The sequence below is a fragment of the Carettochelys insculpta genome, chromosome 3, assembly GCF_033958435.1.
Source record: "Carettochelys insculpta isolate YL-2023 chromosome 3, ASM3395843v1, whole genome shotgun sequence".
In the NCBI taxonomy this organism is placed as follows: domain Eukaryota; kingdom Metazoa; phylum Chordata; order Testudines; family Carettochelyidae; genus Carettochelys; species Carettochelys insculpta.
Genome location: NC_134139.1, coordinates 122,022,100 through 122,094,188, shown reverse-complemented (window position 1 = coordinate 122,094,188; position 72,089 = coordinate 122,022,100). Strand labels below are relative to the sequence as shown.

The 72,089-nt window shown below is 43.5% G+C and overlaps 1 long non-coding RNA gene across 1 annotated transcript; it reads left to right on the top strand.

Moving 5' to 3' along the window:
• Positions 1–21,026: 21,026 nt before the first annotated feature.
• Positions 21,027–66,878, top strand: LOC142010757 (uncharacterized). Its single transcript, XR_012644871.1, has 3 exons — positions 21,027–21,092; positions 62,735–62,823; positions 66,821–66,878. It is a non-coding gene; the product is annotated as an uncharacterized LOC142010757 (long non-coding RNA).
• The last annotated feature ends 5,211 nt before the right edge of the window (positions 66,879–72,089 follow it).

Sequence of the window (72,089 nt, the reverse complement as noted above, 5' to 3'; positions counted from 1 at the left end):
CTGCCTAACGTCGATGTTAACATCGAAATAGCGCCCAACACGTGTAGCCGTGACGGGCGCTATTTCGAAGTTAGTACTGCTACTTCGAAGTAGCGTGCACATGTAGACACGGCTTATGTGTGATAATCAGAGTTAAAGGCTCTGAATGCATTCATAACTCTCTGTCCTTAAAGGAAAAAGACCACGTGGATAGAGACCGTGTCAACTTTCTTTTTGTTGGAAGAATCTATAAGTAAGGGTTCATAGAAAGATCCTTTGTCTCCAGACTGTTTGGTCTCTTACATGGAAACATACCAGAGGTGAGCTGAGTACCATGAAAAGACTTTTGGGAAACTGGCAATCTATTACTTTGCTGCCACTGTTTGAAATTATAAATTGTAACTCACCTGTGTGTATATTTTACTTGCTTTAACCTCCCAATAGCTAATAACCCTTTAGTTAGGTTACCAGTTGTACTTGGTGTAAAATGTGGTGTACCAATTGCTCTGGAGTAACTTACTGGTTGCCTGACACTGGGAGCAACCTGATTTGTGCTTTTGGTGTAAGGTATATTTTATAACAAAGTCCAGTTTGTCTAGGTGGCAAGATATATGCTTCTAAGGGGAATTTCTTTCCAGGGAGTCATAGACTGGTCCAGTGATCCAGGAGTTCAGATTTCTCACTGGTTTGGTGAAATCAAGTTATAGAACACATTGGTAGCTTGGGATGTTTCCTCTGTTAGGCACTCACAGTTTTGTGACAGTACTAACAGAGGTCTGTAGTGTAGACCTGACTTAAAATGCACTACCGTTTACCTTAGTCCTCTAAACCTTAGGTCCTATCCTATCTGCCTAAACTATCACTTAACATAATGCAAATCATCCTTAACCATAGAACATAAACTGCGAATAAACAAAATAAATGGTAGCATGGGTGTTAGTGTCTAGAGCATCTGTCTTGCTAGTCTTACAATGTCCAGACAGAATGTGCTATTAACACATTCAAATGATCAACTTCCTGAACAAAGTATTTCAAATAACTTCAGCATGAAAATAAGGAAAATGATCTGACACCAAAATGAGACATGATCTAGAATACAGATTTGGCTCCTTCAAATATGGATTAAAGTGAACTTGAAAAGAAATAAATAGTTGTTTCAGAAGCTGAAAGCTGAAAGGAAGGCATTCATCACAACGAAGGAATGTTTGATCTAATGTACAGTCGTGTAACTCACAAACTTCATTACTAGCTACATTTATTTCTATTCTCTCTGTAAATTCTAATAATGGAAGGTAAGGCCAGAAGAAATTCAATATGCTCAATAAACGGGAACATCAGTTGATACCGAATATGCAGAAAATAGATACAGGATAGTGCTATACTGTAAATAGTCTGCTGTAAGTACATCAATTCATTTTGATTGTTTCTCATTAGTTTGAGAAGGATGAAAAATTTCTCAAAACAACACTTACTTAAAACATTCTGTCCGTTTAATGTGGTTTACAAATAATTTACTAGGGCTAAAAAATATGTATAAATATTTATTTTTTGAATGTTGGCAGCAACTGGCACCTTAATGCACAGGGGGCCCTAAGCTGATTTTCCTTCGTGTCCTTTTGGACAATGGTAGCACAGGCAATCTTGATCATCATTATTTATTGTATTTTTTCCCTTGCAAGAAACACACAGAAAGGCAGCACCTCTTCCCTCAAAGGGTCAGACTCTAAAAAGAATAATCAAACAGAGGGCACTACAAAGTACAATTAAAGCAATGAGGAGGTGATTGGCCATATCATTATGATGCAGTTTGTTTATAATATGAAGACATACAGGCTATCCTCAAGTAACTCATATATTTGCCATAATTCATGTGGTTCATCTTCCCTTTGCACCAGACTGCCTTTTCTCCATATATATATATATATATATATATATATATATATGAGCGTATGCCTGTCTGTGAGTCTGTTTCTTCAAGAATTCCTAAACTGTAAGAGCTAAGACCTCCAAATTTGGTATGCATCTTCCTCTTATCCTAACTTAAACCAAGGTCAGGGAAAACGGGAAGTAACTGGAATCAGATGTTTTTCCAGAACATGGAATGGGAGGGGCACAGAGAGGAGGGACAACTTACTTCAGACTTCTGACTGGGGGCAGCAAATACAGCAAAGAGCAATACTGCAGAGTTACCACTGGTGGCAGTTGTATCAGAACACAGTGGCCAGCTGCAGATGGAGCGCTTAATAAGATCAAGGATTCCTGGTCCCACCATCTCCTGAAGGTTAGGCTGGAGCTGGAAAACATGGCCCTCTATCCTGCCGTTGCCCCTGCCCCTGCCCCTGCCCCCTTGTGACTGGTGGTAACTAGTACATTTATTAGAAAATGCAAAAAATGAATGGGATGGGGACATAACTACTCTCACCTCAAAGGGTGATCTCTTTCAGGTCAAGCTGGTGGAGAAGAAGTATGAGAAATCTTATACATTCCTGGTTCTCTTTCTATTCTTGTTCAGTGAATAAACCAGATACTTTTATTCATCATGTTTGCCACCACTACATGAGTTAAATGAAACAGGAACATACTCAGGGTAATGGTGTGCTACCCAACAACTTGGGAACTTGGATTCCAGAAGCCATTGTAGCTCTTTGTGTGTCTCTCTCTCTGTCCATCACACACAAGAGGACATTGCTTTTGAGTCAGTGGGGAAGGTTTGGAGTTAAGTAGAGATGGAACTGCTGATGCAGCCCAAGGAAATGAAGCAGAAGGAATTTCTACCTGAGACAAACTGGTGAAGAGAGGAAAATCAGGCATGCAGGTCTGGGGCTGAAAAAGGAACCTGAACAAATGCTTTCAATAGAGAAATGAATACACAACTTTACCCATCCAGCCAAAAGTTAGAAAAGCAAGAGGGAAATGCAGCTGCATTCCATCCCGATTACAGAGGAACAAAGGGAACCTATCTCCATAACAAATAAGAGACAGCTGCAGAACTAGTTACAGCAATGAAGAGACAGGAACTAACATGATGCAGAACAAAGAAGCAGCCACTGCCTCAAAGAAGCAGATCAAATATTTTTTGTATGGGATCAAACAACAAAACAAGACACAAACAACTAAAAAAGCCCCACTAGTAAAAGTTTAAAGATTTCCCAAAATTAAATCCAATGCCAAAAATTTTGGTTGTGAAAACTTAGTGAGCTGAGGTTATGATACCCAAGATGCGAAAGCTTCTGATTGGCTTCCAGTCTAGTCAAGAAGATAGAAGAATGTCGCCTACTTTTCCTGAATAGTGACAGAGAGATAGCCATGTTAGTCTACTTGACTGCTTTTTAGCTAATTTTCCTGATTATCCTTAGTGATACTTTGGGCAACTTTTAGAGGAGTTTCCTTCACAGGTTGTATATTGATGAGAATGTTCCCTTTAGAATAGGCACTATCACTCCAAAGAGGAAGACCTGCAAAGAGCAAATGGGAGGCTGAGGTGGATCCAGTGACTCTACAATGGATTTTTTTGATTTATTGATATAAAAAGTAAGGACTGATAACATCCTTGCCAGACCTGCCACAAGAAAGGGTCTTGCCCTGTGGAGAAGTTGAAAGCACGTTATCATAAACAAACAAGGAATAATAAGTTAAGTGAGAAAGGAAAGTTGGTTTGATGCACTAAAGCTCATACTCCTATTGTGAAAGAGAGAAGGAATCAGAGAGTAGAAGGGTTACCCTTGGGGTTTTGGATAACAAAGTTTGTAAAACCTCCATCAGAAGAACAAATCTGACCCTTCCCTTAGTACCTATCACCTGTGAGTATAGGCCCAAAAAGGAAAGAAAACAGACTCAGGATAAGATATAAACAATGTGAATTGTATTAAGGGATTATTACAATAAGTAGGAAAAGTGGGGAAAAACCCGTCACAGACAAATAACTCTTAACTAATCTATGGAAGCAAAGAGTAAAAACCCTTAAAATCTCAACTGGATTACACGTGAAAATAAACTGGTAAATTATGCCCCCGTTTATGGTTTCTTCACCACTTCACTGTACTGGAGCTGGCAAGGTCAAAGTGTTGTTGCACAGGATCTTCTACCTTTGGGCTGATTTACAGCCTGCAAGAGGAACAATGGGGAGTCCCATGTTGGAAGTGCTGGAACCCTGAAGAGGATCACAGGTAGATGGCAGGCAGGATGGTAAGTAGTGGATGGGATGTTCTTTTCCTAGCTGGTAACCCTCACGCATGCTGCCACTCCGATGGACATCAACCCTCTCAGGCAGTGTCTAGACTCATAAACCCTCAGGGGCGGGAAAGTTCTGAGGTGATTTTCATGGGTCATTAGAAAAGGTGGGAAATTCCAGTCATAGCTGGTTCTTGTTTATCACTTTGAGGAGGCCTCCGTCCTTTCTGTTCTAAGGTCACATGACCTGTTTACTCCATTTTGTTATACCATCTCCATTTTGTTATTACACAAATCACCATACTGATCAGTATATTAACTTGATTACATAGCTGGTATCTACTGCCATGAGGTCAACCTACAGAAGGCATAAGGATGTTTTTCTAGATAGAAGTCTCACGGCTCGGACACTGTGAAGCTGTATTCTCTCTACACCATGCTTTGGAGATACAGTTTTAGTACACAGTCCCCTTTGAAAGGTTCATGGTTTGTGTGATCCCCACACTGCTTAGAAAATCATGTTGGAAGACAGAAAGAAAGCTACTTTCTGAAATTGACTGGACACTAGTTCTATTATCTCAGGGCAAATTAACTACTGAGCCATTATAGGCTCCAGGGAAATCCATCTTGCAAAAAAAGGTTTGTTGTGCTAACCACATTAACCACTGTTAACAGATTCTCTTTCCACATCTGCTCAGTGTGAGAATATTTATCAAGAGAATCTCTCAGATCGTGACAGGTTTGCCTAGCATCCTTTGTCATGACAAGGCTCTCATACATGGAAGAAACAAAACAGCACATGGTGAGCCATGTAGTTCTGAGACAAACAAGTTGGCTTCATGTTTAATGAGAACTTGGAATGTGAGGACCAGATACAATTCTTAAGACATAGAAGAAGCAAAAAGTGAAATTTAACTTGTTTTAGACATTAGTGGCCAGGCCTCCACTGCATTATAAGGAGATTCACAGGGATGGTCAACAGAATCACTGGGACCTTTTAAATAGATACTATACATGGGTCTCAGAGAGCTGATAAAAGTTAAAAGAAAAATCTACACCTGTTTGACACAGAGCAGTAATTGTCCCTTTTGGGGAAGTTGTGGTGTCACAAACAGGCAAGGGAAACTGTAAACTACTTGTATTTATATGAGGAAACATTTTAAATATAGAAAAAAAAATTATGGCAAAGTGAACAAAAACTGGCTGGTGCAGGTAAATGTACCCTCACATATCACTTGGGCTTACAAGTCACTCAAAAGTCAGATGAGAAGCCACACCTGCAAGTATTGTTGAAAAGTACTAGGATAGAAATTCCATCTAGGATAAATCAGTTCTAATTTTGTCTGTCACAATTTTCCAGAAAGCAAATAAAAAGAATCCAAAATACATAATTTCTTATCATTTTATGACTGTTATGCCAATCTCATGATTTTTGAATGGATTCAGGTTAGTAAAACTAACTTCTGTCCTCAAAGCAGTGATGGACGTGGTCCTGGTAAACCAGATGGCTGGCAAAGTCACCTTGGGTCAGAGGTAGCTGAAAATTTTCTAGTGAAACTATTTTGTTTTCATTGAGAAAATTTCTTAGGTCCATGATGGAATTTCTGGTCCAAATGAAACAGAGAGTAAGTAGTCTGCTGATTAGGAACTGGGATCTTACCCTGACATTTCCTGTACCCAGGGGAGGCCCCTAATTGTCCAGCGATTGGCTATGCGGGCATAGCTCTCTCTTTCTCTTTCTCTTTGTCTGGATCTACATTAGCCTGGAAGTAAGGGTGCTTTGAAGGTGTGCAGGTATGTCGAAGTGCCTGCGGCTACACAGCTTGCTAGTGCGCTGAAGTTACTAACTTCCAAGTTCCCACAGCGAGAATTAGCCTAATGAGGTGCTGAATATGCATCACAGCACCTCATTGCTGTTCCCTGCTTGGGCTGATTACCATGGCCCCTTCGAAGAAGAGGGCTAGTGTAGACAAGCCCTTTCTTAATTCTCATTCCATCTGCTTTTTTCCTAAAAAAACAAAAACAAATTTTTGAAACTCTGACATTTTTTCACAAAATAGAATTGTTTTCTGGTCAGCCCTAATGCTAGTGCTCATTGGCATGAGCAAGACACTCCCCAAAATTACTATGGTGTCATATGTGTAGTAGGTAGCTCAGGGTGGCCTTAGTACTGAAAGCCTAAAGCAGCGTGTGGCCACACGTGTGGAAAAGAGAAGTCTTCCATCTTCAATACAGCACCTAATCAAATGTGATCCCTCTTAACATAAAACACACTATCTGTCAAAAAACATACATTAGAGAACTAAAATGCAAATGATATTAATGACAAAATGTCTTATGAATCATGTCAAGCCCCAACGCAATATAAAAGGTAAAGGGTATTGTTAACCTTTTCAGTGTACTCGATAAATAGCCAAATTTTCCCCACTATTTGATGTTTAGACTGAAATCCATGTAATTTAACTTTTTTCAGAAAGAATTACAGGATAAGACACATCTAGAAATTAAAGGGTACAGCATATCAATAGCATATTAAAAAGCAGGAATTGATGGGTGAGGTTCTGTACTCTGTGTTATACAGTAGGTCAGACTAGATAAACTTGCTGGTAGCTACTGCCATTAAAAAATCTATTCACATTTCTACTTTCATGCAGCAGTTTAGATAGATATATGGCAGAAGAGTTACCTTATTTTGCATTGCTGTAGCTGTGTTCATCTCAGGATACTAGGGACACAAATTGACTGAGGTCTTTTATTGGACCAACTTCTGCTGGTGAAGGAGACTGGCTTTTGAGCTTACACAGAGATCTTCCTCTGCCCAGACCTGCAAAAGAGTTTGGTGTTAGCTGAAAAACTTTTCTCTTTCTCAGACAAGTTGTACCCATAACATAAACTACCTCATTCAACTCATCCACTTTATTTTGCATTCAATGTGTTGGGGAAAAAAAATAAATCAGTCAAATGTTGCCATTTCCTTCATACATCCCAACTGTAAAGATTGGTATCACCTGTTACATCTGGCTACTTGCTGTATGGGAACTCTAACTGATGAATAACAGATATGGATCAGGTCATGCACAAGCAAGGACACTGAAATGTTATTTAGCAAGTTGTCAGATTGGACAACCTGCAGCCCAGTTCACCTACTTCAGTCACAGGTGCAGCACACAGCTTTTCAAATGTGCCTTAGGGTTTAGGAGCATAGCTGCTCTTAATTTATGTTCTGAAAATCTCCCCTAATGTTTTTAATTTGCTTTTACTCACATTTACATTTTAGAGTGACTTGAACCAAAACCCTGAAAACCACAGATCTTTGTGGGGAAGGAGATTGGGACCTACATCCTGGATCCAAACACTTCAGAAATCTGTCTCATCTAAATTCTTCAACTCTGATTCTCCTGTACACAAGATACCAATGCTTATTTAACAAGGCAATTATTCTTCATTTTATTTACTTTTTGAATTATAGTAGCACTCAAAGGCCTCGTCCAGATTGTGACTCCTTTGTTCTAAGAAATGATCACAGTCCCTACCTCATACAGATTAGTCTAAAATAATCGACTTTTTAAATGGATCTTACAATAAACATGAATACATCTTTTAGTATGACTCATATTTCACACTATTGCACTAACACAATGCTGTAATGTAGCGTGTGTATTTCCAACTAATATGGGGGTTAACTCAAGCTCAATGTGATTCCATTAAGAGCTTGTCCACTCAGAAATCAGCATGGATATAAATGATTTGACTAATCCATGTCTTTGTTTTGATGGAAAGTGTAAATAATGACCAAATATTTGGTCATTATTTGGTTCTAATTCCTGGGGATGCGAGACCTAATGCAGGGCTGAATTTGGCCTGTGTTTAGGTTAGGGGCCACACCTTGCATTAAGCATGCACATGCCTTCCACTGTAGTCAATGAGCGTGGTATATTTTGGAGAAACTAGCCCACTGCTGTTGGGTTATTTTGTTTGTTTGTTTTGGTTTGTGTTTTTTTGCAGTTTTTGGGTAGTGTTCAGTATTATGACTTTGTCTCCCTGAATAGTCTCTACATGGCTAACTATGAGGTTGATCAGTGTTTCTAACCTTTTCAGGTTGGTAATACCTACCTAGAGACAAAAGTTTTCATGACTTGACCATGGTACAATTTTTATTCTTATTTTCACACAAGCCTATCAATGAGAAGCCTGTATAATTTCCTATCTGAGAGACTGACTGTTACTATTTACCCTTGAAAAAGGAGAAGGATTTTCTTTGCTTTAGACTGTAGTAAAAATGGCATGCCTTGTGAGAAACCCATCCCCCCAGTGATCTTTTGTGATCCCCTGTGGGTCCATGAACCACCAGTCGAGAAACACTAGGCTAGTACATTACAAAGCAAATTGTTGCAATTGCCTCTGGAAGCAGCCCAGGAGTTACAAGCTCTCTCCCAATCCCCCCACTGCTTTGGGGAGAGCATACACTGCAATGGGTAGGTACATACTCAATTCAGCGTATGCTCCTTGAAGCACTGGTGTCACGCTGGTGCTGGGAGAGTTGGGGGCAGCAGGGTCCAAGCTCTGTCCATATCTCAGCCTCAGCCAGCTGCATGAAGTTAGTGCAATGTAACTATGTAATTACCAGGCTGAGTTTGCATATTGGGTATTTGTCACCAAAATATAAAGCTAAGGATGGGACAAACCCAATCTTCTTAATGTATACATATAAATTACCCTAGATAAGGTGCCTGGTGTGCTAGGACTAATATGAGCTGATCTGAGCAACATTAAATAAGCACACTAAACCTGTCTCTGGATTGTTTTTTGTATGCAATGCCTTGTGCACACAGCTGCTGAGGAAAAAGTTGGAAGGAGATATCAGTCAAGCCATTGCCGAAGCAATTATGATTCATCCCATTCAAAGTTCAGTTCATTAAACAAATACCTAATTGGACCAATATCAATCAAATTCAGCAGTGGTTGTATGGCTTAGACCAGAGGCTAATTTATAGTCTGTGAGAAATGATTGTGAAAGTCACAGACCACAAAACACAGGATTAAATACCCAGAGTCAGGGACACTTGAATAATTGAGATTAGGCCTTAGTAGTGGAGTGAAAAGAAATGTGCGTGATACAGTCGATGACTTTTGAATCTGTACTATCTCTGATGGTCAGGTGAAAAGGTTTTGTGTGAAATTGTTACGGTTTTTGCTCCTTTGTGGTTGTGCACATTTCTCTCTTTCTCTCACTTTTAAGATGCTGTTTCTCAGGTCTCTGTGGCCAAAGCCCCTGACTCTTTTCTTTTCTTCAACACAAATGCAATTATGAATTTGCCTTTTATTGCACCCTGATGTCTGCTCATCTTTTGACCTTCTGCATTTTCTTCTTCCTTTTCCATAGAAATGTGATGAGAATATCAGTACTTAGAAAAATTCCCTCCTTAATGTGCATTTTTGGCCAGTAGAATTTCAGGAGTTATTAGCTGTGTCTACACGTGCACGCTACTTCGAAGTAGCGGCACTAACTTCGAAATAGCGCCCATCGCAGCCACACGCGTCGGGCGCTATTTCGAAGTTAACTTCGACGTTAGGCGGCGAGACGTCGAAGTCGCTAACCTCATGAGGGGATCGGAATAGCGCCCTACTTCGACGTTCAACGTCAAAGTAGGGACCGTGTAGACGATCCACGTCCCGCAACGTTGAAATTGCCGGGTCCTCCATGGCGGCCATCAGCTGGGGGGTTGAGAGATGCTCTCTCTCCAGCCCCTGCGGGGCTCTATGGTCACCATGGGCAGCAGCCCTTAGCCCAGGGCTTCTGGCTGCTGCTGCGGCAGCTGGGGATCCATGCTGCAGGCACAGGGTCTGCAACCAGTTGTCGGCTCTGCGGATCTTGTGTTGTTTAGTGCAACTGTGTCTGGGAGGGGCCCTTTAAGGGAGCGGCTTGCTGTTGAGTCCACCCTGTGACCCTGTCTGCAGCTGTGCCTGGCACCCTTATTTCGATGTGTGCTACTTTGGCGTGTAGACGTACCCTCGCAGCGCCTATTTCGATGTGGTGCCGCGCAACGTCGAAGTTGAACATCGACGTTGCCAGCCCTGGAGGACGTGTAGACGTTATTCATCGAAAGTTGCTACATCGAAATAAGCTATTTCGATGTTGGCTTCACGTGTAGACGTAGCCATTCTTTGCTAAAATAAGATTTAAAAGAGATTGAAATAATATACTATACATTAAGAGAATTAAGCTATGTCTAGACTAGAGGATTTTGTTGACAAAACAGCCATTTTGTCTACAAAACATGCAGAGTATCCAGATTCCCAAGGGTGTTCTGTCAACAGTAAGTCGACAGAATGCAGCACTTTTGTTGACAGTTGTACCCCACCCACCATGAGGAAGAAAGCCTCTGTTAACAGAGGTCTGTTGACAAAAAGTTGATCTTAGACATTCCTGGGGGCCCTTTTGTTGACAAACCCTGTCTGCTATGCTTCTGGATGGCCTTTTTCCCTCTAGAGCAGCCAGGCAGTCTGGTCACTCTCTGCCCACTCTTGGTCAACAGAACAGATTGTTTTTTCGATCGCCTTTGGCAGTCTGGCTGTGATCTCCTGACAGAAGTTTTGTCGGAAGATATCTTCTGACAAAAATTTCCACGAACAAATCCCTTTAGTCAAGTCTTAGCTTTAAAGTATTAGAGTGGGTACAAGTGGGACAATTTATGTGTGTAAGGATTATTCACAGTTTTGCAAGATCTTACCTTTACATTGTAAAACATTTACTATTGCAATCTTCCGACTTTACATTCTAATAAACTTTTCAAAACATTCACCCTTTGGACTGAAAGTTTCTATGCTAGATATCTTTCTGAAAGGTGGATTTATTTTTAAGAAAGTTTAAGCAAATTCCTTTCAGCTGTTTTTTTAAGTTATACCATATGTGATAAAAGAGACTATTCTCCTAGTTGAAATAACAATAAATTAACCCTTCCTCTAACTCTAGAAGTAGCTGGAGGAATTGTAGTGAGGCAGTGTAAAATTGTTAAAACCATGGGTGCCTACAGGATTACACCTTGATTTCAAAGTTAAAAGACCTCATTCAGATGAATGGAAGATTCACACCTCTTTTGGTGCAAACAGTGTTTCAGTCTTGCTGATTAAGGTTACTATATTTGAAGTTTTAAAAAAGAGGACAGTTCTCAGAGGGAATGGATCTGTATCAGTATCTACCAACCCACATCGTATGAAGATACTATAGTGTATATATAGTACAATGATACAATATGAGTTGGTACATATTGATACAGATATACTCCTTCTAAGGGAACAAAAAAGCAGCCTAACTGGCCATCCACTGAGTATCCCATCTCCCATGATTGCATGCATTTGATCCCTGAAAATAATGCAGGGGCCTGGAATGTTTCTTACATTGAGAAGAGTGTAGGAAGAAAGAATTTTTGGTTTCTCCATACACTATATTGATGTTGGGGAGGGTCTTAATGTGGGATCCAGGACTGTTTTTTAAAATTAGAAAAAAAGGACAGGAAAGTGCAGTAAAAGAAGAATATTTGGTTCCCCCACCCTTCAGTGTCAGTAAGCCCTGGTAAGGGCAAAGGCGGGATGCAGTGGCGGGGGAAGGAATGTTGAGGTGTTCCTTCCCCGACAGCAACAGCAAACCCTTTAGCTTCTGAGGGAGACCTTTCTCTGGCGGCAGCAAGCCCCAGTATGGGAGGTGGTGGAGGTATTCAGTGGAGGACCATCTGAGGTGTTCCATCCCCAGTGGTAGCAAGCCCTTTAGCCACGGGGAGGGGACATTTCCCCGGCAGAAGTGAGGCCTGGTATGGGCGAAGGGGGAGGGTCAGTAGTTGAGGGCTAGTTGAGGTGGCCCTCAGTATCTTAACAGCTGAGGGAGACTTCCCCACAGCAGTGGCAAAGCCCAGAACTTTCCTGCCCTTGGGGCCCTGAACGCATGACTGGCTGCATGGTCAGCCCTGAATGGCAGGCACATCCTTTTATTAGGCTGGGTTGGGTCGGGTTGGGGGCTACCACATGATGTGGCTGAGTGTGGGAAAGACCCAGACTGTGTGGCACCTGTGAGGGAGGTAAGGGGGTTCACACACAAATGTCAACCACTGAGAAGAAGTTGCTCGGCGTGTTATACAAGCATGACCCCCAGCACAGCCTTGTTGCCATGTGATGTGGTGGGGCAGAGGCTGGTGCCAGGCAGCACAGAAAAAAATAGCAAGTGTACAGACCAATCCGTGAACTCCCTGCAGGGGCTATTTGAATGGGTAGATGCACTCACAGCAGCAATAGCACAGAAAGAAAGAAGCCATTTCTCAGGCTCTCATACTAACATGAGCCCACAGATAAAGACTCGCTGCTCATGCTTGGAAATTCAGGTTCTTCCTGTTACCAGAGAGCAGTGGCCAGAGCGGAGCACTGAGAGGGGCACTATGGGTTATATATGGGACACCTCTGGAGGCTAATAAATTCACTTCTAAGATGTGGCGCTTCCACTCTTGCCTTTAATCAAACTTCTGAATTCGAGCTTGATGCTACACCCATCAGGTAACTGCAATTTTGTAATCTTGAGATCAGTGCACCCACAACAGAGCTAATGGTCTTTACAGTGAAGACAGTCACATGATAAAATTGAGCTAACTGAATTAAATTCGATTTTATCTCATTGTGTAGAAGCAGCCTTGGTGGATCTTCTCAGTGTTATCTGAGGTCTTCCTCTTTTGTGTTTTCTGTGCTGGTTCCATGTGAGAGCTTGCCAGACTATGCTGGAAGATGGTTTTCTCAGAGTGTGGCCTAGCCATCCTCACTTTCTTCTCCGTTTGTATATCAAGTAGTTGCTAGTCTTGCTCTGTTCCACAGCTCCTCATTTATGACAAAGTCTTGCCATTTGATGTGAAGGATGTACCTCAGTCATCTGTTTATGAATGTCTGTAGCTTGTGATTTGAAGATGTTTTAGTATGCCAGGTCTCACATTCATAAAAGAGCACACTCCACATTTGTGTTGAAGATCCATAGCTTTGTCTTTGCAGATAGTACCTGTGAACTCCATAGGGGATGAAGAGTCATGAATGCAGCTGTCGCTATCCCTATCGTGGCACTGATATCTTTGTCTGTTCCTCCATCTCTGCCCATAATATTCCCCAAGTAGGTAAATTGCTCCACATCTTCCAGGACATTTCCTCCCAGTGTGGTTATGTTGTTGCTGGACTTGATGATCCTCACTGTTTTGTTTTTCCCTTGTTAAAGCTCAGTACAGTCATTAAGGCAGTTTTATCTAGTGTTGTGACCTTTTCTTTTATGCTTTCATGTCAGTATGAAAGGAGGGTGACATCATCAGCAAAATCAATGTCCTCTAAGGGTGCATCTATACTAGGAACTAACTTCAAAGTTAACTTTGAAATTATTCACTACATCAAAGTAGCCAGCAAAGAGTCTACACACATTTTCCCTTACTTCGAAGTTAACTTCAAAGCAGGAAGCCCATCTTCAAAGTCCTTATTCCATTCCCAGGAATGATGTAGTGCCCGACCTCAAAGTTTAACTTTGAAGTAGGGTGTGTGTAGTTGCGCTTCGAAGTAATCAACTTCAAAGTTATTTTTAGAGTGTAGACACAGACTAACTGTTTGAAAAGTGTCCACTGAATGCCCTGTTCATGGCCATCTGTTGTCCTGCTCATAATCCAGTCCATATAATCAAGAACAGGAAAGGTGCCAATAGACACTCTTGTTGCACTCCTAAGAGTATGCTGAAGGATTCTGTCAAGAGACCATTGTGAACAACTTTGCAAATCGAGGGTTCATACATTGAATAATTTTGGGTCTATTGCCATGGTATTGCAGCAGTTTCCACAAAGTGGCTTTATCAATGCTGCTGAAGGCTTTTTCGAAGTCTATGAAGGTTATGTACAGGGGGTGGAGTTCTACTCAAGTGACTGTTCTATGATGAGAGTTGCTATTTTGTCACTTCAAGATCTCTCGCTTTGGGAGCCGGACTGTTCTTCCTTGAGCTGTCTATCAACTTCTGTCTTCATTCTCTCCAAGAGAATCCTATTGAACACTTTTCCTAGCATGAACAGTAATGTGATGCCCCTCCAGTTCTTGCATTCCTTCAGGTTGCCCTTCCTTGGAAGCTTGATAAGGTAACCATGTTTCAAGTCTTGTGGGATCTCCTCACTGTCCCAAATAGATTATCCTATGTCAAATTGTGGGGATTCAAATTACAGTGCAAACATGTGGGGCTCAGGGTTGATACCAAGCTCTGAAAACCCATGAAGGAGGAGGGTCACCCAGTTTATGCTCCAGCCTCAGATTGACAGTCTACACTGAAATTTTATAGCTCTGTGAGACTGAGTCTCATGACACAGGATAGCTATGGGTGTTTTATTGCCGCGTAAACATATCCTCAGTCCAGGTAGTCTGCTACAAATTTAGGTTAATTTAAGCCACTCTTCATCAATGTAGTTATGCATGTCTCTATGCTTAAATTGTCTCCCAAAGTAAGTGACATATTATGCCAACAGTAGAGTAAACCCTCAAAATACATGATTTTGAGTTGCACTTAACTTGGATTAATGCAAGTTAAGTGCAACTCAAAATCCCACTCCCCCCCGTGGCCCCATCTAAACCCCCCCAGCCCTGCATGGCTACAGTTCAACCCCCTACCCAGCCCCACTCACTACCTGTGCACAGCTCCTGCTCACCCCTCACTCCTCTCACATGGCTCCGGCTCATCGTCCCCCCTCCCCCCGTCCCCAGTTCAAACCCTTCTCTAGCTCACCACCTGCACACAGCTCCAGCTCACCACCCCCACTCACAGCCCTGGCTCAACCCCCTACCTCTGCATGCAGCTCTGGCTCAACCCTTCTGTCTGTTTCAAACACCCCCATGTGTGGCTCCGGCTCAGCCCCCATGTCTCTGTTCAACCCCTCAGCAGCCTGGCTCACCACCCCAGCACGGCTCTGGCTAACCACCCTTGGGTGTGGCTCCAGCTCAACTCCACCCCCCACCTCCCTGCAGCCCTAACATACCCCAGGCTAAACCTCCCTGCCCTTCTGCTGCAGCCCCAGCCTACCGCCAGGTTTAACCCTCCTCGACTGCCCCCCTCCCCAACGCCAGAACTTACCTTTCAAAAGGAGTTTTAGGTGGTCCTGCTGCTTCCCTGGCTATAGAACATGCATTCCACCAGGGATAAAGTTGCCCCCAACTTACATGAAATTTGAGTTATGCAAGGGTGTTTGGGAACACAACTGCACAGAAATCAAGGCACTACTGTATATAACACTTCCTTGAGTAGTGTAGAGCCATGATGGATGTCTGGCAATCAACACAGTGGGAGTGTAGACACTATGAACCCTAAGGCTATGTCTACATGACAGCCTAACCTTGAAACAAACTACGCAATTTGTGCTATGAGTAGATTTAAAAATAGCCTACTTCAGCATGTGGCACTGTATGTGCATGTGCCACATTCTGAAATAAAGGGCTATTTTGAGGCATCCCTATACTCCCCCTGTGATGAGGTATACAGGGATGCTGGAATAGAATGCCCATTATTATAAAAACTGTTTTGAGACCATGGGCATGTTTCTTGGATGTGGATCCCAAAATAGCACTCGCCATGAAAATATAGTTTAACAATCTTCTAGCATGTATCCCACAGTGACTCACCCTGGCCTCTGTGGTAAGCTCCAGTGCCCATAGACCAGGTAGACAGGAAATCACCACCTTCCTGAACATGTGTGAGTTTTTGAAATCCCTTTTCCTTGTTGTTCAGCTTGGTGAACTCTCCTCTATCTCTGTTCCATTGTGTGCAATTGCTCAGCTAACCATGTTGGCTACACACATCGACACTCTCCTGTCTGGAGTAGACAGGAGATATTGGTCTATTGGACCTATGGGGAGAAGAGGCTGTGCAGGAACAGCTGTGCACCACCAGGAGAAATACCTTCATTCATCAGCAAATAGATTGCCCAAGGGATGCAGGGCCAGCAGCAAGCAAACCAGAAGGTCAGAGAAGCCAATAGTCAATCTAGTACTGAGCCACAGAGTTGCCACTTTTACAAAGAGCTGTATAATGTACTTGGAGGACACCCATCATGACTGAGCACATCTCTGTGTGTACCTCTAAGAAGCCTGAGTCACAGGCCTCTGATGTGAACAGTAAAGGGAGAAGGTGGAAAAGGAAGAGGAGGAAGGTTTATAGGAAATTGAAAATGGGTGCAAAAATTATAGAATAGAGGTTATATTATGAGATGAAGAACAATTCATTATGGAAAGCTGACTTCTTGCTCCCAGGCATCCCCACTCAAGTCATTTCTGCCCACCTTGCAGTTCCAAAATTGCCCAAGCCTCAGAGCATTCAACAGGAAAATATACATGTCAGCTAAGTCTATACATGCACGAAATGTCGAAATAAATGGCCCTCTTCTGAAAGAATGGGAAGAGCATTTACATGTGCAACACTGTCTTTTGAAAGCTAATCAAAGAAAGAGTGCAGATGTCGAAATCTGAACTCTGATCAAGCATCAGGAAGATTGTCCCCTTTTGAAAAACTGGACAAAGGACCCAGGAAGGCAAAGGCACCACAGAGTGGTCGAGCAAGGAGGGGGGCTTGCCATCTATTTCCTCTTTCACTCATCCGGCTGGGTGACCGGGAGCTGGGCATCCCCAGACGTCACCAAGGGACACTCTGGTACCTACATGGTGGGGCACGCACCTGCTCTGTAGGGTGGGGGCGATGCACTGGCCAGCTGGCCACACACAGGACCAGTGGTCCCGGGCTGCACACATGCCAGCCTGTCATGTTACATGGCACCCTGTAGTGGCTCACCAGTGATGCCCAGCACCCACCCCCAGTGGACAGCACTGCAAGTCATATGCAGAGCGGTGGCCAGTTGGTGCTGGACAGCACCTGGACAGTACCTGGGTACTGTGCACCATGGGCTAGGAAGGCCCATGTGCATGAGGGGTCCCCAGCTGCATCGCCATCAGATAGGATGCCCAGCCCATGGGGGAGGTGGGCACCCCAGGGGGGGCGGGTGCCTCGGGAGGGGGGCAAGAGAACTGTTGGGGAGGGTCTAGGAGGCGGGGCGGACTGTGGCCAGACCTCTCCCCGGCAGTGGCATGTTAGCAACATGCCATCCCCTTCTCCACACAGCTGCCCCATCCATGGTCCAGGATAGCCCAGCACCATCGCTGGTACCCGAGAGCCTCCCCCCAGAGGATGTTGGAGCAGCCACACACTACCCTACTCCATGCGCTTGTTGGAGCCGCAGCTGGAGGGACCACCACTGGGCCAAGGACGACCCAGCCAGCCACTGCGAGGCCAAAGTGGCTGAGCAGCACCTGTGGTGAGCAGAGGCTGAGCTGGAGTGACAGAGGGTGGTGTGGGAGAGACTGCTGCACACCCTGAGGCCATTGGCCAGGTGCTCCAGGAGCATGCAGCCAATGTCGCCTGCATCCTGGCCCCCCGCAGCAGCTCCCCCCACCAAGCCTGCTCCCGCCACCCCTTCGAGCCTGCTCCTGCACAGCCTGCTTCCACTGCCCCCACCAAGCCACCCCCTGGCCTTACCTGCCAGTGCTCCCCATGCCCCCCCTTTCCTGCCAGGGACCCTGCACTTGGGGAGGCAGGGAATCCAGGAGTCGATGGGGCTCGCGGCCCAGCATCCCAGCCCCAGAATAAGCTCCCCTGCCCCCTCCAGGTTAGGTGCCCCCTGCCCTCCTCCAAGTTATGTACCCCCCCACCCACCTCCACACCACATACCCCCCCGACCTGTACATAGTTCCACATACTGTCCCATTCTTGAGAAATGCTTATTTCCTATATACCTCCTCTTGCTGTGCTCCTCGGGGAGGGATGGCCAACACAGCCGCTTGCCTGCACCCCCCACTGGAGACATAGGTGTTCCCCTTTCCCTCCACAACACTGTGAAGGACGCAACAGGTGCCCACCATCTGGGGCATGTTGAGGACCTGACCTCCAACTGTGTTTCAGTGTTTTCTCCCACCAGCTGTGGGCCTTATTAAGCTCAGTCATGTGCAGCCCTCTTTGGAGGTGCTGAACTAGGGGCAGAGGGACCTTCCGTCAACAGAGATGGTCTGAATTCCTCTGACGCACCCTGATGGCCACTGACACTGTCTCTCTCATTCTCTCTCTCTCTCTCTCTCTCTCTCTCTCTCTCTCACACACACACACACAGAGGCTCGGAGCACCTCCACCACCCCTTAATGTGCCCAAAAGCTGGCTCCATGACATTGTAGTTGTGGTTGAGGCACTGGTTGAATGCCTCTCAGGTGGGGTCAAGGTTTCCTGTGTATGGCTGCATTAGCCACGGCTGGAGGGGGTACGTCACGTCTGCCACCATGCGGAGTGGCATGGTGACGTTCACCCCCACTGGGATCTCCCGCTGGGGAATGAACCTGCTGGCTGCCATGCACTGGCAGAGCCCAGAGTTCTGAAAGACCAGAGCATTGTGGGTGCAGTCGGCCCAGCCCATGTAGATGTCCGTGAACCAGACCTTATCATCCACCAGGGCCTGGAGCACTACTGAATGGTAGCCATTCCTGTTGACTTACTGGCTGGCACTGTGTGGCAGGGCGTGGATGGGGATATGTGTGCCATCCAAAGTGCCAAAGCAGTTCAGGAAGCCAAGGTCCCGGAAGCCTGTTACAGTGGTATCTGGATCCCCCAGGTGGATGGCCCTGTGCAGCAGCATCGCGTTGATGGTTCTGACGACCTCCATGGGGGAGAAGGGGACATGTGCTCTAGTGTGGGTGTGACGGGCCGTCACCCCACACCCCAGCCCCATCCTGCTATCTGACTCTCCCATCCTACTCCCTCCCCCCGGCCCCTAGCCCCATCCTGCTCCCTGCAGCAGGGGTTCTCCTCACCCGGGTGGGGGTGCATGTCCCAGCCCTGCCATACCTCCATAAGTACGGCCCTGACTGTGGCCTTGCTCACCCCGAACTGATGTCCCACGGAGTGGTAGGAGTCCAGGGTGGCCAATTTCCAGATGGCAATTGCGACCAATTTCTCCAGGGTGAGGGCTGGCCACATGCAGGTGTCCTGGTGCCAGAGTGCGGGGGTGAGCCAGTGGCAGATCTGGAAACGTCTGCCTTGACATGTAGAAGTTCCACAGACACTTTTCATCATCCCACTCCCCCAGCACCAGGTGCTCCAACCAGTTGGTGCTGCTGGGGAGGGTCCAGAGGCTCCAGAGCACCCAGGGGGGAAACCCAGCAGTGCCTTGGGCAGGGTTTAGAGGCACAGGCCCAGGGAAACTGCCCAGCCACCCACATAGATTGGGTGCAGCTGCGGTGACAGTGCAGAGCACTGACAGCAGGGTATTCAGGACAAGCATGTCCTCGTGAAGGAGCTGCTGCTGTGCCTCCATCCTGGAGAATGGGTGGGCTCTGCCAGGCTGGGGGCAGCTGTGCAGCACTTAGCTCATGTGGGGTGGAGGGAGGGGACCTTTGGGGGAGAAACTTCCAGGCTGGCTGTGGTCCTGGAAGGGCTTGTCGGCCATAGGACCGCATCCGTGGTGTTTCCTGCCTCCCTTCTTTTGAAGGAGTGCTTGGAGCCATGTGGATGCCCCCTTTCGAAAGGCCATGGCAGCCCTTCAAAAGGGCACATCAACCTGTTGATCCGTTATTGGCGCGCAGTTGCTCCCTTTCGACAGCTGCTATTTTGATGGCTGCACATCAATTTTTGCCCTTTCGAAAGAGTGCTTACGTGTAGACCCAGCTATCTCATAGAGCTGGAAGGGACCTTGAGAGGTCATCAAGTCCAGCCCCCTGCCCTCACAACAGGACCTATCACCATCCCTGGCAAATTTGTTTTAATCTAACCTGCCCCAGATGCCTGAAAGACTCCATCAGGGTTTGGACTCCCAACCCTGGGCTTACAAGGCCAATGTTCTAACCACTGTGCAGGACTGCAAGCACTTGTGGTAAGTATGTGCTGTGCTGACAGAGAGAGCACAGTATGCATACACACCCACCCCCGCCCCCACATACAAGAGTAATGTATTAATGGTGGTAGTTGTAAGCCAGTGTAACTTGCATTGGCAACTTTGTACTGTAGAGATGGCCTTAGATTGTCACAGCTAAGCACAAGGTGGAATACAACTGTTCAGCATAAATACTTAACATATATTGTAAAGTACCATTCAGTATGAAGTAGCCCATTTATATCAACCATAACACAAAAATTGGGGTCAGGCAGGATGTTATAATAATTCATAAATGCAGGGTTTTTATTCAGCCCAGGATTTTCAGTTCCTATCAAAATTATGAATTTAAGTTTTCAGACAACTTTTGGAAGTGTTGTGATTGTTTCCTTTGAGGGCAAGGAGAGGCCAGACATGAAGTGATCATTTTGTGAAAAGTGTTTGTTAGGTACTGAGACAGTGGGTTTGTCTTTTATCATTTTTCTCTGTGAATTCAATTGAGAGCATGCTGATTGTCTGGTTTCACCCACGTTGCTGTTTATAGGGATATTTAGGGCACTGGATGATTTATATAATATAATTGATCATGCAAGCAGTAGTATTGATCAGTGTAGCAGTAGAGATATGTCTGCAGGTTTTGCTTCTCTTCTGGAAGGGAGAACTTTGTGCTGCTCAAAAGCTTATTTCTTTCACCAATAGAAGCTGGTCCAATAAAAGCTATTACTTCACCTACCTTGTCTCTCTAATGTCCCAGAACCAACATTGCTAAAACAACACTGCAAACACATATCTAATGATATCAGAACAACCAGAAGAGCTAGAAATGTTTTTTGTTTGCATGGTTTATTTATATATTTATTTTGTTTAATCTTAGGGACAATACAGGGATATCTGAAGGAAAACCTTTATGTGGTCATTTGCTTTTGGCTCAGAACAGCAGATCCAGGATTGTATTTGAAATGGCTACTTACTGACCGCAAGTTTGTTAAAAAGAAGACATTGGTGATTTTCAGTTTCATTAGTTTCAACACCATATTGTTAATTAATCTGTTTTGCCTGAACTCCTCATTAAATTTCTTTACTTCTAGATAGGGGTAAATTTATGACTGGTAGCCTTTTGCAGGTAATGCTTTATGCTAAGATTTAGTTTGCCAGAGGAATAATTAGATCCACAAATTGGACTTTGAGGAATATACGTCTGGTGACGTAAAAGAAGATAACTAATATCATACTATCTGTAGCATCCCACAGAACAGATCATAATTCATTATTCCTTATCAGTCCAAAAGAATTCTGAAATAGGGTATCTGGCTTCAATTGCTTTGCTTTATGATATGTCAGGAAAACTCTCTGTTCCTTACCAGGACTTTGCTTGGATCTTTTTCCTACAAGTAAGTGGGTTAGACACAAAACAGCTTCCCGTCTTTAGGCCTTTCCAAAATTACAGTTGAAGGGTGTCAGAGGAAGCAATAGATCACCCAAGCTGAAATGTAGATGATACTTCTTCACAGTCGTGATATCAGCCTGTCTGCCTCCTTGCTCAGAACCAATCCCAGAACAGAAATTCACATGGTTCCCTTATTCCTAGTTTACTTCTCTAAATCACAGTCCTATCTCCAGGGTTTTTTCCATGAATGTAGGTTGAAGGTTTGATCCATACTTAGTCAAATACAGCCATTCAATAGCCAGGCAAAATACAGAGCAGAGAGTGTGAGGTTCACGGTATTTAATATTGTGTCATTTTAATTTCACACTGGTGCAAGCTCTTTGAGAGCAATGTGTTGCATCGGCCGTTTGCTAGAATCTTGAGAGTGGTGCTTAATTTGCATATAAATATATGTATTTTCAGATAACGACTACACAATAATTTTCTTGTTCGTATAGCTCCATGTAAGAAATTGCTTTTTTTTCCAGTGGTGGGAATCAAACATTTGAAGTGCCATTAGCATAGAATTGATTTGCTCTACAGCCCATCACAGGCTCCACTTCTCTGCCTAAAGTGTAGTGAGTGGGAAGGCAACTGCATGCCCCATGTTAGTACTCCATGGCCACATTTAATCTGCAGGCTGCACTTAGGATGCCTTTGTTTTACTTCACTGGGCTGAATTCTATTTGTAATTAACCAGACTGGTGTCTGAGTGATGATATAAACTGAAAGACTTTCTCCATTTTATTTCTTGTGGTCATGTAAGGAGATTTCACTGGTTTCACTTTATTTACTAACCAGCCAACATAGACTTAATATCTGTCTGAAATGTGCAGTTTTGTGATTGATTTCTGTGGGGTCAAAATTTCACCCACTGAGCCCCAAATCCCATTAAATTGGATTTGGGTACCTAATCCCATAAATCTCTCTTGAGAATCCCAGACATATACCATAACAGTAATCATGATGTATACAGTAATGCCCATACCATTCGCCTCAGAAGGAGGCAAACAAATAGTACCTCAATTCCCAGCAGAGATAACTGAGAGAGGAAAGTGAAGGCCAACATTTTCAGAAGCATCTGATAAGGGTGGATGTTTCAAGCTACAGGTGCCCTGCTTAAGAAACACCTTTGATTTTTCAGAGATGCTGATGGCTCAAACATCCCATTGTTCTGAATTGGCATTGTGGGTGCTTGCCCCACTTCTAAAAATTAGACCCTATGAGCCATGCCCTTGGTTCCAGTCAAGCTGCATTCAGCAGAGGATCTGAGAGAAGAGGGGAGACAGGTGTTTCTAAGCTACCTTAACATTTCTCTAATCTTTGAGTTGGATAGGAAACTGATCCAGTGTAAGAACGATGCTTGGTGGCATTGGTCCCTAAAGACCATTCTGTGAGACTTGTTCACCAGAATGATCCTTTACATGCCCACTTTCATTTTAGCACACCTACTAAGCCAAGTGGAGGAGAATAGCAATAGATAGGACACAGACATATCAATAGATTTTTTTAATATCATCAGCTGCCTCAGTAGGGTAGATTTATGGATGCTCTGTGGTCCATCAGAAACGGAGGGGGAAGGAATACCAAAATGGAAGCAACTCAAATTCACTTGTCACAGCTGAAAATTTAGCCTTAATATCTTGTTTGGTATCACATAAAAAGCTTATGGTAGAGCTGGGAATAGATTCCTGAATTCTGATGTAAAGGCCCATGTGCCATCTGTTACACTAAGGGGTTCACAGACAGATTGCTTCAAATTTGTATATCCAGTTAGGCCATCTGTAAAATATGGCTTAGTCAGACTCCACACTTGTCAAGTGCTTGCTTGCAATCTTTTACAAACAGAACAATACAGATTTCTGGAAGGCTACTGCTCTGCGTAAATGTTAACATCTGACCCTGAAACTTGGAGAATGTTTGTGACAAACATCTTCTTAGTGGGAAAAGCTGGAGGCAATTTAAATCTAAGCTCCAATATATGTTGGGTTAATTTCTATGTACTGTCACAAAAATCTTCAAGCTGTCTTCAACAGATAAGGAAACACACAAAGAACATTAATTTCCCTTGTAGTATCAGTAATTACAACCCCAGTAAAGATTCAAAGCTGTTATAGGTGCACATGCTAAGTTTACAGTGAGTTAGGAGGGGAAGGTTAACTTTGAAAAAAATGTGAGCTCTTCTGTACTTTTCATACAAAACAAAGATGTTGACTTCTTGTTTTAAGGGAGAAAACCCCAGAACATTAATGACGTGATCGCTTTGTTATCTGTTATAAATAATTTACAAATACTCCATCATACGCAGCATAATACAGGATACTACAAGCTAATAAGCATGTGTATGTTAATTTGTAGAAAACAGTTGTTTGCATGACACATTATTTGAAAAATAGTGTGTAATTATGTAACTAAAGACTACCTTAGCATATTTGCCACAGGGCTCAGAGAGAAGGTTATGCATAGAACTGTCACTTGGGCATTTCCTTAACTTCTTATTGGTTAACTATGCAGCATTAACAATCCCTCAGCATAGTTTTTTTTATAGAATAGAAGATTAAATTGATGACAGATTGTGCTCCTGACAAACCTGTTTCTCTGAAAAGCTGGTATGGATACCGTAAAGCAAACCAGCTGAAAATGGAATTACTGATACGTCTGTTGGTAAAATGAATTGCATCTTTGGATCAATATATGCTGAAACACTGATATTTTACATCCTGGTGACAAAAACATTTATTAGCTGACTGCCAGACAAAAATAATCTTTCTAAAGAAAACACATTCCAAAATTAAATGTGCGAGATAAAAGCTATCCCATAAAAGCTCATCACCTATTAAACCATTTTGTTAGTCTTTAAAGTGATACATGACTGCTTTTGCGTTATGAGGGACGTGTTAAAGATCTTCTGAAACATTGTGTGGGGTCACACTAACCTCAATCCCATGTATAATTGTCTGAGGATCAGTGAAGAAAATATCAGTGCAGGAGCACTTTTTTTTTTTTTTTTTTTTTACATATAGTGATCCTATACACCATACTTTTCATAGAGATATGCTTATGCGATTGATATGGCATAATTCAGATATATTTTATATCATGTGGCTGTCATTGGAGACATTTGCAGGTAGCTGCTTTCACAGGGTCCCTGGACTGGAGCCCAGAGAAGAGTGGGCGCTCTAGCCACCACCTTCTCCCCATGATAGCATGGGAAAAGGACTGGTTTTGGTAAAGGCATTTGTCCTGCCCTGTTTTGTTAAAGGGGTTTGTACTTGCCCTGTACCACTTGGAGGGGTCAAAGTGACAATGGAATTTTATTTCCCCACTTTTCTCCATGTTGACCAAGGATGAGAATAGCTCCACAAACAGAAAACTGGTGTCCTAAAGGAAATACCTAAGTGGAGGCTGCTGTGATCTTCTGAGGCCAGCAATTCATCAAAAATCATGGGCCCAAGATAGAGGAGGAGCTTTGTCACAATAGCCAATTTCTTTAATGTATTCAGCCTAGTTTGCATGTTTTGTTTCATTTGCTCCATCATCTGCTTTGTGCTGTTTGCTATCCCTTATAATCCCTTAAAATTTACTCTTTGTCATTATTTTTTTGTTTTTTGTTTATTCTAAAACACATTTTGTGCAATTCATAACAGGAGGGGGCAAGAGCTGTGCATATCTTCCTCCACATTCAGAGAGGGGGCATATTTAATAAGTTTACACTGTATACCTCGCTATACAATACAAGACGATATAATTTTGGGTTTACAGTCCAGAGGGTGCATGCATGGGAGTGTTGGGTGATTCCTGAAAAGAGTCATTCCCCAGAGCTGATTTTAGATTCTGTATGAATCTACATCTCGAAGTGTCCTTACCCATGTGTGTGTGTGTTGAAGGTGGGGTTGAGAATCTGTCAAAGCAGCACAGAGAAAGGGGAATCCAGGCTGGTAGGATAGGGGGGCTCTGTGGAACCTCAATACATCAGGTGCGACCCTAGAAAGGCCATCCAGCACATCACACATCTGTTCAAAAGTTGTTACAAGATCCTTCCATAAAAGCTTTAATAATATAAGCTGAAATACTCGCTTTATAAAAAAGAGACAAAAGACATCAACAAATGTATTGTCACCAGCAGGTAGCAAGGACTTATCCAGAGCATTCGAGTGAGCCAATTCCAGGATGAAAATACATTTAAACTTTGGAGTGGGAGATTTTCAGGATATTGCTCCTTTTCAGAACTCTGTGGCTTGAACCCATCTCAACAAAAACATATTGCAAAGGGAGGGGGGAAGTACCTCAAATTTTCTTGTTAAGGTTCCATTACTTTTATTATCTATCTATCTATCATCTTAGATGTATTAGAAGTTTGCAAAAATGAACACATTTAAATGGAAAAGCCATCTTTCAGTATAAATATTTCATCCATCTGCAATATCTTCTTACTTTACAAGGACTTGGCTAAACAATGTTAACAACATGTTTTAAGTTTAAAATAAAACAAAACAAAACAAAACAAAAAGCAAACAGGTGGAACCCAGACCTGGGCAGAAATATGAATAATAATGAAAACCCTATTGATCTTGTTCAGAAGCTTTTCACACATAATATTTTCTGCATATCTAGCTTAGATGTCCCCAGTTCACTTAATAGAGCACAAAACATTATCCTCATAATGCCCTTATTTTATCACCCAGTTGACATTTCTCTAGTAATATTATCCTTTTTTAACTAGTGAGTGGCAAATGCTGCTGACATCTTTTGGCAAAGTGTATAGGAACCTTGAATAAAAATCATATTTTCTTATGTTAGTGTAAAAATTAATTTTAGCTGAAAGTCTAATAACAGGACCTTGTTTATCATAATCAATGAATGACAAACTTTTAAAAAAGTGATTATGTTTGGATGTTTATCTACAAAATACTTGGAATGCATTTACACCACAGTCCCCTTTCAAAAGGGGAATGCAAATGGGGCAAATTGAAAATGCAAATATAGTGCTGATTTACAAATCTCATGCTTCATTTGTTTAATCTCTTGTGATCTCGCTTGCAAAAGAGACTGCTTTTGAAATAAAAACAGCAGTATCGACAGAGTTCTTTCTAACAAAAATCCCATTTTTGAAAGAACCCTTCTCCCTGAAAAATATTTGAAATAAAAGGTGCTTTCAAAAAAATTTTTTTTTCAAAAGAACCTCCATCTACACTGCTGTTTTTGTTTCAAAAACAGTCTCTTTCGGATGCATGATTGTATGAGATTATGCAAATGAAGTACAAGATTTGTAAATCAGAGCTTCATTTGCATTTTTTATTTGACTCATTTACATCCTCCTTTAGAAAGGGAACTGTAGTGTAGATGCAGCCTTGCGGGGTCTAAGAATGGGATTGCAAACCGCATAGGAAACAATCCTCCTTGAGAGATTTGCAATATTTCTTTCTGCTTGGACAAGAAACATAGTAAGGGTTATAGTCAATTTAAAACAGAGAGAACCAGTAAGAGGACTAAATAATGCTACCATGATAAATAACACAGTAAAAGAGATGGTGAGAAACGAAAATACATCTTTCAAAAACTGGAAGTCAGATTCTACTGAGGAAACTAGAAAGGAGCATAAACTCAGAAAAGTAAAGTGTAAAAGTATAGTTAGGGGCACCAAAAATAGTGTAAAGAACAAATAGCAAAAGAAACATGATTACAGCAAAGGTATTTTTAAGTCCACCAGAAGAAGAAACACTGTCAAGCAGTCAGTGCACCCACTGGACAATGGAGGTCTAAGGAGCATTCTAGATAAACAAGGCCATTGAGGAGATGCTATGAATTCTTCACATTAATTGTGACTGAGAAGAATATGACGGAGATTCCTCCATCTGAGCCATTCTTTTTAGGTGAGAAATCTGAGGAAATGTCCCACATTGAATTATCAATAAAGGAGACATTTGGATTGAAAAAAAATGATAAATTAAACAGTAATAAATCAAGATTAGTTGGTATTCATCCAAGAAACTCCAACATGAAATTTCAGAACTAACAACTATAGTATGTAGTCTGTTGCTTAAATTGGCTTGCAAACCACATAACTGGAAGATAGCTAAAGTAATGCATTTGTTTTGTTTAAATCTCCTGAGATCTGATTTTACTACCATGCACATTGGTTAAAATTACAGTAAAGAGCAATTATCAGACACATAGATGAACAAGATTTGTTGGAGAAGGCTTACAATATAGCTTTTGTAAAGGGAAATCATGCCTCCCCTGTACATTATATTTCTTTGAGGAGGTTAACAAGCATATGGACTGGCGTGATCTAGCTGATGTAGTGTACCTGAACTTTAAGAAAGTCTTGATGATATCCAACACCAAAGGTTCTTTGCGCAAAATAAGGATAATAAAGAGGGCAGGTCTTCTTATGGGTCAGTAACTAGTTAAAAGATAGGAAATAAAGAGTAAGGATCAAAGAAAAAATCAAAATGGAGAGAGGTAAAGAGTGGGGTCCCCAAGGACCTGTGCAGTTCAACATATTCATATATGATCTAGAGAAAGAGGAGTAGTAAGGTGAAGGCCTAAGCCTATACAGCACAGGCCTGCTTTGAGGCTTAAGGCCTAGCAACAATGGACAAAACATGGCTAAAAGCAAAGCTGAACTGTGAGCAAGAGGCAGGCCTCTGCTAACAGAACTTGGCTCGGACAGAGCTGAAAATACAAAACACTAATTGGTAATCGGCCCACATGCAGAACAATAGTTGGTACTAGTTGAAATTACAAGGTACCAGCAGCTCATTAAAGTAGATCTTGGTACCTACTCCTCACAGATACAGATCCAGGTTCCTGAAATGGTCTACAATGACAGAATGATGGATAAGAGATGATCTAACCAAACCACAAGATACAAAGTGATAGATGGTAACCTGACAATGTCAGAGGGTGGCAACCTGATATGTCAATAGTACTTTGTTTGTATCTGTATATAACGTGATGTCTTAGGGGGATCATCTTTGTCTGACCTAGGGTGGCAGTGGAATTCCCACTGATTGTATCAGTCCATTGCTGCACATATAGTTGTGCAGTGGATCAGTAACGTATATTTGACATCCATTTTTTGTTCCTTGCTTGGCAATAATCCCTGGCCGGGCACCTTTGATCTTTATCTGGTCTGTTGTTTTGGGGGAACCTCATGGGGTCTGCTGTGATTATTGGACTCATATCATTGAACACACATGAAAGCAGCCTTCTGGTTATCAACAGAGCCAAAGTCTCATGAGGACACAATGGCAGTAAATCTGCTGGACTACAAGAGGTAAATGATGAGGTGGCAAAATTTGCAGGTGATACAAAATTTCTCAAGATAAATCCAAAGGAGTACGTGAAGAAAGAGAAAGGGATCTAATTGAACTGGGTGACCGTGCAACAAGATGACCAATGAAATTCAATGTTGATAATAACGAGAAGTCCTGTGGCACTTTATGTACTAACAGATATATTGGAGCATAAGCTTTCATGGGCAAAAAAACACTTCATCAGATGCATGAAGTGGAGATTCCAGAGGCAGGTCTAAATATACAGGCCCATGAAAAGAAGGGAGTACCAATCAACAGGAAGGTCAGAGTTAATGAGGTAATTTCACTCAGGGAGTATATAGCTCACTTCCAGCTGCTGATGTGGAGATGTAAGAACCAAGAGATTAGTACTTCTTTTCATGTGTCTGTATATTTATACCTGCCTCTGGAATTTCTATGCCAAAGCATCTGATGAAGTTTGTCTTTGCCCACAAAAGGTTATGCTCCAATATATCTGTTAGTCTATAAGGTGCCACAGGACTTCTTGATGTTTCTGCAGACACAGAATGTTGATAATGTTGACATTGGAAAACATTATTTCAATTATACATACAAAATGATGATATCTAAATTAGCTGTTCCCACTCAAGAAAGAGGTTTTGGTGTAATCATGGGCAGTTCTCTGAAAACATCTGTTCAATGTGAAATAGTCAAAAAGCTAACCAAATGTTAGAACTATTAGAAAAGAATAAGATTGTAACATAGCATGCCCACGTCTTTAATACCGTGTTCAGTTCTGGTCACCACATGTTGAAAAGATACATTAGAACTGGAAAAAGTACAGAGAAGTCCAATAAAAATGATTCAGTGTATTGAACAGCTTTCATATGAGGAGAAATTAAAAGCATTGGTATTAGTCAGTTTAGACAAGAGATGGCTAAAGCTGGAGTGGTGGTGATGTGATAGCAGTCTTTAAAATCTTGAGGGGTGTGGAGAAAGTGAACAATAACTCCTTCCATAACTCATGAATCAGAGGTCACCCCATGAAATTAATAGGTAGCAGGTTTAAAAGAAATATTACAAAGTACTTCTTCACAAAATAATCATTCTATGGAACTCAGTGCTCAGAGGTATTGTGAACACCAAAATTATTACTACTTTCAAAAAGAACGAGATAAATTCATGGAGAATAAGTCCATCAGTGGCTATTAACCAAGATGGTCAGGGACTTGATCTCATGTCCCTAAACATCTGACTGTTAGAAGCTGGGACTGGATGACAGGATGGGTCTCTCAATAAAGAGCCCTGTTCAGTACACTACCTATGTGGAAATTGGCTCAGATCTCTGATGGAAGGCAGGATGTGAGGGTAGATGAACCATTGTTCTGACCCAGTATGAGCATTCTTATGTTTTTTATAGTAACCCTACCTACTCTGGGCCCCAGATCCTCTGAAGCATTTGGGTGCAATGCCTAAATACATTTGAGATTTTGGGTCCTGATATCAACAGGAGTCAAATTACAGCAATTTAGAAAAATGAAGGCTAGAGCATATACTTTATAGTATATATTGGATACTGTAGTGCCAGTCATACACATTTGAGAGAAGTTTGGAAAATGCTGTGGACGCACAACTTCTTTTAATCCTTCTTCTCTCCTTCTAATAAGTTCCTTCTCAGCATTTCCCTGCATATGAATCTCCTCACTGCCACCCAAATCACCCTTCTCACCACAAAAGTCCAGATGTTTACAAGAGTTTCAATTTTTCTCATTTAAAATAAACCCTTAGCTCATGTCTGGTGTGTGGGACACCAAGAATAACTGCCTCATTCGAGGTTTTCATTATTGGCTCTGCAAACAAAAGTCCTTTTTCAGTGCAGTGAGAGCAAATGTCTGTCCTGTGTGCATATCTCTAAGGCTAAGTTTGCATAACACCATTGAGCTCTTATGCATTTTAATTTGTTGTAACGTAAAACAAGTGCAAAAGTTTTAGTCACTTTTACTAAATTCTTCTCTTATTAAATCAGTAAAAATAATCAAAAGGTACTTTAAGCACAGAAGGAAAGAAAGACACAATAAAGATATCAAGAACACACCCTTTCTTCCTCTATTCTGTTTTTTAAATCCATGAAGAGAAACTTATCCTCTTGCCATGTTCTCTGCATAGTGCAAGACTCTTCTTGCATAAACTTCCTGCACTAATGAGGGCAGCTACTAGAAGCCAGAGATCATTTAATTTGCAATCATCATTCAAATGAGCTGGTGCAAAGCTGAATGAGAGAAAATTTGGTTTGATTCAAACCTCAATGTACGTTTAAATCTCTTAGCGAAAATTTTAATGAGTGTATCAGAAGGTCATGAGTTAACATGGTTAATTGGAAAAAAAAGAAGACTTTTGCCCTGGTTTACAGCCATGAGTTTGCTGCTGTAATAACTGTATTAAAGCAAAACTGTTAGAACTACCAAGCTTGACCTGCTTTTTTGCTTCCCTTTAGCTTGTTTGCTTCTTTATTAAATTGCATCATGTAGACCACAGATAGTTTTGGTACACACCATATAGAGATCCAATTCCCCTGAATGTGGGTTCTTGTTGGCAAACCCCAAGAAAATCTCAAGGCAGCTAGGATTAGTTTTTTATTTTGGAATATAGCCTTAATACAAATGTATTTTGCCTAATACATGGTTTTGGAACCAGTTTTTGTAGGTGCTCCTTCTGTATCCCAAGGGATGCTGGAACAGTGCACCTGTTATCTTGAAAACCCTTTTGAGACAACAAGCATGTTTCTTAGCTGCGGGCAGGTATTGCAGGATATGACCATATCCTGAAATAGTGCCCACCATGCTGACATAGCCATATAGATAAACAAAGTACAAGGAGATCTTGGGCATTACTTAGCATATAAAAGTTTCAGTTCAACTTTTTTTAATATAGTATTGTAGTTTTATCCTCTGCTCAGCTTTCTCACCTAAACATGTTTTCTAGGAACTGACAAATATTAATACTAGAATAATAGACTTGTCCCAATTATTTACATTAACTACATATCAAATATTACCACATTTGAGGTTTCAAAATCTTGTTAGAAATCCTAGGAAATTCCATCTTTCCCATTTTTAGCAGCTTACAGTTATAGAAAATAAACTATGCTTTTATTACTGTTGGTTATCTTCATTTGTCTCTCACCTTTTTTTCGTGAACACTTTACTCCTTTTTCCCCTGTGTGCTGAATGACAACAAAACTTTATAAACCTGGTAGAGCTTGGATTAGAAAAATAAGTGTCACTTCATGCATAAAAGTGACTACTTTCTTTAATCCAAACTCTACAGCTACCAAAAGTACCTCAGACTTCAAAGTAGGATATTTCAAAGCTCAGTTAGTTTAAAAAATGTATCTAATTATGAATAAATCTTGAACAATAAACAAAAAAATCAAGACAGTGTAGCTGCTAACACCCTTATTCCTTTCAGCAGCATCCACATGCTTTGCACAAGAAAAAAATGGTAATATGCACAAGACATTTTACTACTGAAAAAATTAAACTAAAAACAAAACACCTTTTTCTCTTCCCAAAGCAGAAAGATATCAACTACTACAATGAGCTTCTTAACAAGGATTCATTTTTCTAAGGGAATATTTTATGAATCATCTTGAATAGAGATGGAATTCATGTTTGCTTTTGCTAGAGTAGTGATATACTAGAATTGTGATCTATATGTCAAACTATACAAATTCAGAAATGAAAATGAATGAATGAAAATGAAACAGTTGCAGCAAATGAAGCAATGCTGATTTCCATCAGGTGATGATCTGATCCCTGAGTATTGAGGTATATGTTCTAACTCAACATCGAAACTTTGTTACTATTCGCTTACCTCTAAACCAGGCTGAACACAGAGAAAGGAGGGTACTTGTCTTTCACATGTGGTCAGTTCATGTAGCCAACCATTTAGAATTGGATAAAAGTATGGCTTCTTGAAAAAAAAAATTGTCAAAATGGGGACAAGACTTTAACTTTTGCAGATTTTTTTCATGAGGAAAATCAACTATGGCAGCCTGGGTTGAAGTTAGTCTCTACATCTGCCTGCACAATCATGCTATCTCATGAACACGTTAAGTTTGGGTTCCTCATGCTTCCATTCTCCCTTTAGGCTCCCTGGCCTGGCTGGACTGCATCCCTTGATTTCCCACTTTGTCTCCCTATGACTATGTTACTCTCTGCCTCTTGAGTATTTTAAATAAATCCTTTCTTCAAACCTTTTGTTCTGCAAAAATCATGGCCTCTCAACTTTATCCCAATTCGGAAGTATTAAAATTTCCCAAAGGGTAGAAATTCCAGTTTCTGATCATCTCTAGATATATGTACAGATTGAACCTCTTTAGTCCAGCACCATGAATGGTCAATACCATACAGCACGTTACCAGCACTTTTACTTCTTACTGGGATCTTAGAAGACATTTAGGGGTAAATTAGAGCTAACTAAGAGCACAGAACACTGAGAGCCAGGACTGGTGACTGTAAACAAACTTTATGAGACAAGGGAAAACTTGGCCGCAGTCATAATAAGTGCATATCTGGCTTACTCAAGGTACATCTACACGTACTGGAAGATCGACTCATTCAAGGTCGATCTTCTGGGGCTCAATTTAGCATGCTTAGAGGTGATGCACTAACTCAGACCATCAGAGCTGAACAGTCAGCCCTGGCTGACTACCACAAGGACTAAGGAAGGTCAAAGGTCAAAGCCCAAAAGGAGAGTTTTTCCCATCAATCTTCTGATATGTGGACAGCCAGAAAAATTACCCTATGATACATCAATTATACTTGCTGCAGCTGGAATTGTGTCTCTTAAATAAACTTTAAAGCCCAGTGTGGACCTAATCTAAAACCATGCCAGACTACAGATGTTGCCAGACAAGAGAGTGCCAGATTAGAGGCATTCACCCTGTACTGCTGGAGTATATTTCAATTTTTTCTGGTTATTTTTCTATTTCACATTATAAAAACTAAAAATACCATTTCCATGAATGTGACTTTTACACTGATAGCTCAAACCATTTCATTTTGGTCTTGGAATATTCATTACACCTGGATTTTTAAAGATATGGCAAATTTTTTCAGCTGCTGCATTTTTGCAGCTGCTGTTAGCGTCAGTAGACACATATATTTAAGGGCAGAAGTTTGATGATTCAATAGACAGCAGCAGAGATTCATCTTCTCTAATGAGAAGATAGACTTGAATGGATGTAGACACGCATGAACATTAGATCCATGAACATAATATACCATAGCTTATGACCACTAAAACAATTCCTCTTTACCTAGTACATCCTTTGGAGAATTGAACTTGAAACAGTAATGTCCCAGGCTTGATGCTAAAGGCCACATTTGATATTTACAGTGAATAACACCTAACTCTGATTCTGTTGAAACTGATGGGACTATTTACAGCACTCAGTCAAAGTAAAGGACACTGAATCTAGCCTCTCAGGATAGACAAGATGAATCAAACTGTCTTCAGCTTTCACAATTCCTGTTTCTGTAAAGCAGTCATTCTCAATCATTCTGTATGAACGAGACCATCTTAACTTTTATTGTGTTATAATACATTACACCCAGCAATGGGCACAAAAGACAGGGAGGGTAGATTCTTTAAATACATTAGGTATAGAAGAAAGATGGAGGAATAGTTTATTAGCCTAGTGGATAGTGGGAAACAGATGTGCTATGTCTTGTTCGTTCTGTTGGAGCGGTGTTGGTCCAGGATACTAAAGAGAGAAGGTTCGTGAGGTAATATCCTTATATGAAATGGTGATATAAATTGTTTTTAATAAGACTTTTGTTGTATTCCAACATGGCAAACTTGAGATGTGTGGTCAACATAAAATTAGTATGAGGTGTTTGGGTTAAAAGAGTGTCCACTAAGAGTAGTTATCAATTGTTTGTTGTTAGATTGGGAAGACATATTTAGTGGTGTCTCACAGGGCAGTCCCATCAGGGATCTACAACCCATCCTGGACAATGATCCCACATTTTCACAGGCCTTGGGAAGCAGACCTATCATTGCTCACAGACAACCTGCCAACCTAAAACAAATCCTAACAAGCAACTATACACCGCACCACAGTCACTCTATCTCAGGGACCCATCCATGCAACAAACCTCGTTGCCAGCTCTGCCCACATATACACACCAGCAACATCATTGCAGGACCTAACCGGATCAGCCACACCATCGTGGGCTCATTCAGCTGCACATCTACCAATGTAATTTATGCCATCATGTGCCAGCAATGCCCCTCTGCCATGTACATCGGACAAACTGGACAGTCCCTACGTAAAAGAATAAATGCACACAAATCAGACATCAGAAATGGCAATATACAAAAACCCATAGGAGAGCACTTCAATCTCCCAGGACACACAGTAGCAGATTTAAAAGTAGCTATCCTGCAGCAAAGAAATTTCAAGAACAGACTCCAAAGAGAAATTGCTGAGCTACAATTCATCTGCAAATTCAATACCCTCAGCTCAGGCTTAAACAAAGACTGTGAATGGCTGGCTAAATACAAAAGCAGCTTCCCCTCTCTTGGAGTTCACACCTCCAGATCTACTGATGACAATACAACTCAGCCTGCCTGCCTGAGCTAACCTCGTTATCCCCAGCCTTGCTCTGGCCTATTTATACCTGGCCTTTCAGATTTCCAGGACCAGCATCTGAAGAAGTGAGTTAACTCACGAAAACTCATGCTCTAAACTTTTCTGTTAGTCTATAAGGTGCCACAGGACCCTTCGTTGCTAGGGCAGTCCTTGTTTGGCTAACATTCAACATTTTCATTAAAGACTTTGTTGATGAAATGGAGGGTATGCGTCTAAAAATTTGTGGATGACACAAAGCTGGGAATGGTTACACACACTTTAGAGGACAGGATAGAATTCAAAACTACCTTGACAACGTGGAGAACTGGTCAAAAATCAACAAGATGAAAATCAGTGAAGTGCAAAGAACTTCATTTAAGAAGGAGATTTCAAATGCACACCTACCAAATAGGGAATGACTGCTTAAGTGGTATATTACTGAAGAGAATCTGGGATTTATAAAGACGACCAGAATTTGAATGAGTTAATAATGTGATGCAGTTGTGGAGCATGCTGATATCATTCTGGGCTCTATTTTCAGTGCAGGGTGGACCTCTCTGGACTGGCACCCTTGGGACCTGACTGGCCCCAACTGAGAGAGTTTGCTGGACCAAGGATGGTCAGTCTGGCTCCCCTGCTGCCAGCTTCCCAGCTGTCCCTGGGGGCTGCCATCTTTCTGACAAGGCTCCCCTCACATCCTCCAATGCTTCCTTTGGCTCCAGCCACGAGGCTCTGCTGCAAGCCCTGGCTGGGCATCCTGCCTGTGGTCTTATCCCACTGCTACTCCCAGTGCCTCAGCTCTGGTACTGGCTCTGATCCCAGCCCCCAGGCTACCCAGGCTGCTGGTTGCGTGGCCATGGGACTGGTTCTGCTGCAGGCTCTGGCCAGGCTCTCTACCCCTGGCTCCCCTCCAAGCCACTGGCCCCTGGCCGTGGGAATGGCTCTGCTCCTGTCCCCAGCCAGGCTTTGTGTTGCCAGCTCCCTGGCCACAGGGCTGTCTCTGTTTCCCAGTTTCCCAGCCTGTGGCTGAGCTCGCTCACCTTAGCCATGGGCTGGGCTCTGGACTGCTGCTCCCTCCACTACTGGACTCTCTGTTGGCCCTAGCGGCTCTCTGATCCAGGGGCTCTCTAGTCCAGCAACGTCCATGGTCCTGCCAGATAGGAGAGTCCAGGATCAGAGAGTTTCAACCTGAAGTGTCTTATGTAAGACATAGGATGTAATTGTGTTTCTCTGTTTGTCACTAATGAGGCTGCAATTAGAGTCTTGTGTCAGTTTTGAGCAACACACTTTAAGAAAAACATGGGCAAACTGGAGACAGTTCAGGGGAGAGAAATGAAATGGTTAAAAGATTTTTAAAATGTAGCTTATGAGGAAAAATTGAAAAATTGGGCATATTTAATCTTGATCAAAGAAGACTTAGTGGGGAATAAGATATCTTCTACTATGTTAATGACTCTTTTAAAGAAGACTGCGATCATCTGGTCTCCATTTCTCACAATTGTTCTCATCCCACTGAAGGCAAAACAAGACGCAGTGACTTGATCTTCAGCCAGGAAAATTTAGGTTTGATATCAGGGAAAGCTTTCTAGCTCTAATGGTGGTTGAGTTCTGGACTAAGCTTCCAAGGGAGACTGTGGGCTCCCCATCCCCAGTTTTGAACCCCATCATTTGAGGTTGGACAAACTCATGTCAGGGATTGTATAGGTTGATGTGGGCCTGACTCAGCACATGTTGCTGGGCTTTATGATTTCTAACCTTATAATTCTATAATTCTGTGTGTTTGTTTGACTTTTAAAGGTAGAAAGTTGTGACTACACATTTTATCCAGTAACTGCATTCAAATATTATTGGCTGCTAATGGTATGAATTTTATTCAGGCTAGATAGGAATATAGGGGGTCTTGAGTATGTAGTCCAAGACATAATCAAGCTCATAATATTTGAATAACACTATTCTTTAAAGACATAGAACAAATACCCACAAGTCTCCAAGTATGTATCTTTCCTTGCAAAGGTACATTAAAACATTGAATGCTTGAATTGAAACACTGAGGCTGGGTCTACACTACAAACTTACATTGAAGTTAACTAGGGGACCGTCCTGGACTGAGGAGGAGCTAAAGGACCTTCTTGCTCTGTGGGGGGAGGAGGAGGTCCTACAACAAACTGGCAACCGCCAGTGTTACTCAGAGGCCTTTGAGCGGCTGGCCAAAGGCCTTGCAGCCCGAGGCCACCACGACCACACCAGCAGCCACATCCACATTAAGATCAAGAAGCTCCTCCAGACCTACATAAAGGCCTGCGACACTGCCAGCCAGTCGGGGGCAGAGAACGTGCACTGCCCTTGCTACGGTGAGCTGCACAGGCTCCAGGGGCTGAGGAAGGTGGCCACCCTGAAGCACCTCATGGACACTGCCACTCCCCTCTCCCGTGGACAGCTGCGTGGGACAGACCCATTGAGACTGGGGGTGAAGACGAGGACCCTTGTCATCACCCTCCCCTCTGGGACACCCAGCCGGGCATTGTTGAGCCAAGCCTTGCCACAGCCCCAGAGGTCGCAGCCGGTATGTATGGGGCCAGCAGGACGTCTCAAGGGGTGGGGACGGAGCACCCCTGGAACAGCTCCACAGCCCACATGCCTGAGGACAGGGGAGGGGTAGGAACACAGCCTGACCTTCCCCAAGCGCGAACCTCTAGGATCTCACAGGCCATCAAGCAGCAAGGGAGTGGGGCGGGGGGCAAGGGAGCAAGGGTCCCAGCCCCCACCGGGGTTGGGAGCCATTACTCATGGGCAGTCCCCCTGTCTCCTTCTGTCCCCACAGGTCTCTTGCTGGTCAGCCACCACTGCACAGCTGAGCAGGCCATGGTCTCAGGGGGCTGGGAGGCCACCCCATTGCCTCAGCCCTCATCTCCCCACATCCACAGCCAGACCTCCCAGAGACAATGCTGGAGAGATGAGGAGGTGGCCGCCAATCAGGCAGTTGGGCAGGAGATGACTGGGGTGTTCCAGGAATGGCTGGAGATGGAGCGGGCTGTGTGGATGAGGCTGTCCAGCAGGATGGACACCTTGGTCCAGGCCTTGGCTGCCTGCCTTGCCCAGCCTCCTGCCTCCTCAGCAGGTTCAAAACTAATAAAAGAAAGTTTTTCTTCACACAGCGCATAGTCAACCTCTGGAACTCCTTACCAGAGGACTCTGTGAAGGCCAGGACTCTAACAGAGTTTAAAAAAGAGCTTGATAAATATTTGGAGGTTAGGTCCATAGACGGCTATTAGGAAGGGGTAAGGTATGGTGCCTCTAGCCTTTTGTCGAAGGCGGGAGATGGATGGCAGGAGACAAATCACTTGATTATTGTCTTCAGTTCACCTCCTCTGAGGCACCAGGCATTGGCTACTGTCAGCAGACAGGATACTGGGCTAGATGGACCTTTGGTCTGACCCAGTATGGCCGTTCTTATGTTCTTATGTTCTCCTCTGGCAGCTGCCCCTCCAGCAGCCACCCCTCCAGCAGCTGCCCAATGCATGGCAGACCTTGTACCAGCCAAGCACCTTGAGCTGGCCCAGTGGCTGCTGGCTGAGGCAGGCACACCTGGCCTAGCCCCAGTGCCCCTCCCCATACACGCTGCAGAGGCAGAGCCCATGGCACCCCCACCCCAGCCCCACCTCCCCATGGTCCCAGCCCCATTGTAGTCCCCACAGGAGGCCCCGGACCTGGGATGGCAGGAACAGCCATGGCCGACGTGGCTTCCAGTCCCCCATGCCTCCAGGCAACTGACCCATCCCAGCCCCCGTCCCAGTTCAGTCCCCCCACCTAGGCCCCCACCTCCCTACTGCCAACCATTCCACCCATGCACACAAAATAAGTTACCACATTCTGTTCTCTTTTGTGACATACTTTATTCCCCACATTAAAATTTGTTGTTCCCACCCTAACCCCATGTCCCTGGTGATCATGAGAAAGTGGGGTGGGGGGGGACAATGAGGTGTGGGGGGGTAAGGTGGTGTGTGGTGTGGAGTGTGGCTAGGGGTGTCAGGGCAGGCTGTGTGTGAAAGCCTGGAACAGGGCCTCCCAGACCCTGACCCCATCCCTCTGTGCCTCACAGCACGGAACAGCAGGCAGCTGCTCATAGCAGGCCCCTGGGTCTGTGGCCCAGCCTGGATAAAGGGCTCCTGGTGGCCCTCCATGAGGTTGTGGAGGGCACAGCAGGTGGTGATCACCGAGGAGACATTTGGGAGGCTGACATCCAGCCTGGTGAGCAGGCTGCAAAATCTCTCCTTCAGCCTCCGAAATTCCTGGTCTACTTTGCCCCTGGCATGGATAAGGCAACCTTTAAAGGTGTCCTGGACCAGCGTGGTTAAGTCTGGTATAGGGCTGCATGAGCCATGGGTGCAGTGGGTAGGCAGCGTCAGCCACAATTCAGGGAGGCATAGTGATATCCCCAGGTGGGAGTCCCCTGGGGGGACATATGTGCCTTCCTGCATCTGGCATCCCAGCCATTAATTCCAGAACACCCGGGCACCATGGGCCCTTCCTGGCCACCTGACACATCTGCCCAGGAAACGGCCCCTCAAGTCCACCAGGGCCTGGAGTACCACCAAGTGGTATCCCTTCCTGTTAATGTAGTGCCCCCGCTGTGGTCCAGAGCCGGGATAGCCACATGCATCCCATCCAGGGCTCTGAAACAACTGGGGAAGCCCAGGCCCACAAACGCAGCAAGGGCAGCATCCAAGTCCCCCAGAGTCACAATGTGTTGCAGGAGAATGGTGTTGATATCTTGGACAACTTGTGTGTAGTGGGGGAGACGACCATGAACACCTGACTGGGTGTCCCCCTGCCTCCACCTCCACCACCAGGGGCTCCTTCCCCTTTCCCAGTCACCCCCTCCCCAGAATGGGTCCATGGTGGGGGCTGACCATAACTCACTCAGCAGTGCTGTCACAGTGGCCTTGATGACTCCAAATTGGTGGCTGACGAATCTGTGGCTGTCGGGTGTGGCCAGCTGCCATAGTGACCACCTTCTTCCACACCAGGTGTGCTGGCCTCATGCGAGTGTCCCAGGGCTGGAGGACTGGGGTGAGCCAGTGGCAGAGGTCGACAAATGTCTGCTGGGTCATGCAGAAGTTCCTCAGCCATGGTTCATCGTCCCAGTCGTCCAGCACCATCCAGTCCCACCATTTGGTGCTGATAGCGTATGCCCACTGGCACTGGTTTGGGGGAGGAAGAGGGAGGGGCAGCAGGGTCATGGCCAGGGTCTCGAGGCTGGGTCCCATTCAGGTGACCCAGTCATGCTGCTGGAATAACAGGGTGAGCAGCATGGCTAGCAGATTGACCATGGTGGAGAGGGCATCGTCCTTGGGGATGGAGTGAGCTGGCATGGTCTCCGGCTGTTCCCACTGCACATGCTCTGCTGATGTCCGCAGCCTGTCAGCCTTGAGCACACACAGGCTGTGGGTGTTTGGAGGGGCCCTTTTAGGGGTCAGCTGGCTTTGAGCTTGGAAGAGCCTGTCAGCCAGGTGACCCCTTATCAGCATCATTTCCAGGCCCCTTACTTTAAAGTAGGGGTTACTTGTGTGTAGACACAACTTCAAAGTAAGGGACGGTGCATTTTGTGTGTAGATGCTCTACTTGTGTGTAGACACTATGAATGTTATGTGCTTTCCTTTCCTGAGGGGAAATGAGAGATGTAATACTGAATATGTGTAATTAAGTTAAGATTTGGATAGCCATTTGACACTGCTTTTAAATGAAGGTAGATTCTAAAATATACTGAAGCACATCCCAACAACTAGATATATATTTTGCAGAAACTAGGAAATGGAAAGACATTTGGTCTAAACACTGAGAGCATCTGCAAGCCTCCAGTATATTTGTTAATAGGCTTCTTCTATCTCTGATTCTCTGAAGATGTGCAGTAATAGATGGAAAGTGTGTACAAACAAAAATATAGTTTTAATGTAAGCACTGTCAGAAAGGAATGACTAATTGCGAGATACACCACTCACTAGAGCCATATTGCCTAGCAACATCACCCCATCACAGACAGCTTGATATTTATTTGAAGAGAGAAAGAGACGTTAGAAATGGAAGGAAGCTCTGTTTGAATTCTGATTAAGAGAAGTAACTGACATCTGTTACCTAGAAACAATAAAAGATTTGCTTTTTGTGAGCATTTCTGCTTATTGTTTACTCTATCAAAACACTGACAGCAATGAGCTTTCTGGTGTGTAGGAGAGACGTGCAAGCTGAACCAATCCTTGATGCCTCTGAAGGCTGCTATGAGTGGGCTAGGTCATCACAGAATCATAGAATCATAGATTACTGGAACTGGAAGGGAGCTCAAAAGGTCATCAAGTCCAGTCCCCTGCCCTCATGGCAGGACCAACTGCCACTGAGATCATCCCTGACGGATGTCTGTCCAACCTGCTTTTAAATATTTGCAATGTTGGAGTGTCCACAGTTTAACCACCCTGACAGCTAAGAAGCTTTCCTAAAGTCCAACTAAATCACTTAAAACTCCCTTACTGAAGTTTAAGCCTATTGCTTCTTATCCTATCAGTGATTAGGGAGAATAATTTTCCTCCTCCTTCTTGTACCAACCTTTTAGGTACTTGAAAGCTGTTATCATGTCTCCTCTCAATCTTCTCTTTTCCACACTAAACAAACCCAATTCTTTCAGTCTTCCCTTATTGGCCATTTTTTTTGGTCTTCAATTATTTTGTTGCTCTTCTCTGGACTCTCTCCAATTTCTCCTCATTTTTCTTGAAATGTGGTGCCCAGAACTAGACACAGTACCCCAGGTGCAGAGTAGAGCAAAGGAATTACTTGTGTCTCGCTCACAACCCTTCTGTTAATGCCTCCCAGAATCATGTTTGCTTTTGTGCAACCATGGCTGCGTCTACACGTGCACGCTACTTCGAAGTAGCGGCAGTAACTTCGAAATAGCGCCCGTCACGTCTACACGTGTTGGGCGCTATTTCGAAGTTGAAATCGACGTTAGGCGGCGAGACGTCGAAGTCGCTAACCCCATGAGCGGATGGGAATAGCGCCCTACTTCGACGTTCAACATCGAAGTAGGGACGTGTAGACGATCCGCGTCCCGCAACATCGAAATAGCGGGGTGCTCCATGGCGGCCATCAGCTGGGGGGTTGAGAGATACTCTCTCTCCAGCCCTTGCGGGGCTCTGTGGTCACCGTGGGCAGCAGCCCTTAGCCCAGGGCTTCTGGCTGCTGCTGCTGCAGCTGGGGGTCCGTGCTGCATATACAGGGTCTGCAACTAGTTGTTGGCTCTGTGTATCTTGCACTGTTTAATGAAAGTGTGTCTGGGAGGGGCCCTTTAAGGGAGCGACTTGCTATTGAGTCCGCCCCGTGACCCTGTCTGCAGCTGTGCCTGGCTCCCTTATTTCGATGTGTGCTACTTTGGCGTGTAGACGTTCCCTCGCTGTGCCTATTTCGATGTTGGGCTGAGCAACGTCGAAGTTGAACATCGACGTTGCCAGCCCTGGAGGACGTGTAGACGTTATTCATCGAAATAGCCTATTTCGATGTCGCAACATCGAAATAAGCTATTTCGAAGTTGGGTGCACGTGTAGACGTAGCCCATGTCATAACTGTTGACTCATAGTTAGCTTGTGGTCCATCATGAACTCTAGATCCTATTCTGCAGTACTCCTTTCCAGACAGACATTTCCTATTTTGTATGTGTGAAACGGATTGTTCCTTCCTAAGTGGAGTACTTTGCATTTGTCCTTATTAAACTTCATCTTATTTACCTCAGACTATTTCTCCAGTATAATATTATTATTATTATTATTATTATTAATAATAATAATGATAATAAAATAAATAATAATTATAATAAAAAGTTATGTTTATTTTTCTTAGGTACACTTCCATAGGTACAGGCATCCCACACTGCTGCTAGGTGTATGCACCTCATGAATGTTTTAGATTTGTCTTTAAACAAACTTTTAGCAAATACTGTTATTCAACTAGCTCCTCAGCTGCATTAGTCACTGGACCTGTGTGTGAATAACCGTAGTTTTATTCCTTGCTATTTCTGTTCAGTGGATGAAACAAAAAACAAACAAAAAAAACCTACAAAAATTGATTCATGGCAACCTGAAATTATAAAATTTTATTTCTTTCAGTCAACAACAAAAAAATTGTTCAAATAAATATTTACTTGGCCTAAAACTAAACATTTTAAAGATTTTAAACATGTTTAATGCGTTTTACTAATGAAAAAGTCAGATTCCAAAATGAAACATCTTTTCAAAACTGAGTGAAACATTTCTGTTTCAGAAAAGCTATAACAAATGTCTTCAGCACTTCTGGATTTTTGTTTATTTTGCCAAACCTGTTTGCTGAAAAGAACCCAAATTTGTGAACTGTTTTGGTTTATCTGAGATGTTATACAGAATGAATTTGCAAGACTGAGACACAGCTTGGTTGTAAAGACCTGCCGAGGGGTCCAAATCTAAGCTGACACCCATGTGACTGGCCTGAGTGACAGGTGAAATGGTGGTGTATCAATACGGCTCAAGAAGAGAGGCAACAAGGAGAGTTTGGGTGAGATTAAAATCTCAGTTCTAGTCACGTGGAGCTGACAGATAGACAATCACAAGATAATGTCAAAATGCTAATATTTTCATTTAGACAGAGATTGGTCTGGAGAAGAGGTAGATTTGGGAGTGGTTTAATTCATATTTGTGGATGAGGCTACCTAGAGATAATGTGGAGAGGAAGAGAAGGGGACAAGGAGCAAAGGTAAATGGAAAAAAAAATCTTAGACCGGGTTTGAAGACTGCCTGATGCATGACCTATGTATGGTCTGCATTTTTTGCTACCCCCAGGGATGCAAATCATTCAGAACATGCTGGAGAGGTGTTAGGAAGGGCGGACGATGGCCATGACTCCTTTAAAGTTGGCTCAGGAAACTGGACTGGAGTATCAGCTGGAATATAATGTTTTACGTACGTACGTATTTGACAGGTCTGAAGGGTGTCAATGCAGTTCCAACCTTGTGCACAGAAGGCATTAAACTTCAAATAAGAATTGTGGTTGCTGGGTGGGGCATACCCCAAATGTTAGAAACTGTAGTACCACTGTTGTGGGGGTTGTCCCCAGGAAATAGTAATTGAGATTGATAGTCTTGCCAGGCCCCTAGGCAATGGGTGGGAAGGGGATGGCTCCACAACTTGAAAGGGACCAGGCCTCATGCAGAAGAGTGGGGCTGGAGCTAGCTTCCCCCAGGCAGCCGCAGTGCTGCCCAGTGGATATCACCGGGTTGTAGGGCAGTTGCCCCTCTCTCCCTGGATTCCCCTTTGGCAGGCCTGAGGATAATACACAGTTGTTGTAGGATTTATCTCTTTTTTTCTCCCTATTCCTTTGCCTTTCAGCCCCCACAACACACAACACTTTCACTTTTCAACAGCTCAGGTAGACTATATAGCTTCCCATCAAAAAGGGCCTTTGTCTGATATTGTTTCATGTAAATAGTATTCCTGGTAAAACCTTGGCTCGCCCATGTTCTGTTCACTCCTTTGGTCACATTTAAGTAGTTTGGTACCTAACTACGTCAGTGCTTCAGAGAGGCCAGACAGTCATTTCACTGTAACTCTGCTAATATGCTTTCTTCAAAGCTGTGCAATCTGGAATAGAGAGATAAGGATTAAACTAGGTACCATCTAACACGTCTCATTCCTAATTATATAACTTAACTATTTGGAGCTCAGCATTTTTAATGCAGCTCTTATTATCTATGTGTGTAAATATAGTTCTCACTTTGACAGATATTTGCTTTTCATCACTGTGAAGCAAATGTTGAAGCATTTTATTACATCTTTTAAAAAGAGAAGGTTTGGGGAAAAGGTCTCATTTATCCAAGTGCCTGGTAGTAGCAAATCAGGTTAAAAGAAGGGCAAGAGATATGTAAAGCCGATCTCTTTCCATACTACTTACACATGAACTACAGCTCCAAGGCCTTTCCTCTACCTATATACCAATGGTTCTGATTCCAGTAGATACCTATAGATAAACTGTGTCAGATTCATTAAAGTTTAACTTGCACAGTTCTTATTGCTGAGGAATAATTTTATGCCACAAATATGTCTTGTCAGATATATCTGAAATAATTACTGCTTACATTCATCTATTTATCTGCCTAGCCATGTTCCAAAGTAGGATAGCAAAGGCTGGGCAATAGATCAGAACTTGGCTCACCATGACTTTTTCATACACCCAATCTCATGTGAAATGGGTACATTAGATCAAGCTATACAGAACATGCTAGGTTACAATTACACTAGCGAGTTTTGCTGGCAACCCCCTGGCTTTGTCAACAAAACTAGTGGAGTATCCACACACAAAATGTGTTTTGATGACAGTTTGTTGCCAAAACTCAGCACTTGCACTGGCAGCATTTTGCCTCTTGGCCATAAGGCATAACACTGATGTTGACAGATTCTCTTGACAAAAAAGCTGTGTGGACACTGGGGTGGGGGCGGGGCCGGGGCCTTATCTCAACAGACGGGGTATGCAGAACAATGGGCAGCTCTTTCTGCTGTGCTTCTGGGTGTCGGTTTTGTTGAGGGAACAGCCTGGCATTCCGGTCACTCTGTTAACAGAGCCTAGCACTCTTCTGATTGGTTTTTGTGTGTGGCCACACTGTCACCAGAAGTTTTGTCAGGAAATCTCTTCTGACAGTGACTTCTGTCAGCAGATCACGGTAGTGTAACCATAGCCTAGTGATTTGACCACCCTATGAATTAACAGACATTGTGGAGCATAAGCTTTTGTGGGCAAAGACCTGCTTGGTCAGATACAATGTAAACAGTGATACAGCATAGCTGACCTAGAAAGGTCAATCATGTTCCTTATCAAATGACCCCTTGAATGCTCTTTAAACCTGTTCCCCTAAAGAAATTATTATGGCTCACATGTACAGTGGCTCCATATGCAGTACCTTCAAGTGTGTATGGACAAACATAAAGCAACTGTGAGAAAAATGCCTTGTCAATCAGGGGCGGTCTAGAAGTGGCTAAGAAGAAGTACACTCATCCCTTGTTAAACAAGTACTTTATTTACAAGTACTCACTTAAATGAGGGACACATAGGCTGCGTCTACACTACAAAATAACTTCAAAGTTGCTTCGAAGTAGAGCATCCACACGCAAAATGCACACTCCCTTATTTCAAAGTAGGCTTTCCCCTACTTCAAAGTTAAACGTCCACACACAACTACTCCTTACTTTGAAGTAAGGGGACAGGAAATGATGAAGGCATGGGGTTGCATGACCGACAAGCCCTTCTGGGCTCTTAGCCAGCCAGCACCTTAAAGGGCCCCTCCCAGCACCCACAGCCCTCATGTGCTCAAGGTTGACAGCCTGAAGACCGCAGCAGCACATACAGAAGGGAACAGCTGGAGACCATACCAGCTCCCCCCCTCGGCGAGGACAATGTCATCACAGTCCTGCTCAGCCTGCTGGCCGTGCTGCTCACCATGCAGCACCAACAGTGTGGGTGGCTAGCTCCCATGGGACCCAGCCTTGAGGCCCTTGCCACCCTCATGTTGCCTGTCTCCCATTTCCCCCCATCCAGAGCTGGTGGTCCTATACCACCAGCACTGAATGGTGGGACCGGCTGGTGCTGGAGGACTGGGATGACGAGCGGTGGCTCAGGAATTTCAGGATGACCCAGTAGACATTCGAGGACCTCTGCTACTGGCTCGGCCCAGTTCTCCAGCACCAGGATATCCATATGTGGCCAGTGCTCCTGGTGCAGAAGAGGGTGGCCATCGCACTATGGCAGCAGGCCAATTCCTGCGGCCACAGATCCATCGGCCACCAATTTAATGTAGGCAAGGCCACGGTTGGAGCAGTGCTGAAGGAGGTATGGTCAGCCCTTACCATGGACCCACCCCGGGGAGGGGGCGACCAGGGAGGGGGCAGGGGGCTCTCAGTGGGGGGCAGGGAGCTCCCGGTGGGGGGGGAGTGGGTCCCCCAGTCCGGTGGTCATGGATGTCCCCTCCTTCTCCCTACAGGTCGTCCAAGCCACCAACACAGTGCCCCTGTGATGTGTCATGACACTGGGGGATCTGGACACCACCCTTGCCAGGTTTGCGGACCTGAGGCTTCCCCAACTCTTTTGGAGCCCTGGGCGGGACACATATTGCGATCTGGGGTCTGGACCACAGTGGGGGCGTCTACATAAACAGGAAGGGGTACCACTCAGTTGTAATCCAGGCCCTGGTGGACGCAAGGGGCTGTTTCCTGGATGTGGGTGGGTGGCTGGGCAGGGCCCATGATGCCTGGGTGTTCTGGAATTCGTGGCTGGAAAGCTGGATGCAGGAGGGCACTATGTCCCCCACAGGAACACCGGTTTGGGGACATCACCATGCCCCCCTGAATCGTGGCTGATGCTGCGTACCTGCTGCACCTGTGGCTTATGTGGCTGCATACCAGTCATACCACGCCAGCCCAGGGCATCTTTAAAGGTCATCTCAACCATGACAGGGGCACAGTCAAGTGGGAGTTTAGGAGGCTGGAGGGGAGGTTTAGGCGCCTCCCGCTAGGCTGGATATCAGTCTCCCGAATGCCACTGCTGTCATTGCCGACTGCTGTGCCCTCCACAACTTTGTGGAGGGCCGCCAGGAGCCCTTCATGCAGGGCTGGGCCGCGGACCAGGGTGCCAGGTATGAGCAGCCTCCTGCTTTCCTGTGCCGTGAGACACAGCAGGATGGGGTCAGGGTCCAGGATATCCTGTGCCAGGCCTTCACACAGGGCTAGCCCTGACCCCCCCCACCACCAGCCACACACCACACCACACACCACACCACCCTGCACCCCTCACACCCTCCCCACCTCCACCACCCCCAGGAAGCACCATGAACCATGAGCTGGGGTGGGAATGGGAAGCTTTAATGGGGGAAATAAATGCTCCATATTCTCCTGCATGCTATTTCTCAAGAAATGAATTTGCAGAGGGATTTGTTTGTTTGTTTTTTGGCTCCATAGTCACACTAACACAATGTTCAACATTATTGTGCAAAACATAGGATAGGATATTTGGTTAAATAAAGATATGTTCCAATAATGATTTCTGTAAGAAAATGTTTCCTTAAGACAAGCATCCCTGTTGATGGAGTATACTTGCCTCAGCATCTCTCTTTTCTACCTTGAGATTGGCATGACCTGGATTTAAAATGTCTTACAGTAGCAGCAAATCATTTTTAATTTAGCAGTTCCTCTTCTGTAATCTTATTTCGCCAATGAATTTTAATGATACTATATTTGAACCTGTTAACCCTTAAATGTAATAAATTTAGAAGCCAGACAATGGGAAAAGGTCACTGCATCAATAAGTTGGCAAAGCAAAACTTTTCAATATCCTGCACGGAAGCTGCTGGAAAAATTAATCTACAAAGGTTACTAGAATAACTGGATGAGAGCAGCAGGGCTGACAGCCACTGCAGACCCTGGGGAAAGGCAAGAAAGGGACCTGGCTCTCCCCCTCCCAAAGGGACACAGGCAATGGCAGAAGGGGTGGGGTCTAGGACAGGTAGCCTTAAGCACCATTCCAGTCATGGCACCGTCCCCACTTCACAGCTGCATGTAACACAGCTGCTTGGACAGTTCAAAGGGGCCCAGAGCTTTGGCTGCTGCCACTACCACAGCAGTGACATCGTCGTCCAGAACTCAGAGCCCCTTTGAAACACCATCAGCAAACGTTAATGAGATGAACTCAAGCAGCAACATTCTGGGTTAGCAAAATCTCAACCAACATGTTTTGCTTTCCAGTGACAAAGTCAAGAGTTCCTTTTTCGTTTGTCTTTTGGATCTAGGCTGTAAAGAATTATGACTTATTTTACTCTGTGTTTGTCCTATCCCTGAATGACCTATTTCCTCCAAATAGTTTCAAGAGGGCCATTGATTTTACCTTTGCACTTAAGTTTTAATCACAGTCTGTCACTCTAGTTATATTCAAAGGATAGCTATGCTGAATATAGCTTGAACATAGATGTGGTCTTTTGCTAAGTTATTGAACAGTGCAACCTCACATGCACTTGGGAAATAACCCATTGCCTTGTTCCATGTACTCCTTAGCTAACCTTGAAGTTGAAGATGGGTAAAATGATTCAGGATCCTCACAGACAATTGTTAAACTGTGTTCCAAGAAGTAGCACTGACAGCCACCATAGACCTGGGGAACAGTGGTATGAGGGCCTGGCTCCAGCCCCCAAAAGGGGCAATGCCATGGATGGAAGGGGCAGAGCTTAGGGAAGTGAGCCTTGGGCCTCCTGCCATATTCTCTCTGTGCCATTTGGGGCAGCAGCACAGGGCTCCGTGGTGTTTCAAAGGGGCCTGGAGCTCCAGCTGCTGCTGCTACTTTGTCAGTAGCAGTGGTCCAGGCCTCCTTGAAATGCTGGGCCTAGGGACAACCGCTCCCTTTGTTTACCTCTGCTCACTCAGTGGGCCTGGTTCCAAGCAGGTTTTTACCAACCTTATACTAACAATTGAATAATTATCCATACCCGCTGAGTGGATTGTGATGGAGCAATTAATAGATTCTAAGGCTAAAAGGGATCTCACTCTGATCAACTGGTCTGACCTTCTGTATAGCCATAAAGTCATAAAACTTTCCCAACATAATTTCTAGAAATACCTTTTAGGAGAAAATGTAGCCTGGATTTTAAAATCATCAGTGATAGAGAATCCACCTCGACTTTTGGTCATTTGTTCTAATGGTTAATTACGCTCATGATTATTTCCAGTCTGAATGTGTCTTGTTTCAAATTCTAGTCATTAGATCATTTTACAACTTTCTCTACTAGATTGAATAGTCCAGTAGTAAATATTTGTTTTCTATGCAGTTACTTATGGCCTGTAATCAAGGTAATTTTTAATCTGCTCGTTGGCAAACTAATTAGACTGAGCTCCTTGAGCCGGTCAAAATAAAGAAAGTTTTATAGTGCTTTAATCATTCTCATGGGTCTTCTCTGAACCCTCTACAATTTATCAACATAATCAGAGGCAATGCATGGGAGATACCCAGGGGGCTTCCTACCTTATACTACTCTGATGCTGCACCACTCCAGGGGAGGAGACAGACTGTACCACACACACTGGTAGCGGTGTGGCACTTACTCAAGAAGTGGCAAGACATGACAAGAGAAGGGAGGGGAAGAGAAGGGGCATGGGTGGAGCAGGGATAGGAAGGAGGGGCATGTTTGGGATGTGGAGGTGCACAGGCATGTGGCCAGTGCCCTCCTAGAATCCTTGCACCAGTCATCTCCGAACATAAGAACAGCTATAGTGGATGAGACAAAACTCCATCTAACTCAGTATACTGGAATGAACAGAACATATCATCATTAAATGATCCAATCCCTGTTGCCCATTCCCTCCTTCTGAGAAACAGAGGCTAGGGACACCATCCCTGACCATCCTAGCTAATAGCCATCAATGAACCTAGCATCCATGAATTTATCTAGTCTTTTTTTTCAACCCTGTAATAGTCCTGGCCTTCACAAAATACTCTCACAAAGGGCTCCATGGGCTGACTGTGCAATGTGTCAAGAAATACTTCTTTTTGTTTGTTTTGAACCTGCTACTTATTGATTTCATTTGGTGACCCCTAGTTTTTGTGTTATGGGAAGGAGTAATTTACTGCCTCCACACCAGTCATGATTTTAAAGACTTCTACTGTATTCCCCCTTTCATCTCTTTTCCAAGCTGAAAAGTTCCAGTCTCATTAATCTCTCATTGTATGGAACCCATTCTATACATATAATCACTTGTATTACTCTTTTCTGAACCTTTTCCAATTCCAACTTATCTTTTTTTCTTTTTAGGGGGGAGGGGTGCGGAGGGAGGAGATGGGATGACTACTTCTGCACACGATTTTCAAAATCCCGTGCATTTATGTAGAGGCAAGATGATGTTTCCTGGCCTATTTTCTATCCCTTTCTTAATGATTCCCAATATTTTGCGACTGCACATTGAATGGATGTTTTCAGAGAACTATCCACAGCGATTCCAAGGTCTCTTTCTTGAGTGGTAACAGCTAAATTTGACCCATCACTATATATGTATAGTTGGGATTTTGTTTTTCCAATGTGATTTACTTTGAATTAATCAACACCGAGTTTCATCTGTCATTTTGTTGTCCAGCCACCTGGTTTTGAGATGTCCTTTTGTAGCTCTTTACAGGCTGCCTGGAACGTAACTATTTTGATTAGTTTTTTTGTCACCTGCAAATTTTTGTTCCCTCGCTGTTTATATAATATATGGAGATTAACATCTCATGGTGCTGGCAGGGATATTGGTAGGTCATTGAGTCCAATCCCCTGCCCTCATGGCAGGACCAAACACCATCCCTGACAGTTTTTTTTAAATATCTACTTGACCCAGACCCCCAAAATGGTCTCTTTAAGGACTGAGCTCACAGCCCTTGGTTTAGCAGGCCAGTACTCAACTCACTGAGCTACCCCTCCCCTTCCCACTTTTTTGGTAGGGCCATGCACCATCTTCTTATTTAATCTATTTACCCCAAATCCCTAAATGCCCCCCCTTTTTTCTAAAGGATTTATGAATATGCTGAGCAACCCTGGTCCCAGTACAGGCCCTTGCAGGACATCATTACCTCTCTCCATTCTGAAACCTGATAATTTATTCCTATCCATCCTGAACTGTGGATATTAGAAATTAACACAGAATTCCAGTGCCAAATAGAGGTAAAATAGCCTCTCCACTCCTGCGTGAGATTTTCCTGTTTATGCAGCCAAGGACCGTATGAGCCCTTGTGGCCATAGTGTCGCACTGGGACCTCATGGTTCAGTTGATTAGCCTCCCCATCCCCAGATCTTTTCCAGAGTCACTGCTTCCATGGAAAGACTCCCTGTCTTGTAAGCATGGCCAATATTCTTTATTCTTGCATGATACTTTTACATTTAGGTGCATTTAAAAGCATATCGTCTGCTTGTGCCAAGCTTACCAAATGATCCTGATCACTCTGTATTGTTGACCAATTCTCTCCATTATTTACAATTCCACAGTTTTTGTGTCCTTTGTAAATATTCACTGATTATTTTGTTTTCTTGCAGGTCATTAATAAAATTGTAAAATAGTGAATTGCGAGTCTCTGTGAAGACACACCCATTTTAGGGATGATTGTCTGTTTACAATGCTGGGTTGAGACCAGTTATCCATGTGTGTTAAGTTCTTTTCATACCACTCTATGTTTTTAATTCAAATGTCATGAAGTACCAAGTCAGATGCCTTCCAGAAGTCTAAGTATGTGACATCAACTCTATTTCAACTCTATCTCATAAAAATCAAGTTAGCTTTACAGAACTGATTTTTCATAACCCGATTGGGTTAATTATTTTATTTATCATATTACAGTCCTTGAGTTCTTTATTCAAGTCACAGATCAGCCCCTCAATTATCTTGCTCTGGTTAAATGACAGGCTAACTAGTCTGTAATTACCTAGCACATCCCAGTTAGCCTTTTTAAATATTGGCTTAATATTCTCTTTCTTCCAGTTTTCTGGAACTTTCCTATTGTTCCAAGATTGATTAAAAATCAACATTAATGATCCACCATTAATGCCAACCTCTTTAGCCAGCTCTTTTATAATTCTTGGGAGTTATCCAGACATGGTGATTTTAAATAAAGTCTGACCATCTAGCCAGCTTCTATCCACCTTATAGTCCATTCTTCCAGGCCAACCTTCCTTAATATGCCAGCAGAAATACTATAGGAGATGGTATTAAAAGCTTTGCTAAAGTCAAGGTATATCACATCCATCACCTTCTCCATAGCTACAGATTCAGTTATCTCATTATAAAAGGCAATCATGACTGACGTATGTTTGCCAAATCCCTGGTAACTGTTCCTGATCACCTTCCTCTCCTCCTAGGCCGTGTCTACACTAGCCAAAAACTTTGAAATGGCTATGCAAATGGCCATTTTGAAGTTTACTAATGAAGCACTGAAATACATATTCAGCGCCTCATTAGCATGCGGACGGCTGCGGCACTTCGAAATTGACCCCACCTACTTCGAAGTCCCCTTGTTCCTATGAGCAGATGGGAATAAGGGGACTTCGGAGTAGGCAGGGTCCTTTCAAAAAGGAGCCCCTTCTGGATGAGCCATGCAGTGGCGAGCCGCATCAATTTCGAAGTGCCGCAGCCACCCGCATGCTAATGAGGTGCTGAATATGTATTTCAGCGCTTCATTAGTAAACTTCGAAATGGCCATTTGCATGGCCATTTCAAAGTTTTGGCCTAGTGTAGACGTAGCCCTAGTGTTCCTTCTATTTCCTTATCAGTTTCCTACAATTCCTAGATACTGATTTGTATTCATTAATACTAATTTCCTTTTTCTTCCGGACTCCAAAACAGTGTGTAGAAGCGCAGCCCCTGGGGGATCTCCTGGAAGGAAATTTTCAGGAAGAAGGGGTTTCCAGAAGGAGGATTTCCTTCTGGGAGATCCCCCAGGGGCCATGCTTCTACATGCTGTTTTGGAGTCTGGAAGAACTTCTTCAAGTGACCGTATGCTAATGTGGCACCGTAAATTTACATCTGTGCCTCATTGGCATTTTCCAGGCCACTTATTAGCATGCTGCTTTTGGAACAAGTAGCGTGTGTAGAAATGGCCTCTGTGATACTATATTGATTCCACCTTTTCCTCTATAATCCAGGACTGTTTGGTTTTATTTTAACCAATACTGTCTTTTTAATTCATTTTGGTTTTTTAGGTATCAGGCCAGATCTGAACAGGTGGATCTGCCCCAAGAAAGCTCGTCACCTAACAAATTATTTTGTCAGTCTTTAAAGCGCTACATGATTGTTGGGTTGTTTTGTCAGAATACACACTAACACGGCTACCTGTCTGTTACTAAACAATTTCCAGTTATTCTTTGCATTTTTCTCAAGAAATTTTTCCTCCGAGCTCATATGGCTCACAATTGTTTATGGCTTTGTGAAACCAAGCTTTTAAAAGCACCAAACACTACATCACCGGTCTGGACTTCAATCAGTTTACACATTATAAATGTAATTAAGATATGATCATTTCCCATTAATTTTCATTCTGTAGTCAGTTCCTCTTTATCTGTCAAGACAAGGTATACTATAGAATTCCCCCAGGGTGGATGCAACACTTTTCTAATTAGGAAAATCTTACCAGTAATATTTAGAAATTCCAAAGAAGCGAACTGTTATAAAGAGAGGCTTATCACCTAGGCTATGTCTACATTTGCCCCCTTCTTCGAAAGGGGCATGGTAATCAGGGCAATGGGACATTACTAATGAAGTGCTGCGATGCACATGCAGCACTTCGTTAGGCAAATTCTCCCTCCTGGCAACTTCTAAGTGTCAAACTTCAAATGTCAGCATACCATGCCTTTTGGGGAGTAAATGCATTTCAAAGTAGTGCGGGCACTTCGAAGTGCCTGTGGTTACATGGCATGCCGCCATTTCAAAGTCTGTCACTTTGAAGTTGCCGCAGGGGAGAATTTGCCTAATGAAGTGCTGCATATGCATCGCAGCACTTCATTAATAATCTCCCATCACCCTAATTACCATGCCCCCTTCAAAGAAAGGGGGCAAGTGTAAACGTAGCCCTCGTGTATATGGCACCTAACATTTCTACATAAAATATTGTATGTGTAAGAGTCTGAATGAAACTCACCCAATGAATCTAGTATCATTTTTGAGGACTGAGTGAGGCAGTGGGGACAGGTAAAATGATTAGGTTGTATGGAGTCCTCCACTCCATGAAATTTAGAATCCATTACTGAAAGGGTAGTTGAGTTTTCGCTGCTTACCAGCTGTCAGTCACCAGCAGGGCAGTGAGTGCTTGGCTTAATGTCAATTCCTCTTACAGTACATTGTTTTCTCTGGCATAAACTTCCAAGCCAATGGGTCACTGACGATTTGATGTAGGACTATCATTTCACAGCTCAGGTTGTTACTCTGTAATTTAGTCTGATTAGATACAGTTTTAAGCATTTTTTATTATTATTTTCATCTGGCATTTGTGGGGCAGAAATATCTGACAAGTCTATAGCACAAAACTACTCTGAGCCTGCATAGAACCACAAATAACATGGCAAAAAATAATAACCACAGGACTGTGCACAAAATATTTAAATGTCGTCTCTTTTTCTTCTCTTTTAGAAATGTGTAATTAGATAGCGCTCTTGCCTTTGTTTCTTCAAGGGATTTTCTTACACTGCTATATCTTTATCCAGTCCTTAGACCCCTCAGTGAATTCCTAAGTTGATGAAAATGGCTATGTATATGCTACAAGATAATATCAATTTTAGGTCTTGTAGCCTGATTTTACCAAGTGCCTGTCTTCACTGTAAATTCTGTTAGCTCAATTTATGGAGCACTAAAATCGACATAATATTGATATCACAATATAATAGTAACACGACCGGTGTAGCATTGAGTTCGAACTTAAAATTCCAAGTGAAGGGTAGTCAGACAGCGCCATGCCTTTAAATCAAATTCATTAGCCTCCAGACATATCCTGTATGTGCCCCACTGTTCTCCTCTCTGGTCTCTTCCATCTCCACTGCTCTCAGACGCGGAGGAATTAGGCAACAGGAAGACTGTTTCATTTCGGCACCTGGAAGCCCGTGGCTCTAGGGTCATGAGAGGCTGAAAAATCTTCTTTCTTTTTGTTTGCTAGTAGCACAGCTGTGGGGTGTGTGGTTCACTGTCTACCTCTGGTACCTGCCTATTTTTGTGTACTGCCTGGTACCAGCTGCTGCCCCCCTGCACCATGTGGCAGATAGGCTGTGGGTGATGGTCGTGCTTGTCTGATAGAAACTTCTTTTCATCCATTGACATGTTGTCCCTCTCCCCACATTCCCTCCCTTCCCCCCCCCCGAGAGGTGCCACGCATTCTGGAACTTTCCCTCACACACATCATGTGGCAGCTAGTCTGCAGGTGGAGGTCCTGCTTGGACAAGAAACTTCTCTTTACTCATTTACATTTTGTCCTCACCCCACATCCCCTCCTTTCCCTCCCCCAGGAGGCACCACACAGTCTGGAATTTTCCTGCACCCAGCCGCATCATGTGGCTTGACCCCAAATCCATAAAAGGATGTGCTGCGCAAGGTGTCAGGCAGCTTGCGTGCAGTGAGGGTCCTGTAGCTGGCCAGGATAAGTCACCCTCATCAGTCACAATTTTTGGGCAATGGAGGAAAATACTTTGTCACTAGTGTGGCTGTTCTCTGAGAGGAAATTTTTGGATGTACTTTAGCCCAAGGCCAAGGAGCTGGCTGTAGCTGAGGGGTCTTTTAGCCACCCAGGGGAAGTCTCACTCAGCAGTCACAATTTTCAGTGCCAGCTGTAGTAGGGGGTCTTTCAGACACCCAGGGGAAGTCTTCCTTGGCAGTTATGATTTTTGGGCGCTGGCTGTAGCCAGGGGTCTTTTAGATGCTCCAAGCCATAACTGTTTCAATGAAGGCAATGTAGTAGCCATACATTTACCTCTCGAAGTAAGGCTTGCAGCGAGGAATATTCTTGTTCTGAGGGTCTGTTTTGGCAGGTCTAAACCTGGCTGTAGTTTGGGGTCTTTAAGCTGCCCAGTGGAATTCTCTCTCAGAGGACACAATTGTCAGGGCTGGCTATATTCTGGGGTCTTTTAGCCTCTCCGAGCTGTAACTGTTTCAATGATTCATTGCAGTTTTAGTGTAGCACCCCTGTCTACTTAAACATATTCTTCTTCTGAGGGTCTTCTTTTACAGGAGGCCTAAATCCAGACTGAGGTCCAAACCTAGATCCAAACCTGTGCATGCTATTAATAGGAGCAGGTGGTGGGTCTCCCTGGGAAGTCATGATTTTTGGGGCTGGCTGTAGCCAAGGGTCTGTTAGCTGCCCCAAGCCATAACTGTTTCAGGTGATTCATTGCATTTTCAGTGTAGCACCTGTGTCTACTGAACCATATTCTTCTTCTGAGGGTCTTTTTTGCCAGGAGGGCTAAATCTAGATCCAAGCCTGCAAAGATCCAGTGCTTTTTCTTCCTGTTTTCAAAATCCTATCAAGTGGGACAGGTTTACTACCCCTTCCCTCCCCTTAACTATAAAAAGCACATCTCTTATAAAGGCCCCTGTCTGAAAAAAGGGGCATTTGTTCAACACAGCAGGGGAAAAAGAGGAACGAAATGTGGGAAGAAGTAGTCAGATACCCACATCTACTTGTGGGGCACTTTTTCTCATGCTGCACCAGTGAAAATAGCCAGAATGCTACAGGGCTCAGGGAACTGTGGGATAGGTTCTCACAATGCACTGTTGCAGCACTTGATTTAAGGTACTTGTGTGTGGCAGTAATAAGTTGATTTTATGGGGGGGGGGGCATGTGGGAAGGCGACAATGCTCAAAATATAATGGATAAACCCCAGCATTAATAAATAGATTTTTATAAACTCAGTTTTAGTTCATAGTGTAGATGCAGCCATAGTTCTCTGCAAAACACAAGGAAGTGATGGCTATCAAATATCGAGAAATTTTACTCCATCGTTGCCCTTTTACTCAGACTAGCTCTCCCTGTGTTTTCAATGGGAGTTTTAGCTAAATATGGTCGAAGGGTTTCATATACCTCCACAGAGCCAAATTCTGATTCAATACAGATGCTCCAGCATTCAATTCACACTATGTTGGGTCTTCAAGATGGGGTTTATTAAACACTAGATGTGTGTGAAATTTTAAAAGAAACATTTTGTTGTTCATTCTAACTAGGATTCTTAAATCATCTGTCTGTCCTTTTAACTATGATCTAGCTAATAATCTCTGTCTGAGGACATGCTGATTAACTCACATGCTGTATATAACATGCTCGGAGCTGGGCCTTCGCAGAAATATTATCTTGCCTGAACTTGCAGCCACGCATTCTTGTATTATGATGTCCTTCAAACTGTTATGCTGAGACAGGCTGGACTAGGTCAGTGTGTAAAAGATATCTAAGGCATGGCTTGGCATTGTAAGAAATGGAGCCAGTGACTCAGTAGCTGATACTGTTCTTTCTCAGTGGATATTAACTCCTTTGATCCCAGAGGAAGCAATTTAAGTACAAGCTGAATTCACACATGAAAAAAGTGCAGTTTAAGTGTCAACACTTTGGAGACCCTTGCCAAGGACCATCCCCAGTGGAGAATGGTAATCCATGAGTGGGTGGCACAATCAGAGAGGTCCCACCACAGCAAAGACAAGGAGAGGCAGAGATTGAGACAAGAGCAGCAAAAAATGCCCCACACCCCTCCAACAGGTGCCTGTACCTGCCCCTTTAGCCATAAGACCTGCAACTCCACAGTCACGCTGGTCAGCCATCAACTGACTCACAAATAGGAGGGTAACAAGAAGACATCCTTCTTGTTATCAGGTGACCACAGAAATAGATAAAGGAATGCCCAAGTCAGGGTGAGGACAAAGAATGCTGTTCCATACACTACACTTGATATTTTGACCTCAGAAACTTTATCTCTGGACAGGCAGAAGGTAGAGCTGATTGAAATCCCCCTGCCTCTGGAAAATATTAACTCAGTGGAAAATTCAAATATATTTTGGCCACAAAAAAGCAGTTCCATTTGGAAAAAACACACTGTTCTGTGCCTCATGGAAGTTTCAGTTGGGGTACTCTTCACCAGCTTTCTTCTCTGTTGGCCAGGCTGCCTGGCTGGAGTACATCTTCTCTGGTGCCATCAAAACCCTCCCACCTAATGAGAGGAGGGGGTGAATTGTGGCCACAGTACATCCTGGGACAAAAAGCCTGTCTGGGGAGCCTATCTGACAGAAGATGCAGATATAAAAAATGGAACACCCCACTGAACCTCGGTGGAATATCCCATCCAAGTCTTTGTTTTCAGATAAAATATTCATTTCCAGCTGGAAGCTGATATTGGGGGTGTGATAGAGTCAGAAGAAGGGCCTGGAGAGAGAAGTGAAGTAAATAGCCTGACCCATTTTGGGGCTGACTTGCCAGGAGACTGGAGGAGGTTCAGAAGAGGAACCACAGTTTACCTGTTTAGCTGCCACAGGAACACATAAGCCCCCACCCAATCTCTCTGGTAAAAGTGGGGGGATCCCTAAGAGACCCCACTAAGGGAGAACTTAGATTATTGGGGGCCACACCCAAAGCTAAGTAATAGTAAGGGAGTGGTTCAGGGTCTCTGGGCCAGGACCACAGCCCCTCTTCCTGCTCCCATTTTGGCCTGTCTACTTGGTTATCTAGCCACAAGGCTACTCAGCCACCTGGGACACGGCCAGAGTGGGCTTTCAGCAAAATAATCAAAATTTTCCACAGTAAGGTACTGTTAATTAAAACATGAATTTAGTCAAAACCCAAATTTTCCTTCACTAAGGGCATGTCTACACAGCAAAGGGATTTTGAAATAACAGCCATTATTTTGACATAATATTCCTGGCATCTACACAACCCAACCACTATTTTGAAAAAAAAATTGAAATAGTGTCTGGCTTATTTCAAAGTAAGTAAACCTCACTACACAAGGACTAGCACCTATTTTGAAATAGCTGTTTCAAAGTAGGGTCTGTTAAGACAGGGAATACAGCCTATGTCAAAATAAGCCCTAGCGCATCCAATGGCTCTATTTCAAAATAGCTGTATTGTGTGTAGATGCTGTACTTCAAAACACCTAAGTGCTATTTCAAAATGCATTTTTTGAGTCACAGCATTATTTTCAAATAAGCTATTCTGGAACAGCTCTTCTGGAATAGTTTATTTTGGAAGAACACTGCTATATAGACATACCCTAAGATACACCCAGGCTACATCTACACTAGCCCCAAACTTTGAAATGGCCACTCAAATGGCCATTTCAAAGTTTACTAATGAAGTGGTGAAATGCATATTCAGTGCTTCATTAGCATGCGGGTGGCCGCGGCACTTCGAAATTGATGCGCCTCGCCGCTGCGCGGCTCGTCCTGACGGGGCTCCTTTTCGAAAGTACCCCGCCTACTTCGAAGTCCCCTTATTCCCATCAGCTGAAAAGGAGCCCCGTCGGGAAGAGACACGCGGTGGCGAGGCGCGTCAATTTCGAAGTGCCGTGGCTGCCCGCATGCTAATGAAGCGCTGAATATGCATTTCAGTGCTTCTTTAGTAAACTTCGAAATGGCCATTTGCGTGGCCACTTCGAAGTTTGGGGCTAGTGTAGACATGGCCCCAGAAATGCATTTCTCTTTATCATCTGCATTGTTTACTAGGGACATTATTATACACTTTTAATTCCTACCATACCAGTTGGCAATGGCTACATCTACATGAGAGGCTTTCTTCTGGCAAAACTGAGCTTTTGTTGGGGATAAACCATGGAGTGTCTACATGCAAAATATGCTTTGTTGCTAGTTTGTCAACAACACCCAGCACATTCGTCAGCAGTGTTACACCTCTCCCCGTTCAAGTATAGTTCCTCTCTTGACAGTGTTCTTTCAATAAAATAGCCATGTAGATGCTCTCGGACCCTTTTGTCAACAGACAGGGTTTCCAGTTCACCAGGAAGCCCTGTGTTCAGACCTTTCAGTCAGCAGTTGTTGATCGAGCGGATTGCTCTTTAGATCTGCTTTTATGTGTAGACTCAATCTGTCGACAAAAGTTTGCCCAGAAATCCCTTTGGACAGTGACTTCTGTTGAAAGAAGCTTCTCATGTAGACATAGCCAATCAGTAAACTCTCCACTAAAACTGTACCAACCTCTCCGACATCAACAGCTCCCATTCAGCTGCAATATAGTTGATTTTAAAGAATGGTGTGTTATAAGTGCTTTTGCAAGTGTGTTTGCAAATAAAAGCTGAGTATTGTGGGATGCTGTGATTCTTGAGGCATTTGGGCATGGCTGTAATATAAATGTTTATTGTTAATAATGTATCAGAATTTGTGCAACTTCCAGGTATTTGCAAATATGTTTGTGCTTCTTGAGAGTTCCAAATATTTTAACACAAAGGATTATTAATCAGAAAGTTCATGCCCAAAACAAAATCTTACAATTCTTCAATCATCTAACAGGGAGACAAAAAGGAACATAAGTAGCATAGCTGATCATGAATAGTGAACAGGTACAGTAAGCAGCTTATGCATAGCAGCATACTCCAAATATTTTTCACCCAAACTGTTCATCTAATCTTTACAAATCAGTGAATGAATTCTAAGAACATCAGAATTGACTTGAGGGAAGCACAGTTAAACCTACATCAAGGAAAAACTAAATACAAAAAAGTGTCCTGCACTCTTTTCCTATTTATGCTGGAAACCTTCATTTATTAAACACTGAGACTTACTGGCACATAATGTATTTTTTTTCACCCTCATTATTACTGACTCTTCTACGTCTAGTTAGTCTAGAATATCTTTCTTTCATGGAAATTATTTATTGGAAGAGGTCTCTTTCTATGGATCTTTTTCCTTGTATGTGTGTTCCTTCACAATCCATTTAGTAAAATGTTACTAAAATATTTTAGTGCAGGTGTTACCAGATGATGTTGTTTCATGTGTTCTTACACATTTTTCTCATAGTGTGAGCAAATGTTCAGTCCTAAAATGACATTCTGCATGGTGTTAGTCTTCCCCAGTTTTTGGAATATGCCCAAGCTGAATATCACTGATTTCTCCTCCATTGCAAGACTAACTTGTAAGGCCTCAGATACCTGTTGCTGCTCAGCAAAGAGAAGATACAGTAATGTAATTGACATATTTTCTCTAGTGAAGGATTTTCTTAGCTTTAATATATCCCAAAATGATCTCAAAGTACTGAACAATATTTTAGCTAGGTTTGTGTGATGGACAATGAGCTCAGAAATAATATTAAGGTTGACAAACTGATTACTGGAGATCAAGGTTTTCTTAGCTAGATTGACTAGCAGAAAATTCAATGTAAATTGTAAAAATGGAGAAAATAGAAAAAATAAACCATATGAACCAGCTCATCATGTCGTATAAATCAGTGAATTAAAGCCCAAGAAGTTCCATTAATTTACAGCAGAAGGTTCTCTATCCTGCTGTGTTAATTTTAGTGTCAGATTATTCATTTTCTATGTGTGTTCCTATGTCTATCCTTTTCAGTGCCATCCCTAAGACTGTTACTTTCACTGCAGAAATTTGAAGTGCTAAAGAACTAGTCAAGGATATATTATTGTTCTTGTAGTTTCCTGAAATAGGACATCATATCTTTACTTTTTATTATTATTGTTATTATTATTATTATTATTATTATTATTATTAAGTGGTTGGGTTTACTGTGCATTTGTAGAGCTGGTCTAAAACCCAAGCATCACTTATTCACTCTCTCTTTCCAGACTTTTACCGAGTCCCTTCACTGCATCAGTGCAAACTCTCAGACAGCTGATGAACAATCGAACTGACAGAGTGGAAAAGCAAATGCCTGGTAGGTTTTTTTTGCATAGACAGTGCTACATGGTTTTTAAACTGATAATTTCTCTTCAGCTTCTGACTTTTTGCAAAATTAATGATTTTATGTCTTAAAATATTAAAATCTTCTACCAGGTCTACCATTTTAAGTGTCCTTGCCACAATCTGCCATGATACAAGGACAAATGGTAAAACAAGAAAAAGCTAAACCCCACTTTAGTGCACTTGGTTAAGCTCCGATTGTTTTATATTTGTGCTTTGCATGGGTTCTGTATGGTTTTTTTTAACCTTAATGGGGGAATGTTAGTTCAGAACTGAGTAAAGAAAAGCTGCATGGGTTATTTTTCAGAATATTGGACCATATCTCAGCTGGTATAAACTGATGTAAAGTTATGGCTTCAAGGGGGCTCTGATACTTTATGCCAACAGATGATCTCACCTGGTGTATTTGGAACACTATCAGAGAAAAAAAGAGTGGGTCCCTGTCCACTATGGGAGTTGAGGCGGGCTGGGTGGGCACATACACTTTCACTTTCCCCAGGGGCTGGGTGGCCCAGGAGGGATGGAGGGGAATTTTAGGCTGCGTCTACACGTGCACGCTACTTCGAAGTAGCGGCAGTAACTTCGAAATAGCGCCCGTCACGTCTACACGTGTTGGGCGCTATTTCGAAGTTGAAATCGACGTTAGGCGGCGAGACGTCAAAGTCGCTAACCCCATGAGCGGATGGGAATAGCGCCCTACTTCGACGTTCAACATCGAAGTAGGGACGTGTAGACGATCCGCGTCCCGCAACATCGAAATAGCGGGGTCCTCCATGGCGGCCATCAGCTGGGGGGTTGAGAGATACTCTCTCTCCAGCCCTTGCGGGGCTCTGTGGTCACCGTGGGCAGCAGCCCTTAGCCCAGGGCTTCTGGCTGCTGCTGCTGCAGCTGGGGGTCCGTGCTGCATATACAGGGTCTGCAACTAGTTGTTGGCTCTGTGTATCTTGCACTGTTTAATGAAAGTGTGTCTGGGAGGGGCCCTTTAAGGGAGTGACTTGCTGTTGAGTCCGCCCCGTGACCCTGTCTGCAGCTGTGCCTGGCTCCCTTATTTCGATGTGTGCTACTTTGGCGTGTAGACGTTCCCTCGCTGTGCCTATTTCGATGTTGGGCTGAGCAACGTCGAAGTTGAACATCGACGTTGCCAGCCCTGGAGGACGTGTAGACGTTATTCATCGAAATAGCCTATTTCGATGTCGCAACATCGAAATAAGCTATTTCGAAGTTGGGTGCACGTGTAGACGTAGCCGTAGAGAGCTCACGCCACACTCACCCAAGAAAGCAGGCCTGCTTCCCCACACCAGTCTGTTGAATCTTTCCACAACATGAAGGCAGGGTCCAACCCCCCATCCCCTCCCCACCATCATACGCCAAGCCAGTGATATTCAGCCTTGTTCTCTTCCTAGTCCTGATATCCCGAGCTGGTCTGTAATATGTAAAGTTCAACCCCTTCCAGTCAGAACTCCCTTCCTTCCCACTGAGATGGGGGGATGCCTGTGCAAGTACACAAAACGCATATAGGTTAATACAGACTTGATTTTGATATTATTTATCGATCATTTGCAGCTAGGGATTAGAACTAGGTGATTTTAATTCCAGAATGACAGCACATCAGCAGATAATGTGGCTCAATAAAGTTTGTGTTAAGTGCTGCTTAATAGCGTAAAGGCCTGAGAATGTTCAGAAACTGGTCATTAGAATTGTCCAGATGGGCAGAACTGCTATCTGTGGAGAACAGATATTTATTCCAGTCACACTAATGTACCAGGAACCCTTAGTGTGAACTGGTGGTGGCACCATATACAAAGTGGGGTAGCCATGTTAGTCTGTAGCTTCACAAAAAACAAGCAGTCCTATAGCACCTTAAAGACTAACAAATTCATTTATTAGGCAATGAGCTTTCATGACTAAGACTCACTTCTTCAGATAAGTGAGTTGCTACAAATAAGTAGTTCACATGTGTCTGCCTGCTAGTTCTTGCCTAGATGTTGAGGGTATAATGGATTGTTTTGATTGGGAAGAAATTTTCCCCTGGGTCAGACCTATTGGTTTGTTTGGTTGTCTTGCCTTCCTCTGCATCACAGGTTGCTTACAGTCTTAAACTACTGCAAACAGTGAAATCTCTGTAACATGAAGTCTTTTAAGTATAATTTGAGGATTTCAGTAATTCATCCAAAGATCAGGAGTAAGTGTGTGAGGTTTGGTGGCATGCAGTGTGCAGAAGGTCATTTAATGATCACAGTGGTCTCATCTGATCCTAAAGATCTATGAGTCTACTACCTGTCCCATTGTGAAGGTGGGACTTTGGCACAGCAACGTGTCCACTGAACAGATGAATATATTAGTCTTGCAGATATGGAACCTGTTTTGAATCCACTGTTAACTGTGCTTGGGTTCAACTATCCAGGATATGGTAAATGGAAAATGTTAGAATTTAATTTGGGTCAGATGGGATGCATCCAGGGAGGCACAAGAAATGTCCAGGGATATGAAATTTGATTGCTATTTATGATGAACCTAAAGCAGTTGCTGTAGACAACTATAAGTAGGAAAGCCACCATACCCTCCTTTCCCTAACACAGCCTGGGGATGATTCTTGAATCATGTAAAATGCCTTATTTTGTCTAAATTTAAAATCTTTTCATATTGTTCATGTCCTACAAGTTTAAGTATAATAAGCTCCTGGATATGTGGGTTGTCCAAGAAACTAGCAATGCCAGAAAGGTACTTTTATAGATTCAAGATGAAGAATCTCTGTACTTTCCAAGAATCTCAAAACATTTCTGAGTATTAATTTTAAGCATCAGTCAAAATATATTCTTTGTAATACTGCTGGTGAGGAAAACTTGGATGAAAATATTTTTTTGACAGGAGAATGCAGTTCACTTGAAATCTAAATGCTTTGTGATATTGTGTCAAATTTAGTGACATTTCATTTTGGAGCAAAGGGGGAAAGAATTCTGACAACCTCCAAAATACACTGTATTGATATTCTGGAAGTAAAGCCTTTTGGCTCTTCCTTTCAATAAATTTCCATTTTGAATTTCTTTTTTCTTTTTCTTCTTTTTTTTCCCCAAGAAAAAAAAAAGGTCAAAATCTGAACAAAACATTTGATTTTGTCAAAATATTTTGATTTATCAGAACAATAATTCTAATAATTTCCCCACAAAAAATTGTTTTTGCAGAGAATTTTTAAATGTCCAGATTCTGTTCCCAGTCAGAACCAATGCAAACTTTGACATCCTTTGAGAAGTGGAATTTTCATCCTTCAAACAGTTCTCATTTTAGTAACAAGAATCACCATTTTGATGAGTATCAGAGAGGTAGCCATGTTAGTCCATAGCTTCGAAAACAACAAGAAGTCCTGTGGCACCTTATAGACTAACAGATATTTTGGAACATAAGCTTTCGTGGGCAAAGACCCACTTCATCAGATGCATGAGTAGGGGGATGGTTTCAGGGGGGTATTTAAAGAGTGTGGTCCCAGTAAAAGGGAGGGCCAGAGTGGTCAGCCCTGGGCCAGAGTTGTCAGCTATGGCCCTCCCTTTTACTGGGACCTCACTCTTTAAATAGCCCTCTGAAACCATCCTCCCACTCATGCATCTGATGAAGCGTGTCTTTGCCCATGAAACCTTATGCTCCAAAATATGTTAGTCTATAAGGTGCCACAGGACTTCTTGCTGTTCTCCCACCATTGTGATGATTTTTTAAAGAAAAATAGCAAAAAGGAGCAAAACAGGAAGAAGACAGATTTGAAAATCATGTTCCCACTGCCCTTTTTGTGAACAGACAAAAGTAGTTCTTTGACTTCTTTCTTTTTGTGCAGATATTCTTTATTCTTTTTATGTGATAGTTTCTCCTTTATTTTTAATACAAAAGAATGGTGCCTCCAGTTAAAGCTTAGTCACATTGATTGGACAATGGGTCAGAATGAACTCTTACTGAACTCACAAAAATCTTTTCTTTGATTTCAGTTGAAGCTGGATGAAGCACAGTATAAGGAAACCTGAATTCTCACAGCTTCATAGACCCTGTACAGGATCTCTAAGGGCTAGTCCATTTTCTGCTACGACAGCCTTGTTTCTTATATCATAGTAAATTGTCCAGGTTAGTTTTAAATGTCCCTTGCACTGTGACTTCCATCACTCTTTAAGAGACTTTATTTATAGTTTGGGTTTTTTTCCTGCTTTCTGTGGCTATGTCTGGACTGGTGCATGTACACTCATCCCTCGCTATACGAGCACAATTGGTTCCCAACTTTCTGCTTATAGACGAAAACTGATGAGGGACACTAAATTACCATTAAATACATGTGAAAGTCTCTGACTGGTTCCTCATGCTCCTAACTGCAGGAAGGAATGGCAGCATGCAGCTTGAAAGGTAAGTGAACCCGGGGGGGCGGAGGTATTGGAACAGGTGCAGTACCTGTGGGGTGTGGGGTGGGCTGAGGGGTTCTGGGCCTGGGTGGGTGTTGGGAGTGGGTGGGGCTGGGGGGTTCATGAAGAGTTGCAGGCCAGGGGTATTCAAAGCGGGTCATCAGGGCTGGGGTTTCCCCATGCCCCGTCCAGGGAACCCTTGTCTGGCTCAACTCCAGCCGTGGGGCTGAGGGTCTCCCTGTGCCCTGGCCAGAAACCCCATGGCTGGCTCAGCTCCAGACGCGGGGCTGCGGGTCTCCCTGCGCCCCAACCATGGACCCTCCTGCTGGCTCGTAGAAGCAGAGTAGGTTCACTCTTTTAGTAAACAAAGGTGTGCGTTTATGTCCCTTGTTTTAGCGAGTACTCATAAGTCAAGTACTCGTTAAACAAGGGATGAGTGTACTAAGGTACTGGACTGTGTATAACCACGTGCCTGGTCCTCTCCCTGGCAATGAATGTTCCCATGTGTTATGCAAGAGACATGGTTACCCACATTGACTCCGCTGCTGTTCTTAGCACTGCCATTTTGTGGTTCTGTGCATCACAAGTTCTCTTTGCTGTATGCAGTTGGTATTGTCCTCTGCCTTCAAATTAGCATGGGTCTCCATAGACTCATAGAATACTAGGTCTGGAAGAGACCTCAAGTGGTCACAGAAGTATACTAGCTTAGTTACCCTGTTTTCACATTCAGATACCTGATTCCAAGGTTTAGATATGGACAATGGGAGGGCTGTGGCATAACCAGCATCATGAATGCATGGACAGGCATTAGAAATATCCCGTTAAGAATCTTTCTGTGATGTTCATAGCTGCTCACTTGGTTGACATCATTCTATCCCTTCTAAGTATCATCCCACTCCACATGTACATGCATAATATGTTATTGGTGTATGTATTTACCATAATTCTGTCTAGACATCATTTAGGACCAGGGAGTAAAAGTAAGTGTCTGCTTTCAGTAAAACCACTGATAAAACACGGCTGTAGGAAGATCAGCTTCTTAAGCTTTCTCTGTAAATCAATCCCTCCAGTTCTTTAATAATCATTATGACTTCTCACAGAATTCACCCCAGTTAGTTCATGTGTTTCTAGCAGTGAAACAACAAGAGCTAAAAAGACTATTTGGTTTTGGGAAAAAGGGGATTTCAAAGTCCAGGGGGGTCCTTTCAAAAGGCTCCTGTCTACATGAACAGCAAGTGTTTTGGAAGTGGCACTTTCGAAATGTGTGCTGCCACCATTATTCTAATGAGGTGCTGCATATTTATGGCAGTGCCTCATTAGCATCTGCCAAATTGGCTCATTAGCATTCCCCTTCTAAAAGGAAGGGGCTAGTGTAGCCACGACCATGGTTATTAAAGGTGCGATCGTTTATGATATGCTCATTCTAGAGATAACACTTCTAAAATCTTGGTTGCTGGTGCTAATGTTATTACAAACACTTTAATCAGTTCTCATTATTATTGCAGTATTCAAATAAGAGATTTAGGTCTGAATTTATGTCTTTTAATGTATTTACTCAAGGCCTGGTATTAGCAGGTTCCTGGCCTGCTAGGTTCTTTTGGGCACAACTGTTCCATTAATAACAATAATTTGAAAAACTTGGCAAATTTGCTACTAAATAAAATAATCCACCTAACATATTAGCATGTGACTTCAAACTGGAAACAAACATTATTCTGCTAAACGTAAGTGAGTGCAAGACCTTTGCTGTAGGAATTTTATGATTCTCGGAGTGAGATTATTGCAAAACTTCTAACTCAGTCTGATCTCTTTGATATACCCTGAACAAAATAATATTGATATTTTTCAGCTGCAAACCCTGTTAGTTTCAAAGCTGTTTGGGAGCTGGGTCCTATGGGCACCAAAGTCCATCAAAATGTAAACAAAAGCTAATCCATACTGATATCTGTGGGCCAAAAGCATAGTATTTCACCCTTCCGTATGACTAGATTCCTCATCTAAAAACTTCCCCAGTTGTGATCACTAGTATTTGAAATGAAAGTGCTTAACCTCCTCTGCTTACAAATGCTAGGACTGGGGATAACATCTGCAACTGTCTTCCCTTTACCTGGGTGGTGCCCCTTTTGTTTTCACAGTCTGTGGCTATCCTGATGAGGAATTTTACTGGCAGGAATGTTTGCTGACACGGTAGATTTGGTTGGCTGTGGGGCTTTTTTTGGTTGTTTTGTTTTGTTAATGAATTGTAGCAAGGTTTCAGGTGGAACCAGGCCTCCACTGATGCTTGATGGGGATTTTTCACAGACAACTGCTGCCTTTGATGGCAAAGAGGGTGCAATTTACATCTTTCTATATCAGCCAAAAGAACAAATGAAAGAAAGAATAATGTCTATCACTGCAGCAGAACCTCAGAGTCATGAAGGTTACTGGTAACTGAAATGTTCATTACAGTGAACAAGACATTAGGGGATGTTCCTGAGGGCAGACTTCTCAGAGCAGGGGCTCACAGCTGTACTTGTGAACTTCAGTGTCTTCACCTCCTGACACTCAGGCTGCATCTACACTACGAGATAAATTCAAATTTAATTCAGTCATCTCTATCTTACCATGTGACTGTCTTCACTGTAAAGACCATTAGCTTGATTTTGGGTGTATTAATCTCAAGATACAAAATCGCAGTTACCTGACAGGTGTAGCATCAAGCTCAATTTCAGAAGTTGGATTAAAGGCCACTGTGGAAGTGCCACATCTGAAAAGTGAATTTATTAGCCCCCAAAAGTGACGGTTGTAACCCACAATGCCCCTCTCAGTGCTCCACTCGGGCTGCTGTTCTCCAGTAACAGGAAGAGCCTGAATTTCCAAGCAGGAGCAGTGAGCTGTGGGCTCATGTGAGTATGAGAGCCTGAGAAATGGCTTCTTTCTTTCTATGCTATTAGCGCTGTGAGTGCGTCTACCATTTAAACAGCCCTTGCAGGAAGTTCATGGCTCTGTCTGTACACTTGCTATTTTTTTTGTGCCGCCTGACACCAGCCACTGACCTGCCATATCACGTGTCAACAAGGCTGTGCTGGGTGTCATGATTGCATAACACATCGAGAAACTTCTTTTCAGTGGTTTACATTTGTGTGCAAACCTCCTTCCCTCACCCACAGGCACCACACAGTCTGGGTCTTTCTCGTGCTCAGCCACATCATGTCGGTAGCCCCCAACCCAACTCAAGAAAAGGTTGTTGTTGCCGTTTGGGACTGACCATGCTGCCAGTTGTGTGTTTAGGTGGGACTGATATTCTGGGCTTTGCTGTTACCATGGGAAAGGACCACCTCAACTAATCCCCCCACTACTGATCCCTGCCCCCCTTTGCCATACCAGGCCTTGCTGACACAAGGGAAAGTCTCCCCCAGAGGCTAAGAAATTCAGGGGTTGGCTGCTGCCATGGGGAAGGACCACTTCAACAGGCCCCCGCACTGCACTCCCCACTTTGGCCCATACCGGCGCTTGCTGACGCCAGGGAAAAGGTCTCTCCTGGTGGCTAGAGGGCTTGCTGCTGCCAGGGAAATGTCTAGTCTGGCAGCTAAGGGGCTTGATGCTGCTGTTGGGTAATAGTTCTCACCCAGCCACTAAGGGGCTTGCTGCCATCAAGGAAGGACCACTTCAACTGGCCCCCCCACTACATCCCTGCTTCATCCACAGCAGTACTTGTTGCTGCTGGGGGAAACCAAAAATTCTTTTCCCTGCATTTTTCTATCCTCTTTCTTTTTATTTCTAAAAACAGTCCAGGACCCTGTATTATTTTCAGGGATCACATGCATGCAATGATGGGAGGTGGGACACTCAGTGGATGGTCAGTTCAGAACACAGTTGTTGTACCCGTGTGGGCAATGTAATGGCATGGGAAACCAAAATTTCTGTTTTCCTACACTTTTCTCTCCGCTTTCTTCTCATTTTCAAATACAGTCCTGGACCCTGTATTACTTACAGGGATCAAATGCATGCAATGATGGGAGGTGGGACACTCAGTGGATGGCCACTTAAGAACACGTTGAACGGAAGCCTTACAATGCACGGGAAAGCCAAAGACTTTCCCCAACACCAATATAGTGAAGGGGGAAAACCAAAAATTCTTTTTTCTTCACTTTCCTATCCTCTTCCTTCTCAATTTAAAAAAACAGTCTGGGCCCCTGAATTCATTTCAGGGATCACATGCATGCAGTGATGAGAAGTGGGACAAGTGATGGACAGTTGAGAATACACTCGCTGCACCCGTGTTGGCATTGTGATGTGCGGGGGCGAAGCCAAAAATTCTTTCTTCTAATTTTGAGGGTCTCTGCATTGTTTCCAGCTATCAACATATCTCCAGGGATCGAGAGGAGAATGAGGAAAATGCAATGGGGGAAGATGACATCAAGACCAGCAAGCATATCCAGAATGCTACAGGGATGAGGGAACTCTGGGATAGCTTCCCACGATGCACTACTGCAACAGTCATTGTTAGCCAACGTATGTGTGGGAGCAGTGACTCGACTTTGTGGGGAGCCTGGTGGAAGTGAGAATGGTCAAAATCGAACTTATAAATTCCAGAATTATAAAATCAATATAAATAAATTTAATTTTATCTCATAATGTAGACGCAGCCTCAGTCTCTGCCCAGAAAGTGGTGATGTTTCTAGACCGTTGGCTGCTGGTCTTCTAGAGTGCTGGCAGGAGTGTGAGCTCTGGCTCCAGCATCAAACGCTTCAGACCAGGTTCCAGAAGGACCTCAGGAAATTTCTCTCCTGGCCTCAGTGCAAGCATGCAAGCTTGCCCCCTCCCAGCCAGGAGGAGCAGGAGGAAGGAAACTGCGCCCAAGGCTTACTAGAAAGCAGTGCAGATC